Source organism: Protomyctophum bolini (genome assembly GCF_963924005.1).
Source record: "Protomyctophum bolini genome assembly, chromosome: 7".
NCBI classification, from domain to species: domain Eukaryota; kingdom Metazoa; phylum Chordata; class Actinopteri; order Myctophiformes; family Myctophidae; genus Protomyctophum; species Protomyctophum bolini.
The window spans coordinates 23246554-23318642 of NC_137868.1; the positions used below are offsets into that span (position 1 = coordinate 23246554).

A 72089-nucleotide genomic window follows, 5' to 3' on the forward strand; every position below is an offset into this window, starting at 1 on the left:
AATTGTTTTCCTGTGCTTGCAGCTATCCTGGGCATGTATACCCTGATGAGCAACAAGCAGTACTACGATGCTCTGGGTTCCACTGGTGTGATCGCAAACACAGAAGGGATCAACAGTACGTAACCAATATTCACCCACTCTGCATAAATAAAACACCATTATTGTTATACGGGAACCAATTTGTACATGTCTTTATTAGATAAACGTATGAAACATTTGACATGTTGTTGTTTTTCCAGGTGTAGTAAAACCAGATCCATTCAAAATCTTCCCAGAGGAGCCACCTAACACCACCAATGTGGAGGACACCCTCGATAGGATTCACAATAATGACAGCAAGCTGACAGAGGTCAACCTTAACAACATCAAGGTCAGCTCACTGGGCACGCAATCATGCCATATCAGTATTATATACACTAGTGCTGCAGGTCCGTTGTCAGCGGTATAGGCTACTATGTACCGCACACTAGTACTTGTTATCAGAGTATTGTTGGAGGCCAGCCTATAACGTCAGTCACGCACCAACGTGGGAGAATCGAAATCTCTGGCGTAAAGGGACAGGGGCAGGCGGGCGGGCAGGCAGGCAGGCAACACAGACTTTGGGGATAGATAACACTTGCCATATAGCTACTGTAGTTTTGGGAAGAGGAGAGAAATGTAAATTATTTACAAATATTTAGACCATAATTTGGTTCATAATGTCACATTTGAACAATTGAATGAAAAGTAAATCTCCGCTAAACCTTTTTGTCTTTTTAGTTTTACCCAGGGGTCACGGCCGTGTTAGTCCAACGTCCCGTTAGCCTGACATATGTGGCCAATTAAGACCCGTGGCTTTGGTTATGGTACGCCACACAATGCACCCTATGTGATAATCAACAACGTCTAACACATTGATTAATGTCCCTTACTTCCGTAGGACATTCCCATCCCAACATTGAAAGAGATCTTTGAGGCGATGAAGGGGAACTCTCATGTAGAGTCTCTAAGCATTGCTGCAACCCGTAGCAATGACCCTGTGGCCTATGTGAGTGTAATCTCTAAATAATATAATATCTTTGAATAACAAGGGTTATTATGTTTCTGTTTGAGCAAGCTTGGTGCAATTCTCTTCATGTTTGGAATACAGTATATACAGTATAAAATACGTGTGTGTGTGTGTGTGTGTGTGTGTGTGTGTTCGCCAGGCTTGTGCCGAGATGCTGCAGGAGAACACTTGCCTGCAGAGTCTTAACATTGAGTCCAACTTCATCACCTCTGGGGGCGTTATGGCCATCATCAAAGCCGTGGCTAAAAATGCTACACTGGTGGAGCTCAAGATCGATAACCAGGTCAGAAACCATAACGAACTAAAAATGTGGTTATGTTGTACTGTACTATTCAAAGACGTAATTAACACAGGTACAACATTGTTAGTATAAATGGAGGCAGGTAGTATTTGTTGGGGGATGCCAAGGGTGTTACTCACATTTTTACTGTAGCCTAATCCTTAAGAAATAACAAAGGGTGCTTTACAGATTGATTTGACAAACTTAATGTTTGCAGTTAATCAATGTAGTAAATCAAATTTAGTATGAAGTCCTTTTTAAAAAGAAAAATAGCACTTTGTGCATTGTAAGGCATCATGATTATATTGAGCATTGACACATTGAAACATCTTTATAGCTTTATCAAGTGAAGTATTTGGGTGTGTGTTTATTTAGTGTGTGTTTATTTATTATAATAATAATAATATAATTATGATTATTATTTTCTTAGAACACTATACAAATGGTAGAGATTTGAGGATGTCTAGATTAATTACCTCATGATTTGCTTCCTCTTACAGAGTCAAAAGCTGGGAGACGCAGTAGAGATGGAGATTGCATCCATGTTGGAGAACAATTCCAGCATTCTTAAGTTTGGCTACCACTTCACCCAACAGGGTCCTCGTGCCAGGGCCGCCATGGCCATCACCAGAAACAATGACATGAGTAAGTATCAGGAGGAGCTACTCAACCACAAGGTGCTATGTACGAATGTCTGGCTGCCTTTCACAGCCCACTTACGGGATTATTCAGACACAATTTACAATACATATATTTCCTGTGCCAACACGCTGATTTAACATTTTTTCAGCGTATTTACACTATGTTGGAAACGATTTGCGTTCTCTGTCCAGTTTTGTAATACTTGTACACACGTTGTTCTTAATTATTCAAGAAAACATATACCACAGCTAATGGATGATAACATTCTCTATATGGCCTCTTTCTTTCCTCCTCATCCAGTTCGCCAGCAGAGAATAAGATGAGAGGAATAAAGAGCAACCAGACCCAAGCTCTCCTCTCAGTTCATCACCCTTGGAGCTTATGTGAGCAAAGGACCACCATTGACGGCCTCATGCTATCTTTTCAAAGGGGCGCAACAAACGTCATACTGACCCCTCATGTTTCCTCACAAGACTGGGTTGTTGTTGCATGCTACAATTTGTAGCATGCATTGTAGCCTACAAACCATAATGTATAATGTCAAAGCATTTAATTTCATTAACCACAGCCAGCTTTTGTAGACTGATGAATTCTTCATAAAGGCATGTATTAGGTCACAAGCAAAACAAAATGTGAAGTGTCTTTTTTTGTGCTTCTAGTGTGCACAATGGCAACATCCACCCCAACAAGTGATCGATTCATTCATGCTTTTTCAATGTGGTGCTATACACAGAATGTTTAAAAAAAAAAGAACTGTAAATACTTTAAATAAATATAAATATATATATGCTGTATATATATTTGTTGTTTTAAATGGGTGGCAATTTCAAGTTTGTCATTTCCACAGCTCACGTGAACATGAGGATTTTATAACCCAAATGCGGATATTTATTTACAAATGATGGTGCTACATGTAGCTACCGTTACAGTACCAGTTATTACACCAAAGGGGGTCGTGCTTATGTTATTGGTATTAGTGTTAGTTTTCAGGGAACGTAGGGCTGAGGGTAACATAGGCATGCTCCTGCACCAAATTACATTCATGTATTTTCGTCGATTAGAGCAAATCCTGATACTGTAGATCTGTTTTGTTAAAGCTCTCTACACACATCCTCATTGATATCCCTCCATTTATGAAGAAAAAGGAGGGGAAAAAGGATATGTTATCGTATGATAGTAGACATGTCCTTTTTATGGAGGATCCTGTCTCGTTCATAAATTCTGAATGATGAAGGTTCAGGTAATTATTTGTTTATACAGAATTAAAGAAATAAAGAAACTACACAACCCGTGAGTCTCCTGATCCTCAAACTTCCTACAAGCATTTGCCCTAGTTCTGTATCCCATTCTGGCCACGCTCTCCACCCACTCAGCCATGATGTATCCCATTCTGGCCATGGCAAATGTAACCTAGTCTTCAAAGCTTCAGTTACTCTGCTCCAAATATATTTACCAACTTTTATAGGGTTAGAAGGGGGAGGGGCGGTGGGCATTCAATGTGCAGCAAAGGAGATTTATGAGCCTTTATAGAAGCAGCTGCTAACCTCGTAGGAGTTCCAACGGGCAAGGGTGTGTGACTGCACTCCTTTTCAACAGACCTTTAATACATTTCTTGGTTTCTCTAAACTAAAGTGTTCAAATCAAGTGCATGGTTTAATCTCACTATAGCATAATGTCAACTTTGACAAGAGCACTGGTAATAAACAACACATTTCCCAAAGGTCACATTTATCAAACATGTTGGTGTTGGCTGTGATACTCACCATGGTGACATTTGGCACTGGAAGGCATGTTCTAATGATATAAGGTCAGTTTTAATGTAGCAAATCCTTTCCCCTTTGATCTTTGTTCCAGTTATATAGGCCTGCCCTACAGGTATATTTTTGCACTGTAATGCTGGGTGCAATGTGATGCGTTGTGTGATTGACATGTTGTATATTAGCAACCCAATCATAGTACCGTAAGAGCAGTATAATGCAGGGATACTCAAATAGATTTACCTGTGGGCCACATTACAAAAATGGCAAGGGGCCAGGGGCCAGTAGATAAAATTACGACATTAATGATACTTGATAACTTCTCTCTTTCAATTGCTTTATTTTCGCAAAATGTATCAAAGTACAATGTGCATGCACACAATATGTAAATAAATAAATGTGTTACATTTTCTTGCATAAACACAAAGAGCTGTTTCCATAACTGCACAAATTATTGCACATAACATGAGTAGCTGTTATAATAACATAATAACATAACATGAGTATAGCTCTTTGCCTGCCTGCCTGCCTGCCTGTCTGTCTGTCCGTCCACGAGTAGTTATTTGTCTGTCTGTCAATGAGTAGCTGTCTTACTGTCTGCCTGTCTATGAGTAGCTGTCTGCCTGCCTGTCTATGAGTAGCTGTCTGTCTGCCTGCCTGCCTGTCCAATTGTCCATGAGTAGCTGTCTGTCTGCCTGTCTGAGTAGCTGTCTGCCTGCCTGCCTAATTGTCCATGAGTAGCTGTCTGTCTGCCTGTCTATGAGTAGTTGTCTGCCTGCCTGCCTAATTGTCCATGAGTAGCTGTCTGTCTGCCTGTCTATGAGTAGCTGTCTGCCTTCCTGCCTGTCCAATTGTCCATGAGTAGCTGTCTGTCTGTCTATGAGTAGCTCTCTGCCTGCCTGCCCAATTGTCTATGAGTAGCTGTCTGTCTGTCTATGAGTAGCTGTCTGCCTTTCTGCCTGTCCAATTGTCCATGAGTAGCTGTCTGTCTGTCTATGAGTAGCTGTCTGCCTTCCTGCCTGTCCAATTGTCCATGAGTAGCTGTCTGCCTGCCTGTCCAATTCTCCATGAGTAGCTGTCTGTCTGCCTGTCTATGAGTAGCTGTCTGACTGCCTGCCTGTCCAATTCTCCATGAGTAGCTGTCTGTCTGTCTGCCTGTCTATGAGTAGCTGTCTGCCTGCCTGCCAGCCAGCAAGTTGGTTAACAGAAAATAAATTTTTATGGCTGAGTAAAATAAAATACAATAAACACAATTTGCCTGAAAATAGATTACCCAGCTATGACCTTTTTCATGAAAAAAAATGAGTAGTGATATGGCTGACTGAGTAATTACCATTTCCGCAATTTCCGCAATTTCCTGAATTTCCAACTATTAATGGCAGCTGGGTTTCATCATTCAAATAAAATAGAATTCTGTCCGTTTAGCTATAAAATTATGTCAGGGAATAGGGATACACAGTATATGTCTTTCATTTGCATTGCATCTCCCCCCCCCAAGCTTTTATTTTCGTTCGAGTAATAGTAAAACTCTAATAGTATTACTTATAATAATGTAATTAAAGATAACTTCATTCAGATTATTTCTTTTTATTTCATTTTCCAGATTTTTTTTTCTTCTTTTTTTTAGATTTTCATTGGTGGGCCAGTCATAATGGTCCCGCGGGCCTGATGTGGCCCGCGGGCCTGAGGTTGAGTATCACTGATGTACTACACTACTTGCGTAATGTAGGCTACTATGGGAGGGGATGCATTATGTTAATCAGACCTTAACATAAAGTAAAAGTATGACACATAATAAAAACTTTCTTATTGCTTTTTTTTATTGCCTGTTCACAACCATTCGTCTCCACAAAACAAAATACACTTCCAGATATGGCACCATCAAACAATTTAATTTCGGTGTCATGTACCCTCAAATGGACCCTTTTTTTCCAGACATTTTGACAGATAAAACACTGCTGAATGTAATAATGTTAAGGTGTGGATGTTTAATAGCTTCTATTCACTATGAAGTTAACTGCTCAGGAGCTGCCTATTCTAGCATGCAGTGCCAGTAATGTAAAAGAAACAACAGTACAAACTGTTTACCTGTCAAAATGTCTGCTGTGAAAATGATCTACAGGCCTAATAGTGTCAGGGAGACACGTTTTTTTGAATGTCTTCAATACTAACCATGACAAGTCTTTACCCAGTCTATACCACCAGTGACAGTGTTATCCAATTCATACCAACTGCTGAATTAATATACTCACTAATAAACAAATGCATTAGATCAGCAGTGCATTCCGATCATCCCATTCATAGCCAGCAATGTCCAGATACAGCATTTCCATAGTTTTCCCGACATAAGTCAACATGGAAACATAATATCCATTTACATTATCCAATGGCCAGCAATCTGCAAGTATCTCATTTTACTGTGTGAGTTCTTAAGAGTAATGGCCTATTGAGTACAGGACAGAAAGTGGCAGAGATTGAACAGCACACCAAATATAGGCATATAGAGCAGGGCTCTGGGATGCAGCCATTGACATTCAGTGGTGGAGGGGTGTCAGTAATGTTAGATTATCCACCTTTGTCTGCACTCCTGTCTCCACACCTCTACAGGTATATTAAACTAAATAATCAGTCACAATGTCTCTTGCACTGTTTTATGCAGTATGTACAATTGTACGGTATACTCACATGTCTCATTCAGATGCGTAGGTATGACACTCATCACTTACTAGGACCACGTGATTAGCAAGTTACAAGTAGTGAATTGCATACTGTGCAATGCATCATGCATACATTTTCCAATCTGCCAAATACAAATAATCTAATTTAAGTGGGGGTATTTCAGTCAAACAGTGACTTTACGTTAAGTGCTATGAAATAGGATACAAACTATTTCACACAGACGTTGTGCTACCGGCAAGGTAAAACAAAGCGATATTCCAGAAACAATAACAAAACATATTATTTTAATGTTGCTACTCTTCCTCTGTAGTTGTCAGTCACTGGGGAAGAGGAGGTTGTTCCTCCTCATCTGAATCAAATTCCACATTTTCATCTTTAATCCACTGGCCACTCTTGTCTTGTATCCACCCATCACTAAGAAAAGCACAATGCAGGATAGAGTTAAGAAATAATCATAATGTGAATAAACTCAAAGATATTGTTCTGACATCTAGTGGGTTCAGTAGACAACTGCAGCATCATTCCTAATCAAGGGGCAGTTCAAGTAACACACACCAGAAATCAAGACATGGCTTTATGATAATCCACATACCTTGTTCTGATCAAATAACTGTTTTCTACAAAGGAAATTGCAAGTACTCATTGACAAGTCATCTATGATTAGAGACATCGCCAAACCTCAGTAAATCACACCCGAACTATATGTGTGGATGGACAGACTAGGTTTTGTATTTTGAGCTGAACTGCCTCTGTAAACTTCTTCATTACATATCTACCAAATACCTTTTCAGTTTGAGGTAGTGCTCCAACTCTTGTCTCCTCTGAGCTGTTAGAGGTTCTGCGTCTTGTACCACTCCTGGCTGAGATCCGTTTTTATGTTTGGATGGGTGTAAGTGCTTATTTGCTGGTGAAGACAAAACATGTAACACTATATAACATAATGAGGGCTTGATTGGTTTCAAATCAAGCATAAAAAGGCAACATCGCTAGACTATGCAGCCTCAATAAATACCTGGTGGTAATGTGTCTGCCTCTGTGGTTGTATGCTGTTCAGTTGCCATCAAGTTGGGACTGCTTCCTTTGGAGCCTGAGCCATTACTCACTGATCCTCTTTCAAACATTGCGCTTGAAATGTATAAGGAATATGTGTTAAAAGCTGTTTAACAGTTGAAAAATCACACCTGTGTGAAGTGAGGGGCACTCTTATCTTCATATAGCATCATGACGTAAAATAGACACTATGCCGAATGCACTATGACGTAAAATTCTCCATTCATTGTCAAAAATCAAAACTGTTCAAGCAGCTGAATATATCCAATTTTACCATCATTACCTGGGCTTTCTGTGACAACTGTTATATGGTACAGTCTTCAATAAAGCATGATGTGTAAGCTTCTTCGTCTGTGTTAATAAAGGGGCTGAACTGGATGGTTCCTGAAAACACATTAAAGACCTTTAAGAACTTTATGAAGATCTTGTTGCAGCAACAATTAAATAACACATTGACTCTTAGATACTTTATTATACGTCTAAGAGTCATTGTGATAGAGTTTACCAACCTGTCTGCTATCTTCCTCTTGGACATATTGTTCATGTTGCCTTTTTGTCATTTCATTCTTCAGGTCTGTTTTCTTGCCATAAAACCATTTTAATCCTGAAAAAATACATTATTAGGAAGCGTAGTGGTTTTCTTCCAAGTTATACTCCTTTAATGGACCATTTGCAGACTTGTGATATTAGTTAGGTAAGTTTAATGTAGCAGGTAGAAAGCATTACTTTTACTGTAAAAGTACAATTGTAGAGCTACAATTTTAGTAGTTTTGATAAACAAACACAACAGTTGGTGTAGCCTAAAATTTAGACTCTCGTGGATGTGTTTTATCGATTTTGATATATTCAATTTTCTTGTTAATTTCCCTGAGGGAATACTGGGTTGTATACTAATGTATTAGTCTGTAGTTTTCATAAAGAAATGTCTTAATCCAGTTTGTGGCCGATTCTGTCGAAAGTTCCCAATGGCAGTAGTGAGGGAGCGCATCCGGTGAAGGCCGGAATTACGTTAAATGTAGACGGGAAGTTAACGAAGGGGGGAAATGGCGTTCGGACTTCGGACACAGACGTTGAAATCTACGGACTAATACAGTGGGCCTCTTGACTTGGAGGGTAAGTCTGTCTGTATATTAGGCTACATTTGGTACATTTCTCCTGGCCACTCACTCTTCCTGGAAGATGGATGTTACAGTAGCCTACCTTCTAGATGCCGTTTCCCTTTCCTGTGTACTGTCAGCATATCTACTGTATCAAACACGGGCCGGTAGGAGCACACGAGACAAGTGTACCTGGAAGTAAATAAACATCGCTTTAAATGCGTAGATAATAATAATACGATTACGTGGCTTTAACAATATGGACTGGAGACTATTTTGGTTGGACCGGGCACCTTCCATTTTTCAACAGCGCAGCCTCGTCCTCTGGTATAAAATGAGACAGGAGATCCGCTACCCGTCGTTTCTAGAATCGATCAAAACACAACATTTGTTTGATTGGTGAGTTCTTAGTTAAGAGCTACTTGGCTAAAAGCTAACAAAGGACTCAGCTGAATAAAACAACCAACTTGAACCAAGTAAAAGGTGGGAGGAAAAGTACCTTCAGTATATTTAGCTGACTCTGGTCATCACCTTCCCTTTTAAAGGACATCACTACTACTATAATAGGCCTACTATTATAATAAACTGCAAACAATAACAGCCAGTGCCACTGTCCCACAGTGCTGTAAGTAAACAAACATATTCTTCCTCTTTTTCATGTTTCATGGCGGATGTCACCTTTATTTTGTGCATTACCGCCACCTACTGATCTGTTTCGTCAACCCGTTTGTCTCCATAAAGAATCACACCTGTGTGAAGTGAGGGGCGCTAATATATTAATGTCTAACTCATGTTGCTATTATTAGGTGTAATGGGGATGTAAAACAAATTCTGTTAGGGACAAGATGACGTACATTTTCCATTCATTGTCAATGGCGGTTTTAAAACATTACTGGCTAATACAAGACAACTTCAAGCATACATTCACAGTCAACAGGCAGTGGCAAATGTACAACTTTAATAGTACACTGTCCACACATGCACTGTACAGCCTTATGTGGCCAATAGCAGGAAAGGAACCCAGCTCCTGTTTCTGTAGCAGTTGTGAACAGGAAAAAATGCTTGAAAAATTAATGATGTCACTGGTGGTAGGTGTTTTTTTTAAAGTCAGCCCTCCTGAGACACAAAGTAGACAGAAATGGTACCATTTTCTCATGAGCATTGGTGAGGATCAATTATATGAAGATCGAAAAGGTTGAAAATGGGTGAAGTCATCCTTTAATAAAGAAACTTCTGGGACAAAGGACGTTTGGCTACCAGGGTTAATCCCCTCACAGAAGTTAGAACAGATGGTGGAGGTGAACAGAACACTGTCCCCCCCCCCCCCCCCTCCTCCCAGTGAGCTGTGGTGTTCCACAAGGAAGCATACTAGGGCCTTTACTGTTCTTATGTAAACGACATGACGTCAGCTTGTGACTGCAACTTATTGCTGTTCACAGTGACAGATGACTCAGCACTGCTAGTCTCGGATAGGAACAAACCGCAGGTTGAAAAGGCCCATAGCTCTGAACTCGGTAGAATCTGCATCTGGCTCGCTGATAACAAACTATCTTTACACCTGGGAAAAACTGAATCCATTCTCTTTGGATCAAAAAGTAATCTCAGCAAGGCAGATGGCTTCTTGGTTAGAGTGGGTGACAATATTATCACACGAAAAGATTACCTATATAGGTTCCATCCTGGAGGCTAATCTTTCCGGTGATAAAATGGCCACCAACGTAATCAAAAAAGTCAACCAAATAACAAGATTCCTTACAGGATCTCCTCACTGGTCAACAAAAACACATTGAAGACCATAACAGGAGCCCTCGTACAATGTTTCTTTGACTATGCATGCACTAGTTCAGGGTTCCCCAATAGGCGGCCCGCGGGCCATTTGCGGCCCACAGAGAGCCCCCTTGTGGCCCATGAAAAAAAAAATTGTTTTTGTTTTTCTTTTGAAGGGTCCCATGCATATATAAATGGCATTAAATGGGGGTCAGTAGCCTATGCATGTCAAACTGGGCATCCTTTTCAAATGGGGTCTCGACCTCACGCGTGCAGACTCTGCCCCCAGCCTGGTACGCTAGTCAAAATATGGCCCTTGAGGAAACGTAATTGGGGAACCCTGCACTAGTTGATAATGTTCTCTTCTGAAGACAAATAGGTCCAGATAGCCTGCATACCCATCACTCAGTGCAACAGAGGTTATTACAAAAGACCATGTGTCTCTTCTCTCAACCCAGGCATGATTTAAAACGGTTTCATGTGTCTGTTCTGTTCGTCATTCAGAGACCCTTGAAATGGTGTTAATTCCGTTAAACGTGAAACTAATAAAGCGGCGCCTTTTCTAGGCTACGCTTTGAAAGAGTGGAACAGGCTTTATTATTAGTTATACATTTAAGCAGATTATGAGACAGGACATCCAATAATTAATATTGGTGTGTAGTCTATTTGATGATTTTTGAGGGTGCCCAGCTTTCCATGTTTAAGCTGAAGACATTTGTGATGATTTGATTGGCTGAGCACGGAATGTGATGTTTGATGTATGATGATAAGAGTACGTTTTCGTATTGACCTGTAGGCCTACTTTCTTCCCATTCTACAAACTAATCAATCAGACAGACAATCAAAACGCTTCACCAGGTTCACACGGGCAGTCGGGCATGCAGTTTCATCTCAGATCTGCCCCTGTAACACCAATTTTTGATTGATTGATTTATTAACAGTTTGCAGAATTACAGTACATTTCAAGTACAACTCAATACAACAACTGTTAACTGTGAGTGGACGACACCATAAAGCATTACACTTGTTTACAATAGGGCCCACCATTTTCAATTCACCAACATTACTGTTTCCAAGGATCAATGTTTCCAGAAAAACTCTCTCGGCGGAAATATAAACTTTAATATTGTAAATATTAATGTATGTGTAACGGTAACTTAAATCAAGAGACAAACATGCATGCGTGTCGGGACTTGATTCGCGGACTTCACGGCAACCTCGCACCAGACTGCTGGTTTCTGTTCAGTGCTGATCCGATCTAGAACCCGCCTACCATATCCGGTCAAAAGGCATGCACACACGTATACAAAGCCATTGCTGTATCCGCTCTAGACCGGATGTGCAACATGAAAAGCAAATTGACCCCAGAGTCTACCCAAACTGTAAAGGCTTCCTGGGAAGTTCCTGCTTTTGAACGCAGAGGAAGGAATCATGGGATTAGTCACTCACTACAACAGAACAAACAAGAACACAGCAGTCATGGCGACAACAAATGACTCTAGTGAAGACTGGACTTGATCGAAGAGTGGACAGTGGACTAGTTTAAATCGCTGGAGAACTTACATGTCGTTATTGATCATGGTTACTTTGGACTGAGAATAAGTAAATCGACTACCTTCACAAGAGTTGAACACTGTGACTAAGGTAACGTTAACCTAATTTACCCAGCTATGCTGCTATGTGTAACTGTTACAAACGATAACGATGTTCGTTACTCTGGTTAATGTGATCTTTACGAACGTTTAACGCCAGCTGCAAACAGAAAGTTAGTTGCCCCGCCACGATCGATGGCTGCCGGTGAAGGGGCACATGGTCAAACCGGTGTAAACAACCTCCTCCGGGGGAGCCGAACGAGGTCCTACGGTAGTCTGGTCCAGTCGTCACTCAGTCCGGTACGGCAGACAAGGATCCAACACACAGTGCAACCTGGAGACACACTGCAAGGCCTGGCACTAAAATATGGAGTGTCTGTAAGTTATTTTTTAGTATTACCCATAAATGTGATTACCAGCAGCAGCAGCAGCATCTAAAATATAAATTTACATAATTATCTCTGTTTTCTGTCTGTTTGTTAGGTCTGTTTGTTTTGTTTGTTCTTTTTTCTTGTGGTAGTTTTTTTTGTTGTTTCGTCCAAATGTTGATTGTTTTGTAGTCCCAGTACATGTTCTACGTTCTACTATTGTTTCTGAACTACGTTCTTATGTAAGGAGGATAGGCATACATAAGATATTAAGCTTTAAGTTTCTGCCTATTCCTTTTCCATCGTGTTTAAAAAAATGTGTCTAAACTGAATAGATCGAAATAAACCATTCATTCATTCAGCTCAACTATTTGTCAACCAAATTTGACTGGGTTCCCGGAATCCTGTATATCTGTATTCTGTATTGACAAGTTATTCCCCTCTTTCAGACGGAGGGAATCAAAAGGGCAAACAGACTGTACACCAATGACTCAATATTCCTGAAGAAGACCCTGTGTATACCTCTGCTGTCAGACACTGATGCTTATAGTGGTCAGATGGCCAGAGATGACTCGGATGAGAGCCCAAACCATGTCCCTGTTCAAAATGGAAAATCTGCAAGCTCTTCTAAAAGGATGCAAGTCGATGGGGAATCAGAACTCTCCCCAATGGATTTCCTGAAACGAATGGATCACTCGATAAGCGTATCCAAGCAGGCAGCTGTCAAAGGATGTGAGGAGGGAGAGAAAAGGTATATTAAATGTTATATGGCCCACAGCATGTTTTCATTCATTGTTTTCATAGACATATTATGTCGGTTCATCCGCCTGACGGCATTCTTACATATAAGAATCTTGAGAATGGGGACATGCAACTGGAGGTTCACAGTAGGAATGTAAAATGTTTTAACTGCTTGTGAAGACCTCCCCCCGGAGTTAAGTCCCTAGCATGTCCAGCTTCAACCATGTTATTTTATGACACTGCTGCTGTCCCAACCTCTTCTGCCATAATCTCCACCTAAGCCACACCGAATCGTATGACGCCTATGGGAACTGACACACATTCAGAGAGAATTGTCTATTATATTGTGTTTTCTTCACCCATTTTAGGTTTGCTGACCTGGAAGCAGTTTGTACCAGTTTGTCACCAGACAGGCATCGACTTACAAGGTCACAGAGTGCCACTACCATTTCCTCTCATAGAATGCACCAGTCTGTGCTGGGGGCGGTTCCCCTTACCATTACAAAACGTACCAAAAATCTCAGAGAAAGGGAGGATGACATCTTTGAGTTGTGAGATTTTTCTACTCTACTCTCTTCAGTCTGATGATGAAATACTACTAAGCCAAATGAAAGGAACTGGCCTCCAAGCAAATCTGACAATTAAACCCCTTACAAATCAGTTGTTACAATGTGGACTTCAGACTTGAAGACAATGCAATTGACAATGCGATATGATGGGCCATCTTACTTTGGTGACAAAGTATGTAAATTTGCTAACTTCTCAAGCACATATTGTGTTCCAAATGCTTCATTATTTATTTATTTTGAGAAAGAAGTTTTGAAAATCATGTCTACAGTTCTGGGTTAGGGTTATTTCCACACACAGTCAATATGAGCATAAAATCATATGACTGCTCATGTGGTCAGCTGAGCAGGGGCATATGTGTAATGCTACCTCATAGTAGAGTATGGATCTTTCTACATTTTTCTTTCACTGGAATCCTTAGCCATGGACAGTCTATTTTATGTTAAAGGATGACTTCACCTAGCCTGGCTAATAACCTAGACTCAAATCACACTGTCGTATCCGCCGGCAGGCAATTTTTTTGCCAACGGCTGATTCGGTCTGGCTTATTAGCCAGGCTAGACTTCACCAGGGCAGATTTTTTTTAAAACAAAAACAACACATGAGACACAGACTGAGTAGAAAAAGATTGTGCTATTTTATCATGAACATTAGTGAGGACCAATTATATGAAGATGCGTTGCAAAGTGGTGAAGTCGACCTTTAACATTTCCTTTTTAGTTATGCTAGTTAAATTCACTGTAAGAATGTATAGACCACTGAACTGCCAACAAGTAGAACCTTGTCTGTGTTACTGCTGATGCATTATAGTATTACTGATTTAGTCAAAGCCATAGACTGCCATAGACTTGAGAGAGTTTTACATTTTACACAATTTAGTTTTTACTCGACAATTTTCATTTTGTTTAGTGAATGGAATGACATCTGGATGGCAAATAAAAAATACATCTGCAAGTCTATTTTTAGATGCAACTGGACATTTTTCATTTTCAGACTTGCATACATTGGCTCTTACAAAAGTTAATTCATGGCTGATTGATGTCACACGGAAACCATTATGATCACCCTCTAGCAGAGGATGATCATGTGGACATTCGGTTTTATACTAACAAGTGAGAATCTGTTATTTTAGTGTATGCTAATCAATTAATGTAATCTACATTGTAGACTCACTAACTTGGTCTTTGTCCCCATTTTAGCTAGAGGAAGAAAGTAGTTAAGTAGTAGGAGTAGTTAACATCAGCTGTTGTGTACTGTAGTCAGTGCACCCCTTCCATTGATTGTTGAAATGTAATCTTGTACTTTATTGTAAAAAACATACTCGTTTTTGTCAGAAGTAAAACATTTCTCAAGTTCTGCCAAGAACTGTAATGAAATACTCAGTAAACATCAAATTGAGACTTGACATCCAAGTAAAATAAATGTAATAAAAAAGGTAACATTTTTAACATGCTGTTTAAAATTTGAGAACATGTTTACAAAGTGAAAAACTTTGGATCATCCGTCTTATCATTATATTTATTATTATTATTATAAGTAAAAATTATAAGTAAAACAAGTAAATTATTACTCTTTGGCATCTCAGTAGCTGTGCACAAATGTGTGCGGCTGGAACATCACTTTGACCACCAGATGGCAGTGCTGTATTACATTGCATTGTCCCTCTTCTCAGTGTTTTTTATTGAGTTGCACTGACTCCTCATATACTAAGTAGTTGTAAATGTTATTCGACAATGACTCCTCCCCATAATGCATTACGTCAGTAGTTGTAAATGTGACATTACAAGGTCTCAAATATAAAATATTGAATTGAAATTCCATCATTTATAAAACTGGTGATACAGCATAAAGGAACCAATTTTTAAGTCTGATCATCACTTTTCAGTATATGGACCTCAATTATCAACTATTCAAGACCTTTCCCTTAGAAATGTTGATCGGGTATCATGGAAAGTTTTTTTACCCACTTTCCCTTTGGTCCTTTGTACAGCATTGTACCACTGAGGTTAAAACGTTTCAAACATCTTGCCAGTTCTCAATGGCTGTAAACTGTTTTCTCGCCCCATTACTAACCGGTAAGCCAGTAAGAACTCTCCTTGTCGATCTCCCAGTGTCTATCAACATTGCTTCACTCATAATTTCTCATAATGTCCCTTCCTCCACCATTTTATTGAGTCCGGTGCAGATCTTTGTGAGGTTGGGGCGGAATGGTCCCTCTGGGTCATACAGTTTGGTCAGCAGCTCTGGGTCAGAGTAATGGTTGAAGACATGATTGATGCGGCCGTGAGACTTGGGAGTGAGGTGGCTGTTGACTAGCTTCAGCAGCAGGTCTCTGCAGCTGCTCAAAAGCTCAGACATAACTGCCTTATCAAAGGTAAAGTCCACCTGCATCATTTGTGGAGGGAGATAATTAACAGCATAATGAATTACTATAATATATTTTGTCAAGTGTTCTAGTCGTTCAGTCATAACAAACATGTCCCAAAAGGGCCACAAATGGCATTTGGAACAAGCAGAGATGTGTCTCTTAAGCACTAGCTTGGGATATACTACGGTATACAATGACTTGTGGCTTGATCACATTCTATTTCAGTAAATAATGGTTGTCAGACCCTGTTGTGCAACTATAAACACTGTCTTGTTGCTAAAAGACCAGAGCCCCATGCTTACCTCATAAAAGCTGATAACTGTCATGGCCCCTTGCCGCAGCTTCTTCTTAAAGTCCTGGGCCAGTCCCAGCTCCTCTGTGCTGAAGCGGTTGTGTCTGAACAGCACGCCGATCTTCACTGCTATTTTGATGAGGTCTTTGGTAACTTTCTGGGCCTCACTTCGATTGCCTGAGTGCTCCTTAGAGACACGGTAGAGTTCATCCAGAATCTCGCTGGTGGTGTCATCGATGAACATCTGGACAGATGACTTGTTAGCCATGCTGCTGAGGATCTTCTTTTGCGCCTTCATGGCCATGTCCTTGGAGCTGAAGCCCTCCATGTTTTCCTAAATAATAGAGTAGATGAGAGTTAAACCGATGGTGATCATGGCATGAGGTCACTATTATTGATGAACGACTCAGGAACTGCCTCAAGCCAACTAAAAAGCTTTTGATGTTTTGGTGCAGAATTACTTTGTTACTTTGGGCCCAAGAATACATTATTGTTTAGGTTCAGGTTCAGGTTCAGGTTTATTTGTCATTTGTATAGATACAGAGTATACATACAATGAAAATTGTTTTGCTCAGAGCACTCTCAGTCTTACATACACAGGACATAAACAAACATCTATAGTGCAAGAAAAAGACAAAAAACAGGAAAAGAAAAGTGCAATACAGTTCGAGGTCAGCTGTTCAGCAGCCTGACTGCCTGGGGGTAAAAACTGTTACTGAGACGGGTGGTACGAGATTTGATGCTCTGGTAGCGTTTTTTTTATAGCTAGTCTGGCATAGGTAGTGATGGCAATGAAGAACTACATGCACACGCGCGCGCACAGCCAGCCGGCCGATGGGTGCCTGCTGGCCTAGTGGTTCAGGCGCATGCCACATATAGGCTCTGGCCTGACAGCGCGTTGTGTGTTCGAGTCTCATTCATGACGACCTTTGCTGCATGTCTCTCCTTCCCACTTTCCTGTCTTTACTAATTAATCAATCAATCAATAAAGGCACAAAGCCAAAAACTAATATATATATTTTTTTTTTAAATAGCAGATACTTTTAATTTCGCAGAGCTGCGAGCTTGTACATCTGCTAATTTTGGAAAAAAAAGAAATCTGGAAAGAGTTGGACAATTTACATTTATTTTAATTACCCCCAAATACACATCCATTTGGGGGGGGGGGGGGGGTCGTAGACATGAAAGAGAACCTCTGGCCCAGATGACTGGCCGCTCCACTGGAGAATTTGGCGGTTAAGTGCTTTTGTTCAAGGACAAATCATTGGTAGTTAATGGAGGCACAGGATTTAGCGACACATGTCCATCTCTCTCATCCAGCTTTCCCAGCTGGTGCAGGGTTTGAACTGGACACCTTCCAGTCATAATAGTGCTTCTCAAGGTTTCAGGTTGTCTCTCCCACAATTATACCATCCATCCACCACCCCCTACTTAGTGAATATAGTAGTTATGCACAGCAATATATTTGTCCTGACCAAATGAAAGCTTTTATTCCTCAAATGTTTATTTATTTTTTCAACCTTTAAGAGTTTCACATTAGAAGCTCTACTGTGTTGTTGTGTAATGTCAGGTTTAATGTTTGTTTTTCTATCAAAATATATCATGACTAATGTGTATCATACAAACATGCATAATTCCAAACGGAAATAGTCATCATTGTTGTCCCTTTGGGTTTTTCTCCACACCTAGCATCCAACAGTAGAGGGAAGAGAGTCATCCCCTGCCCCTTGGGAGACTGGTGTTGTACTGTATGTACACAGACAATTGTTACACAGTAGACAGAACCACATCATATCCACTTTGCACAGCAGGCTGTATTACCAAAATGGATTTGCATAGTTTTGGAGTAGATCGTTGAGATTAGCCCAGACAAAATAATAAAATAAACTCAAATATACAGTAGGAATCTTCCATACAGATGATACAGTTAATCTATGAAGAACAGATTCCGAGGGCGCTGTTCTTTTTTTGCAGATCTATTCTAAATCCTCAGTAACCCAGGCAAAAGACAAGCTCTCTTGAGGGAGGGAGGAGATGGGGGGGGCTAAATGTTGAAAACACAACTAACACAAACGACATGTCATTTAGGTTTTTGTCAGACTAAAACTTTGACTGGGTTTCCATTAAACACAATGTGGCCAAAGACGGAAGGAAGTGGAGGGGTTTTAACTGCCCTATGCTCCAGCTGGTGTAGTAGCAGAATTTGGAGAAAGTTACATGCTGAATCCCACTTTTTGCCTGTGTGGACAGGCATTTAAGAGAGAGACAGGGATGCTGCATAGCTGAGGCAAGCCCATACCTGATGTTTTCAGATTGCTGCAACACCAGGGCTAACCGAGAAAGTCAAGTATCCTGATCCCAATGTCTACCTTGTTTACTGGTCCTACACTGTAGGACACAATTAGATTCCAGACCATAATTAAGGTAGAGATTGGGACCTACACTGAGTATGTTTTGGCCAAGAGGAAGTGACACATTGCCAAACAGAATGTCTCTCTGTATGCTGGCACTTTCCCCTCTCATTGCCTTTTATACATTTTGGGGACTGCTGTTCAAATGACGATGTTTTCACTATTTGACTTCAATGATGCTCAGTCAGCACTGTTGCCAAACGACCTCATGGCTCACTAATGATTTTTTTATACAGTCACACTAATGATCATGCCATGCTAATAGGCTATGCTAGCTGTGTTTCTCTCCATCCCCCTGTGTGGGCCCCACCCTGGGTGCAACATGCATAATAAGCAAATGCTCATTTTAAAGGACATCCCCTAGGTTCTTTATTACATGCACAGCCATTCATTCTGAACAAGTGTCACATTTCTAATGGTTTGCTTCGATACAAAGCTTCTGTTTCCCTGCAGGGAATTAAAGAACATTCATGAGATTAATTTTCCATAACGGTGATAATGGAAATGGAGCAGCGTGATAGCTATTTCAGATTGGGTTCCAATCTCATTTATTTGCTAAGAAGACTATTGTAATTTGAGGTACGTGTGTACTGTGTAGCTGTCTGCCAATAGTGTACACAGTGAAATATGAATTTACAGCTGGAGACAGTATGGTTTGGCTTGCACTGAACAAAGAATTGTGGCTGTTTGCTTTACACAAACCTATGGAGGTTGGATTTGTTCAGAGAGGGGTGTATATAAATATGTTGAATAAAACGGAGTCACCAATGCACAGCTCCACAAAACCACTTCTCTGTAAAGGGTCTGTAAAACCATGCAAGGATGCTTTTAATGTTGAGCATTCAGTTTGAGGCGACGGCTTATGGAGGGAGTACATTATATTTCCTTGTGACTACCGGTACTTGACTACTAGAATCCAACACTTCCTCTAACAGAGAATAACTAACTAAAGCATACTGTCGACCTATTGGTGTAAAAGGTAGCTTTTCTCGTTGAAAGTTGCAAAGTATGTTCATCTGATGAACACTGAAATGGGGAGTGTTGATTGGTGGGACTGGGACAGGAGAAGTAAATATTTAGCATTCCACAGATTACTTCACGGTGTAGCCTGAGGTTGTGTGTGTTTATCTGTGTCCATGTGTACTTGTGAATGCAGATGTGTATTTTAGTGTCAATGTGTTTCATATTGTGTTTGCCTGGCTTGTGTGTGCATGTGCATATGTATGTGTGTGCATTTTATCATGTTCATTCTTGCGAGGGTGTCGAGGTAAATCCCCCTAAACTCACAGGGCTTAGCAGGGGGTTGAAGTGAGTTATTTTGACTTGGCCAGTCAGTGTCAGTGTGCCTTGTACTGCTGTCATTGCAGGGCAGTTGGACTTTGCTGAGACAAGCTTCACAGACAGATGTCCCAGGCTTTGTGTCACATTGTCATCACTAGGCCACGGGCGGGGTTGTGGTATCAGGGGTTGGGAGAGAGAGGTGATTATTCAGAACAGAACTATTAAAATGGGTGTTCTGGATAATGCAGCACTGAGCTGGTAGTGCACATGTTCAAAAACACAACAGAATAGTATGTAAAAGTGTGGAACATTCTCATTTCCATCCTGGGTGTTCTAAGCCCATGCATGAATGGCTGGCCAGTGGCCAGTGTATCGTTGCTCTGTGACGCCTAGGGGTACATAACTGAAAAGGATAAAAACAAGTGTCCTCTCAACGATGGCAATGACATACAGATGGTGGGTATTGTTCTGAAGTTCCACTTAAGATGTGGTTCTATAGCAGTCAATGCTATGGTTTGTTTGTTTATATATTTATAATATCGTTACTGTCAATATTCTAACATGCTTGAACTTCTACAAGTTTGGATAATGTCAGCAGGTTTCATATAAGATTTGCGCATCTGTTGCCTCCAATCTGTCATCTATACATTCATTAACTGAAAGTCAGTAATATATTTTGAAATATGGTCTTCCAAGGTTGCTCAATTCTGAGCAACTGTTCTCACAGATGGTCTGCTGCCCATCTGCCCATCTGTAAGGCTCAAAAGGGAAGCGAAACAGGCAGAAGTTGGCTTTGTGTCTGAGCATATAGGCCTACTACAGCCTTGTAACTATCAATAAAGCCTTGAAACTATCAGCCTGATCTACCACAGTACCACTACCTTTCACACAGTAATATCCTTTAGTGTTAATTCAACTCTGAAGAGTGTACAAATGGAACCGTTCAAGTCCTAAATAAAAGTAGGGCAAAAGCGAAGGGAAAGCTCAGTGATGAAGTTTGGATTGAGCAACTTCCAGCAGTTGAAACATTTCAACTCCAGAAAGTTTCGGAACTTGAGCATTGCATCGTACTTGTTCCAGCATGACTGTGAGTGTGCAAGGGGAAGAGTGTACATTTACTTACTCTGATTTTCATTGGATAATAATTGTATTATATGTTTAAACCCAAATAAAGTGTTGATCATAAAATAGATACAGTATAAGAATAGAATAAAAAGTGAGGGGCGCTCTTATCATATATCATCTCATTCCGGCAAGTCACAATTTCCGTCCTCACTTTTGTCTTCAATGTTTGTGTTTACACAAACACTCAAAACTGGCCATTTATTTTCAATGGCATTTAATGTTTGTTTACAATTTACACACACTAAAAGCTGAACAGGGCTAGTGCCCCTCAAAAAAGGGGAAGTGTAGAAAAGTTAAAACTTTGTTTCAGTCATCCTCCCATTCATTTTATATCCTACAGAAACTCAAAATTAACCATATTTTCAACGCAGCAAAAATATCTGTGCACATATAGTGTTGGGTAGCTGTCATACAGGAAATAATATAATAGGAACAGTAACTCACCTGTGTACAGAGTATGTGTGTGTTTGGAGTCCCCCTCCCTCCTCTTCTGTGTCAGATTTCTCTCTCCCTCTGCACGTGCCTCAGGTTGACAGTACAGGCCAGTCGGTTAATGAGATCCCTTCATCTTTTTACCACGAGGAACACCAGAAATATAAAAACAACCCTCCTATGGCGCCTGTATCAGTGTTTGCCACCCTGACTCAAGATAATGCTCAGTTGTACTTCCTTGAGGAACTAAATTGCTATGACACACCCCTCAGTGAGCTTCTCTCTCTCCCTCCCTCTCTCTCTGTTGTTTTCTTCTGAAATTCAAATACTGACTTCAAACTACAGTATCTCTCCTTCCCCAGACTTTGACACTCCCTCTCTTACTCTGTTTCTCTCTCTCTCTCTTTCTGTCTCCATATGCTGACGTTGTGCCTCTGCATGTTCTGACAAGTGAACAGCCCAGAAAGAATTTAACAATAATCCAGTGATGCAGCCATTTGAAAGGGGAGCGGCTTAACCCTTTTTTGTGTTCACCTTTGTTGGAATGTGGCTCATGTCAGCGCTGCAGCGCAGGAAGAGACATGGTGCTCATGAGCACCATGTCTCTCCCTGTGTCTCTATTTCCATCTATGAATACACACAAGGGTCTTGGTTTTGTTCTAAGCTCTTTCTCATCCTCATGCACATATCGATAAGCACATGAGCATACGCACGAACATCACACAATTTGTAATGAAAGTGCTTTAAATGCTGGACTTGAGGAGATGGTCTTTTGCATGGGAGCTACAGTATATTAAAGTATACCCTTGTATGACATCATTGGTTGCTATATAAGTTATCACTCTTCTAATTCCTTATCTTATTTGACATAAATAGACATATGAGGGTAATATTGGACAATTTCCAAAGTAACCGATATTGAACCTTACCTGCATGGCTTTGCTGAGGCAAAGCACTGATTCGTTTTTCTGCAGCCAGACCATTGATTCTATAACACTTTCATTTTGTTGATCAGTACTTTTGTGAATGATAACCAGCTGGGCCAAAGGGCAGCTGGCCGAGAGTCAATTCATTCAAAGGAACTAGCCAATCAGGCCAAAGAATAGAGCCAGTAATTGCTGTCAGATGTTGGAGTGATACTGTAGGTGAAGCCAAGACCCGGCTGGACCACATGCGTAGCGTAGGAGGGCCTGGACAGGATACAGCGGACCTGCCTCTATGTCTTGCCTTTTGCTCTTGTCACTCTCTCCAACATGGGTAGGGAAGGTATACTGTGCAACTGCAAAATGAGGCCTAGCTGTCACCATGGCAACAGACAGGAAGTAGTGCTTAAGCGGTTTCCTGATGACTTCCTCTTTATCATGTAATGACATCTCATGAGGAAATGTCTACAGGGAGAGTTCAAGTGTGTATTTGTGAGTGTGCCTGCTTGTGTGTGTGGAGAAGGTGCACTCTCATTGAAATTAGCTCTTATACCTGTATGCCACCTGCACAGTAGTGAGTGCACAGCTACGCACTCACCTATTTTTGCTTATGAGATCATAAGCGGAACACAAATTATGCCACTTATCTTTCATTAAAAGATCACAAGGGTTTTCTAACCTAAAACCTGACAATGACAGTCAAACATAATGGCACTGTGTTATCACCCTGAGCAACCTCTTAGGTCAGTGAATTGTGGCTGAAGATTTGGGGCCTTAATTGGATAGATTGGGTAAGCTATGCTGCTCTCTGAGCTTGTGCTGTCCCTCTACCTGGCTATTATGAGATGGATATGCAGCAGTCTCTGTCTCTGCATAAAGGAATGTTGGTTCAGAGGAGGCCATCGGACTGCAGCTGATTGAGACCGACCTCCTTTGCATGAACATGATGTAAAATCCTTGTCAGCGCCAAATATATGCCATAGTTTCTGTGCGTGCTGCCACTAAATAATATTTTGTTCACAATGTTCGAAAAATCACAAGGAATTTGAAGTCACAATTTGAACGTTGCTTACAATCATTGAATTGGCTGCAGATTCCAAACTCTGCTTTGCACAGCAGAAGATGGAGAGCGCTGGAGATCCCTAACTGTCACTATGGCTCAGACATAACCCTGTCTCATGCCCATATAAAAAGGAGGCGCTCTTATAATTATACATCATAATACATAATCTCATTCTGGCCAATCACAATTTGCATCACTTTTCCGTCTTCACTTTTGTCTTGTTTGTCAATGTTTGTTTACATAAACCTTTACCTGGAAAGCTGGGCATAGGAGGGGCTATGATCATCATAACACCGCTCACTTCACATGAGTGTGATTTTTATATTATTGATTTTTGAGGGGCGCTAGCCCCTCCTATTTACATGAAAAACAAGTTTGCTGAAGAATTCTTCACTAAATAACACCATAGTGTTCAATAAATTCAACATTACTATAGAGTTGACCATGTTTGTTGAATAACTGTCATTATAATAAAATAGTAGGCCATTACCAAGGCAGGAATTTCAAGAAGGCCATAACCCCATAGTTTTGCTTTATGCCTTAGGCCATATCTCTAAAAAATCACACCTGTGTGAAGTGCGGGACGCTAATATCTAACTAACTAACCTAAACTCTTAGGTATACATGTGCTAACTAACCTAAACTCTTAGGTATGTGCTTGCACAAAGGAATTTACATCTTATCCTGTGTTTGATAAACGAACTCATGTTGATTAACTCATATTGATTTGGTGATGTAATGGTGATGTAAAACTCATTCATCGCCACTATGGGGCGCAAAAAAGACCCTGAGCGCCAGTTTCTATAATTTATTTAATTTAATTTTAAATCTTTTTTTTTGTAAAAAAAAGAAAAAGAAAATTGCCCAACGTTATACACGTCTTAAAAAGACGATAAAGACGTCGTTGGTGCTACGGGAGTTGCTAAAAAAGCAGTCAATTAAGTCGTTGACGTCGTCGTGCTACCTTTTTGGGATTTTTCCAATTCCTACTTTTGATGATATGTACAAATATATGTTCATTCATTTTGTTAATAAAAAAACATCAATGACTGTACACATAGTTCTATATAAATAAAATCTAGCATAAAATGCAATCCTTCACATACAGTAGATAAATATAGCTTTATTATTATTATAAAACTGATGAACAATGTAGTGAATAACCAGCCAAATGCCTATTAAGTCTACTTAAAACGTCTGATGGTATCTAGTCTCTGCAGAAGCACCCATAGCAACTGAAAATCCCATAAACCATGTTACAAAATGGGGTCATTTAATTTTAATTATCACTGTAGTTGTAATTACACATTATGCCAGAATAGTTAAATTAGCAATGGCCTCATAAATGGTGTATAAACCTGTATAGTAGTACATGGGATAGTATATACAATCATTATGGTTATATATTATGAGAAGGTAGATAGTCATTATCATCATAGTTCTACAATATGTATAGGCTATCATACAGTACGTCTTCAGTGCTCTACATGTGTAGTGAGTTTGCGGAGAGGATGCTGCACTTACACTTTATAGTAAGACATGTGTGTCACTATGTGATCTTAGGGTACATGGTGGTTAAATCACATGGACAGAAAATTCAGTTCACAGGCATTGTGGGTTTTCAGGTGTGATATATAGTGGTGAAGAGGTACACGCACATCCAAACATTTTGACGGGTGCTGGATCAAAATAGATAAACTGAACAAAAATAGAAGGTCTACACACAGTGTTAAAGGGGAACCACTCATTTTCAACTTTGAACTATGTCATTAATATACCTTAAAGATATGTGGAAATTATTTTAAAAAGTTCCCCCCGTTCTATGTAGCCTAGAACTTGGGGTCATGTGATAAGTGACACATTGATCACATGACCACAGGTTCTAGACCTCCAGTTCTAGGCTACACAGAAGATGGGGACTTTAAAAAAAAATATATATATTTCCACACAACTCTAAGGTATATTAATGACATAGTTATGTCATGCTCCAAAAGTAATGTAATAATAGAGCAGTCAAAGAACGTTTCGGCCTTCGTCAAGTGGTGCACTGAGAAAAGACAGGTATATATAAAGGCAATAGTTTTCAGGTGTGAGCTTTGATAAGAGTCCAAAGAACTAGTCCCCAGATATTACAACTCGTAAGTCCTTCATGTTGATGTGGGTTGATGCTGTCACTCTCTTGCTTTGTACTACATCCCCATGATACCTTTGGCATCATACATTACTCACATTTGAGCAGGGGCTTGGTGGAATCTTACAACAGCACCCTGTCATAATCACGTGTCATGTCAAACCCTAGATATACCTATCAGAGTATGGAACAGGTGGTGCTGCGTAAAGGCACATTGGTGGGTAGTCTACCGTACTGCAGCTTGAAGTTGCTTCTCTTGTTGTTGAGTTGGGCACAGGGGATTTCCACAACAACAGCAGGCGGCGCTGTCTCCTGTACGGAATTGACCTGAAGTACTTCCAATTTGGACCCCCTGCTGTTCTTAGTCTTTTTAGCCTTTTCCTTCTCCAGTGGATCTGCTGATTGACGCTCAGTGGTGCCCTCTGGTGTAAGCAGTGTATCCATGTGAAGTTCACTGGGTCTGGGGGTAGGCTTGTCCCACGTCTTCTCCTCGCTGGGGTAGTTTAGGTTGGACACAGAGCGCTTGTTGCTATTGCAGGTGGAACTATAATAAAATAAAATACACAATATAAAGGAATCATTTAGCAGGTGCTTTTCTTTCTCATGAAACACTAACACTGGCAAATGGCAATATTCACTGTCTAGTGCCATAGATTTGACTCAGATCTGACTCAAATAACAGCATCCTGTGTTCTATATATTAATACTAACAGTGTAGTAAGTCTAATAGTGAATATTGATACATATTCACCCCTCTTCAGAGCTCTTGTCCTCAAAGTCCTGCTGTTCACTGCTGTAGCGCAGCTCTGCTGGGGTCTTGAATGACAGATCTTTCTTCCCTTTCAGCCAGTATGTTTTCATGTAGCCCTTACCCTGCAATTGCATAGATTAATACATATTTGCTGCAATGAGAATGGTTATTATTACAAATGCTGACATGTACCCCACTACATCTTGTTTTCATTTCCAGCAAGCGTACTGTATGTGTAGATGTAGACCATACAACAATTTGCAGACAGTGCTACGGAGGAGATGGTCTGTTTCCAAAGGTATATAAACTATACATATTTTTGTATTATTTTATTGACAAGGAAGGAAGCCATTGGTTTCCATTTATTTAATTTACAGTAAGAAAGTCATAGCTAGACATGAATCTTGCTTTAGATTGGTAATTCAACAAAGTGAACTTTCTGTCACCTTTGTTTTTTAAGCCCTGTTGTGCGATATGAGGCCCCTATCAACATGGACCGGTGTGTCCACATATTGGTCGATGTCTCAATGAAACCTTCATACTTTGCATATTATTGTCAGGGCATGTGACTATGAAAACTATTATTAGACACCACTCACCTTCACAAAGATCTTACCCCTCTCCTCAATAATATATGGCTCATGTTCCAGGTGGTCTTTAGTGGTTTGACTAATATGGATCTGCATGCCCTGCAGCATAGGGACAGATGGATAAAACAAACTTACAGTCACTGTTAAGTGTTCAGTTATTCATTCATAAGGGATTCAGAAGCATCTTAGTTGCCAAATAATATTGGTGCAGGAACAGTAATTGTAATTGACAACTTCCACAAGACCTACAGAACAGTGACTGCACTGTAAAAAGCCTACAGTATCTTTCATCTAGTTTCCTACTCGGGTATTTAATTTACGTATCAAGCATTTATTTAGGGAGGGAGGATGTGTTACTAGATCGAAAGATAGTTAATAGACACTCACATTTAAAATGTATTAATCTTTTAAGAAATCATTCTTATAGTCAAGAAAATATCTATAGACATCTATAGACATCAGAGAGCCATGTCTAATTGTAGTTGCTGGCACCATTTCCAGTATTAGAATGACATGACAACATTACACTGCAGGGATGTTGTCTTCTTTTAATAACATTTACAAAAGCATTACGCTGTAGTTCATTTAATTAAACAGTTGAGCTGAAACTGGAGAGCATTTTGTCTTGTTCTTACTAAAACTAATGGGAAGCAAATTATGTAATTATCATTAACCAAAATGCAACACATACAGCGGTCTTATTACACCGAAAATCTGTAGTACTAATCTACATTTTTTGTTTTGTTTTGTTAATGTTATATTGTTAACAGTAATTTATGGGTAATACCAAGGGTTATTTAGCACAGCTATCATCGGCATACTTACTACTCCATTGCTCTCCATCCGCGAAGCTGTGTTGACAGTATCACCAAACAGACAGTAGCGAGGCATCTTCAGGCCCACCACTCCAGCTACAACCATACCAGAGTGGACACCTGAGGTGGCAATAAAGCTGTAGTTCACTGACTGGACTGAACATCACGCATTCACACTTGGGCTACGCTGAATGTAATGGCATGCCAGTAATGCCTTAATTGAAAAGCATTACATTTATATCTTTATAGTATAGCAGCCGACAGGCTTCTTTTGTTTAAAGTGGGACATTTGGTATAGTCTTTTTTATGGTCACATATAAACCCCTATAAAAGACATCCGGTCAGCAAGTGGATTCTCAGGAATCTGAGTTCCAGTAATGGTATTAAGATAATGATATATTTTAATTATACAGGTCCGACTTACTCATCATGATGGCACATCCATTATAATTCATTCAATTGAAAATCTTCAAATGGACCATGCAATTAATCTAATATATTATATAATATCTATTAGATGTTAATGTGGCAGAGGGCAGATGAAAGTTAATTTGTTACGTTACGTTAAGTTTGAATTTCAAAAATTGGAAGCTGGCTGAGCAGCAATGTCAGGTAGCCTATGCTGTGTCTCATAATTAATTCGTTAAAATTACCAGACCACTGGCATGAAAGGATAAATAAATTACCAGAGAAAATAAAAATGGTCTTGAATTTCTCTTCTCACCGACTCGAATCTGAATGTTGTCCCCGGTAGAAGGGTCTTTGAGGTGGTCAATGGAGCTCAGCATGTCCAAGGCCATGTCACAGATGTGGTGGGCATGAAAAGTGGTCTTGTTGGGCACACCTGCCACCACCATGTAAGCATCCCGGATGGTCTCCACCTACAGAACATTTGTTGGTGGAGGCCTATAATGTTATGCTATATTCTCTACAAGATGCTGTAGTGTAGCATCCTGACTCAGATGGTCGTCAATGAGAGTTCACTGCACAAGCTAACACTGCATATAGATTTTCAATAAATGTAATAGTACTGTTACTGTAGTGCTGCTGTTGTACTGTTTTCATGTGAATTCTCACAGTTACTGTTACAGTTCTTTGACTGAGGGTAGTCAAAGAAAGCTAGAGCTGCTTGTACTGTTTACCAGTTCTCATCTGACCTTGTAGACGTTGTGCTTCTCGCTTAGTGTGTCAAAGACGATGTAGATTTCATTGAGCATGTCCACCACCTGCATGGGTGTGATGTGGATGCAGATCTCATTAAACTTCACTACATCGCTGAAGAGTATGGTCACATCTGGGAAAACCTAGAACACGAACACACACACACACACACACACACACACACACACACACACACACACACACACATATGGAACATAGAACCTGGATATAATATCATTGGATAAAAGTAGTTATCATGAATCATACATACGTAAGATAAGAACGTAACAGAAGAATATCTATATAATGAAATGATGCATATACAGTATACTATATATTGCTATATCTATATAAAACTGCAACTGCTACTTTCTATAGACCCAAATGGAAATAAGCAGCCAGCTTAATAAATTTGAGGAATCCAGCATTCTTCTATTCTATTCACCTTTTGACCATGTATTTGACATTGAAACTATTTATGATCTTTGCCTAATAAATAAAATCACAGTTCCTGCATGAAAGGTGCACAGATTTATTTATGATCAACAGCACCTCACGCATTTTATAAAAATGCTAATAATATTTAAATCCATTCATCTGCTGATTTGGAGAGGTCTGGTAAAACACAAAATACGGTTTGCATAGATAATCCTTTGTTTGTGTTAATGAGTAGCAGATGACAAATCAGTATCTGTTCCATTACATTTTCTAAGCTACATTTCAGAACTCTCAAGGTCTTGATATTTGTCCATTTGACTACCATAGAACAGGGGGCCTTTATATGTTTCAGGTGAAGGACCCCTTTAGAGAGAGATTAAGTAGTATCACGCATTGTATTTGTGTTGCATATTCAAATATATATATTTTTTAAGAAAGCCTTCAATGCAACTTGTTAAGCTTTCAATAGCTCACCAAATTTAGCTCATTGTCTCATAGTTTTGATTTCTTTCCATCACAGAGCATATTTTTATTTATTTATTTTTTGCTTGGTTGCTATTATGTTGGGGTTCAAATATTGGCGGCACCCCTGTAGTAGTCTCTCCAGCAGACGGACTCACAAATTCAAAGGAAAAGAGGGTGCTGTTTATCCTTTCTGATGATTGGTTCTCAGATTGCCCCTGTAGTAACCCTGAGGACCACCTAAGGGTACTGGATCCCCTGAGGAAGACCCTTAGACCCATGCTATAGCAAACAAGGTCACAATGTGCGTTGTATATCATCTATTTAAAAAAAAAAAATAGGCTTACATTTTTTCTCGATTGTTTGGTTATAATATATTTTCAATATATTTTCACTTAATTGCCATCAGCATTCATGGTTTCCTGTACCTGGCATGTCTCTAGTGCCGTGATGCCCTTCCTGAGGCGGTCTGCCACAGCTTTCGGAATCATGGCATACAGCAACGAGTCTCCTCTCTTCTTCTCCTCGTCTAGCTTCTTGATGATTTCCTGTAGCTGGGCATACTTCTGTTGCTCCTGGAGTATCATACATGGGAAAGGATTTTGGTTGAGATACGATATAGGCTACAGTAAAGTCCTCAGTGTTAATTAAAACTCTTAGAATGTACACATTTGTACACTTTCACAGTTATGAATGGATAAATACACTGAGGATTTTACCATGTATTCTGGGGAAATAATATTGACTTAAACTTGTATCTGATGCTATTAATAATATATTTCTGTGAATAGTCAAAGGTGCTTATTTATTCTATGTAGTTCAATGTATAGATACAGTATGTATGCATTATGCATGGTCTGCAGCATGCTACAATACTTTAAATTAGCGGGTTCTTCTTGATATGATAAAGTAATAATATTTGTCTTGGCCCACTATCTGCCTGTCACCTGGTCAAGGGCCAGCTGTAGTTCAGCTGACTGCTGTGTGCCCGCCAAAATCAGCTCTCTGCTCGAGTCATGCAGATTCAGGTCGTTTACATACACCCCCATCTTAATCATGTCCTCCACAGTCTCAATACTGGAGGAATAAGTTGAGAAGAGATAAAGGAGCATTTGTTCTTAAAATGTGAACAGATGTGTTCAATTTACCCAATTAGCATACTTTCATCTGACAAACCAATACAGGAGACTTAAGGCTAGTTCACATGGCTCTCTCACTTGACAGGCAGCTCATTGAGAGTAATATTGACATGATGTCATGTTTTCAGTTGAAAATACATAAAATGCATCAAATTATATTTTAGCCTTTATGCTCCTTGTCTCTTTTGTACCACACAAGCAGGGTTTTGGTATTGTCTACGGCCTTACATGGGTGTCCCCAGGAAGATGAGCGATTCCCATTGGGGGACATACTTCATCTGACCCTTCAGATGAAGTGACTTCTTTGGAGGCTCTCGCATGTCCTCAAAGATGGTTTCACTGCACTTCCCTGAAAGATAAAGAAGGAGGGACTGTCAGACAGGATTATGAGGAAGTCTTGCATTGTTTCATGGATTCCAAGATCAGGGAAACATTGTTTAGAAAGTTGTTAGAGAGAGAGAGAGAGAGAGAGAGAGCAAGAGAGAGTAATAACCAGTGACAGTCTGGAAGGCCAGCAGTTCAATATCTTCTCCAGAGATGGCGGAGCTGCTGTACTGGGGTGTCATAGTACTGCTATACTCCTGATCTTGTCTCTTCATCTCCTCCATTGACTTGGGCTCTGCAGCGGAAATGGAGCGTTCAGGACATTTTCAGATTCATGAAAAAGGGAGAGGATAATTAATGCCTGTGAGGATATAGTGTAACATGAATAAGTATGATTCTAAGATGGTGGATACCTCTTTCTTCCCTTTGCTTTTTTTCATCCTGTTCCTTCTCCTCTGACTCATCCTTGTTCAGTTTGGGTATGACCTTCTGTTTACTTTCCACTACTGCTTTGGACATCAGCTCAAATACATTATTCAGATGAGTGTAGATCTAAAGAGAGCAGGTGAAGATAAGCTGTTCTTTAACAGTGATGACAAATGACTTGACGGTGTGCAAACAAGTAAGCAGGTGGATTAATGCATAAGTGAGTGTGCTTAGAAATGTGGAGTGTTGAGTGAAAAAGCAAACAAAAAAATGAGCAAGCAACTTGAAGAGTCAGTGCCCTGTCCAACTCACGTTGTCCCAGCTGAACTCCAGCATGGGTCTGACCAGGGTGAACTCTTCATTCACCTTCTTGCCCTGCAGGTCGGAGAAGACCTCCTTGAGGCCGTCGCCGATGCGATACATGGTCATGTCGCGGCGGAAGATGACACTGAAGGGGAACATGTCAAAGAAGATGCCTCGCTTCATGGGCAACTTATCATAGCTAGGTGCTGTCTTCTGCTGAGGCATGCGGTGCTTGAAGGCTGCATTGTCAAAATTCATCTTGTAAACCTGGACAAAAATAAGTGGGTGACACTTCTGTGATCAAATCAAGGTTCTTTTATTTATGGAATGACATTAAATGCAGCTTCTTTACAGAGCACTCTATAGATTAAAAGAAGAAAAAAGAGGCCTGTCATCACAGATTTTGAAATACTGGGCTCAGACGCGTTAAGTGTTTGTGTGAGACTGAGCAAACACATCTAGGTGAGACATAAGAAAAATGGGTACTAAATTGCAAAACACAGAAGTTACCCTGTGACAAATGCTGCCTACCCATATTCTAACTCAACAAACACTTAACTTTGTCCAATAAGCAAGAATAAACAAAAATCACAACTAGCATGTCATTGAAGGAGATGGAATGATTTAACATCTATTTCTATGTATTTGATGTATTACCATGTGTTGTTCTTGCTTACTGTAAATCGCTCTGGATTAAAAGCATCTGCTAAATGCCTAAATTGTTCAAATGATACAAGGTCAAGTCAGGTGGTTGCCTTAATTAGGAATTTGCTTGAACCCAAGCCCACATACCACATATGTCATTTTCTCAGTTTCCTCTTTGGACAGGATTTCCACTTTAATGTCTGTGTTGTAGAATTGCCTTCCGACTTGAGAGAGTTGTCCTGTGGGATGCAGTGTTGTCAATGAACTGATAGAGAGGGAGAACATGGCTTATGGGGAGAATCTAGGGGTGCTGTACTCATCCAGTACAGGAACAATGCAACATTCAAGATCAAAGTAATCCAGCACAGTGAGCACACACACCAGGAGTGTTCAAATCGACTTAAGTTTAATTCAAATAGTTATATAACACATTGGAGCAACAAAGGCAATTTGAACACTGCACTGAATTACATTGATCTTTCTGTAATATATGATTCATTAATCTCCACCGGGGCGAAACAGCCGGGTGCATTGATTATGTTTTTATCTTTGAGTCTGTCTGGGGGTCTGTCTGTCTGAGCAGCTATAAATCTCAGGCAACGATCAAGGAGGTGTGACATACAGGTTTAGTTTTGTACTTGGTGCTGTTGCGTGCATGTCAGCTGTTGCAACCGGTTTATTTGATACTTGATTGATTGCATGCTTTCATGACTGGCTGCCAGTGACATTTTCTTCAGCCACAGAATTATATCTACCACGACCGCTGACCCCTTGAACTTGTCCAATGCTGTGTGACACATGCTGGAGTTCAAGGTCAACTACACTTAGTAAAGTGTGATGTTGTGTTTGCGGTCTTGTCTTGAGTATAGCGAGGCGGCAGGCAGAGTCGGATGGAAGCGCGGCTGTTATTCCAGATACAAACAAAGCTATTTGTTTTCCTTATCCTCTTTGCAAACCTGTTTAGTATTTCAGGTTGTGTAACCAAGTTATACCAACATAACGGTGACGGACACTACAGATTTAATTGAAGGTCTCAAGCAATGTCCTTTTAACTATTCATGCAGTGCACCTCAAAGGCACTAAAGTTAAAACTACAAACCTCTCAAAAGAAACTACTACTACTACTAGACCAGACCTCACACCTAGGACTCACATAACCCCTACTCATTATGCTATGGCTCAGGGTAGAGATCAGAGTACAGCAAATTGCAATGGGCCTGGTTTTCAAGATACTCAAGGGACCAGTACCAATGTACCTGTCAAACTACATCAAAAGGATGAGAAACACCAGAGGGAGCTCCCCTGATCTCATTCCCCCCAGATTCAGTATAAACGGGATGGGAATGCGGATGGGAATGAAGGCATTCCACAAAAATGTGGAAAAATGTTCCACCAGCCACGTGTCATACTCAAATGGAGGTTTATTGGTACAAATATTAAATAATAAAATATTTAATATTACAATCCACTGACCTACTTGCAAACACAAACATTATGACCCGATTTACATCCCAAATACCTTTGACAAATTGGGTGAATCCCTTGCGTGTGCTACGGTAGTGCAAGGTGAGGCTGGTCTCACACTCTTCCTCCACACAGAAGCTTGGAGGTTGCACTTTTGGGAAGGAGAAGCGAAAGTACTCATGCAGGTTATCCAATTCATTGATGAAATCACGCACATTTCGACCCAAAACCTGGAGAATATGAATTTTGATGATATTAGCATGAGCAGTGGCTTATATATGCAATAACCAGCCAAATGCTTGAGAGGAAACGAAACACAGAAAAGCAGAGATTTGTTTTTAGCCTTTACTTTTTGATCACAATTCAAAATCACACAACGTTATTAAATTAGACATTTAATATTTTTCACAGAACATTTTGAATCTTTTGAAAAGGAACCGAAAATGTCAACCCATCTGTGAAATTATCAAATTAAACAACTACACATGGATCACCTTCAGAATTCTCTCATAGCCATAGTTTCCAATCCTCTTGACCATGTAGACCCCAAAAGCATACATCAGCTCATCGTGGGTCTTGCCTAGCACCTCACCTGCCGCCTTGGCCAACCGCAGGATCAAGTTGTCACTGTAGACATAAAAATATGATTTAATTTAACCACTTTTTTTGTTATTAGTTTTTATTGGATTTTTTATAGACCTGACAAACAAGACATACATAACAAATACACCAGACTGGGCAATGTATAAGAAACTAGAACTGCACTCTGTCGAGTACATACTTGCTTGTTGCACACTAGTAGGCCATAAATGGCCTACTAGTGCGCAAGCAGAGCGCGCAAGTACTTTCGACCACTACAAACCGCTACAAACTGTCAAATCTCAGTTTCTGCCTCTATAATAATAATAATGAATTGCATTTTTATAGCGCTTTTCCAAGTGCTCAAAGCGCTTTACAATGGTTCATTCATTCATTCATATATACTATGTATATGTCATTTGTAAGTTGATTAGCGGTATACTGTGGTTACTTGCACCGTCCCAGCCTTTTCGATGCATATGCACCGTCCCAGCAATGACTAATGACTAGACATACGTATACATATACTATATAGAGTATGTAGTTGTAATTTGATTAGCAGTATACTGTGGTTACTTTGTGCCAAGTATGCAAGAAAAACAGCAAATCTGTGCCTGGTTTGCTGGGACCAGATTACACAGATGACCATTTTTCTTACGTCATCATTGAGAGCTAGTCATACATATACACACACCACGTACTCTGGTATACATACGTATACATATACATATACTATATAGAGTATGTAGTTGTAATTTGATTAGCAGTATACTGTGGTTACTTTGTGCCAAAAAGTGACAGCCGTCAACCATTTTTTGGGGTATGCAAGAAAAACAGCAAATCTGTGCCTGGTTTGCTGGGACCAGATTACACAGATGACCATTTTTCTTACGTCATCATTGAGAGCTAGTCATACATATACACACCACATACTCTGGTCCCAGCAGTTCAGGCACAATTTGCTATTTTATTTGCAAATTGTGATGACGTAAGACATACGTATACATATACATATACTATATAGAGTATGTAGTTGTAATTTGATTAGCAGTATACATACTGTGGTTACTTTGTACCAAAAAGTGACAGCCGTCAACCATTTTTTTGGGTATGCAAGAAAAACCGCAAATCTGTGCCTGGTTTGCTGGGACCAGATTACACAGATGACGTCATCATTGAGAGCTGAGACCAGAGTACGTGGTGTGTATATGTATGACTAGCTCTCAATGATGACGTAAGAAAAATGGTCATCTGTGTAATCTGGTCCCAGCAAACCAGGCACAGATTTGCTGTTTTTTGGGGGCCCTGCTACAAGAAGGGGGAGGGACCCTGCGAGTGTGTAGAATAAGAAGTATGTCCCTGCATTAAGTCGTTCAGCTTGGTTTCCTCAGCGGGTGATGAGGATATTCCTTGGCGCCTTCCACATGCCAACCACCCCCGAACTTACAGCAATTAACCTGATAACAAAAGCTGCCCTGCTATCAGTTGTTTTCCTATGGGCATCCTACCCCCGGTTTCGTTACGATCAGCTTATACACCTCGTCTGAAGAAATTTCCTCCCCGTCACCCTGGCCTTAGTAATCTGACACCTGGCCCTCCCCATTGCCCTTGCAAGCATTCCCCCTCAAATTTAAACACCCCTACCTTAACACCAAGAAGGACCCAACACATAAACAGGAGAATCAAACCCCGCCTTAAAACACGAGGGCGTATTTGGAGTTTGATGCTCAGCCTGAGCCTAGAATAGAGTAGACAGCTAGGCTGGAGAGGGCTAGGACAAATAGAATCCCAAGGTTTAGGTCGGCCACGGGGTAGGGGATGGGTATAGGTGCTCAAAGGGTGAGGGCAAGTGTTAGTGCCAGTACTGGGGTTGCTAGAAATAAAAATGGTGAAGAGGTTGATGGACGAACCGGTTCTTTGTTAAAGAGTTTTACACCGTCTGCGATTGGCTGAAGGAGGCCGTAGGGGCCAACAATATTAGGGCCTTTTCGTAGTTGTATGTAGCCAAGCACTTTTCGTTCAAGAAGGGTAAGAAATGCTACTGCAAGTAAGACTGGTACAATGTAGGCCAAGGGGTTTAGGATATGGGTGACTAGAATGCTGATCATTGCCGGCGAGAGGTTTTAACCCCATGACACGCGTGGCGTCTGGCGTGGGCGGTAGTTACGGAGGGGATTTGAACCCCTGTTAAAAGAGCTTAGATCTTTTGCAATGTCCAGGCTCTGCCATAACTAACCCTATTTTAGGGCTTTTGGGTTTTGCCCCCTGTCTATTTTATTTGTGTTCATTAGTGGGGGGTGGAGCCTGTCGTTGACAGAGGCTTCTTCTTTTCGGTCCTTTCGTACTAAAAAAGATCAATGCGTAGATAGAAACTGACCTTTCTTGCATACCCAAAAAAGAATGGTGGTCCCTTATTGGCCGGTGGACAACACCGACATACCTACATACCCAGCAGTATTTGCACGCTCTATTTGCGCAAGTAATGATGTTGGTGGAATTAATGTAACATTAAAGTGATAGTCTTGTTCTAATGTGTTAAATGTTAGCTCTATATTCTGATTGTATTTGTCATAGAGTTTTGTTCAGTAACAGGGGCTCACTGAGTCACTGTCTCTCCAGCTCTTTAGTAAACAGAAATTGTATTTTCAGGTTGGGATAGCCCTGGTCAAGTGCGTCAGCGAGTGAGAGACTCGCTGACGCATTGGACCAGGGCTATGGTTTGGATACACCTTGGGTGTCTAATCAGGACAAGGGAGAGATAACCATCATAACCCATACAGGATACATGATAAAACACATGAAATTTAAAAGACAAAATTGGAACTGGAACACACATTTGTAGCTGATAATTGCGTACTCTCTCCTGATTGGCTGAAATTGGCAACCCACCAGAAACTACCCTCATACAGCTTTTTGTCCTTAACTCGTGTCACATTTGCCATTGACAATGAAAGGAGAATTTACGTCAAATGTGTCTGAACAAATCGTCTTTTTTTGACAACACAAACATTAAATGCCATTGACAATGAAAGGAGAATTTGTCATATGTGGACGAGCAAATCGGCTTTTCTAAACACAGTGCAACTGTTTTAATTCAGTTCAGGGCTATTATATATATCACATGAATTCAGTTGTCATCTCATCATGGTGAAAAGATGAGGTTTTAAAAAAACATTGTGTCATGGTTAAAAGCTAATAACATAAGTTGACATATTCATGAAGAAGTAGCCTATATTCACGATAAGAGCGCCCCTCACTTCACACGGGTGTGATTTTTTTGTTTACTAAAGAGTTCAAGTTGGAGAGACAGGGGGAGCAATGATTGATTTGTATAACATCAGAAAATAGAGCTTTAAATAAGGTGATTATACCCTGATCTCCCAAATGTTAGCGAGGCCTACAGTGCTTGTTAAAATGTCAATGTATCAGTCGGTATAGTTAATAGTTTTAATCCCGTTTGTTGCCGATTCTGTCGAATGTTCCCAATGGCCACAGATTGCGGTAGTGAGGGGGCGGATCCGGTGAAAGACTGAATTACACTGAACGTAAACGGGACGTAACGAGGGAGGAAATGGTGCTCGGCCACAAATGTAATTAAAACACTTATTTGTTGAAATCTACAGACTAATAAATTGTACAAGCACCCCGTAGGCCTTTCTAACATTTGGGGCATCAGGGTAAGCACCTTATATTTTGCATCTGTAGCCTACACGTTCGGAGCGTTAAGGGGCACCTGGTGCCGTAGGTTGTTATTAGAGAAAGTTAAAGCTGAGTGTTAATTATTTTTTAATTTGCTGCTTTCTTTCATTTTAGGGATTTTAGCTATTTTTTACTGCATGGGGGAGGGTTCATTCGAACATGGGGCTAAATATGTATTTCTTTACAACATTTTATAGCGATTTCTTTTTGTATTATTTACTATAGTCCTTGGAGTAGTTTCAACGGATTGTGTGGCCCTGGTTTTGCCCTAGTAGGACTGATTGAGGGTAGCTACTGGGACGTAGGTCGGGACTTGATCACACCGGCTGGGTCGCCTGAGTGAGGGGTATGATGTTGGAAGACCCGTTGACCTCAGGATACATCACTGAGGATACGTCCCAGGTGCATCCATGTGATGTATTTTTTTGTTATAGTTTTCTATTTATAGTGACTCATAGGAATAGACTATGTGACAACCAGGTATAGTCTGGTGACCACTGAAGAGACGGGTGACAGCCGGAATGTAGACGGCACCCGGGTGAGCAGTATGGGTTAGTGCCCCTGCCCCAGCCTGTGTCCTTTGTCGTTCACCCTGTAGGTCCCAAAACATTGCCATTACCATTTAGTGCCACAGCTTAATGTGAAAACAAGAATATCATACTTGTACATCTGGTGCCTGATGAACTTGAGGTGGGGGATCTCTGCTCTGGCCTCAATCAGTCTCCATACATCCTCCCCATAGGATTCATTGATGTAGTCATTTACTGCCTCCAGGTATAGGCCATACATCTTTAGAGGGTTGGAAACCTCCAGATTTATGCCCAGGTTGACTGCTCAGCTTAGTGAAAAGAATGTAGGAATTTAAAAAGGTGTGGAACAACATCCAAAATAAACATTGGGACGACATTACAATTAGTATCGATGACTAATACTAGAGAAGTGAAGTTCTCGTCTGTTGTTCGCTACTGCAGGTTTAACGGGCTCCGTTGTTTACATCTTCCGCATGTGATCACAGCACGACAAGCCCGGGAATCTTAATATAACCCTGTAGCAATGATTACTATACCTATATATATATATATATATATATAGTAGAGCTTTAACTTAAAACAACAACAAAATGGTCCATACAATCCAACTTCATCAACGGGATTTATCTGAGACATAGAGTAACCTTGTGAGACCCCTTTATTTCTTGTTTCCTTTTTTTTTCAAAAGATGTAAAAAAGAATCACAAAATAAAATAACATTTCATGGGTTAAAAGAAGTAGTGAACATAGCAGATCTACAAGCTCACAACATGTGAGCTTGTAGATCGGCTATTTTTACTAATCTGGGTCCCGAGCTAAAACATTTGGGAACCAGTGCACTACAGTATATCGCCCATTGATATGATATGCTAGCCTAGGACAGGATAGACCACAACAAAGAAAACTAAGTCTAGCACATAATTTATTTTATCTCAGTAGTAACTACACATTAACACGTTGCATAATTCAGCTGTAATCGAGCTAAGGTGAAGAAGATGTAAAGAAAAGTCCCCTTACCTGCAGTCCCTCTGTACAATTCTTGGATTCAACTGTGCCAGCCTAGCGCAGCCACAATGTTCCTTCCTGCTGAGAAAGACCACCTGCTGCTGACATGTTCCCCTCTCTCCTGACACTCGGGTCAAAATAGCCACCTAAAGGCATGTTTCTGGCAGGTACCAAACAAAAGGTGATGGGAATTGTTTGTAAAACCATAGACCTCCTGTGCTTGATATGTTCAGCGTGTTGCTGTTTCCCCCCCATGTACAGTAGGTGTAAATGACAGCAGAACAATGAGCGGAGGTTGGGATAGTGCAGTGGTTCCCAAACGGTGTGCAGAGGCACTGGTGTGTTGTGAAACAAGTCCCGGAGTGCCTTGGGATTTTGATATAACCACACATTATTATTGCGATATACAATATATCTTTGTGACCCGAGGTTATACAATACTGCATGCGGCTGCCCCACTCGGTCCATAGAGTAATTCCCCATTTACATGACAATACTTTTCCTGATACTGGTTGATAGCCTGAAACTCGGCCTGAATTTACATTTCGTTTCACTTTTGCATCTTTGTCATAGAAGAATAAAGAATAACATACCGGTAGCATGTTGTGAGCTTTAGCTGCCTTACAACATGGTTATATTTCAGACTGGTAGCACCCGTATGGCCTTCCAACGAATGGTAGTTTAGTTTTTGGCTTCAGGAGGACACTGAGATAATATATGGCAGGCTGCTGATGCAGATGTTAGCTGTTGCCTGTGAACCTGAGCATAGCCTACACTCAAATTCTCAATCAGATTGCTCTTTACTAATTTGCACACTCAAAAGCCAAATAACTGTTGTTAAATCATTTTGCACTGACAATTAGGTCATAACCGTTTTCACTAGGGATGTCCTGATCAGATCGGGTGATCATAAATCGGAGCCGATCATGTCATTTTCAAATGGGGGAAATAAATCTGAGATTTTCTTTTCTTATTTCAATAAAATAGTGTGTCTAAATAGGCTTATGTCTAATGTAAATCTCAAAGAAAGATGTATAAACAAGGATATTTGTTTATATATTGCTTTCTACTCGATTTGCTTTCTACTAACTCATCGAGGTGACACACAGGCTGACAGGCAGCACAGAGCATGCATGCAGGCAGAGCACGCCACTCGATGGTTATATATATTTATTTTATAATACATTAGGCTACATGAACGCTGCTGCCGCCTATCGCAAAGCATTTTATTTACATCATGGTTGTACATTCACCATCGCTGATGAGTCGCACTTTGTAGGCGAGGAGGGAGGCTTGTTCAGGAACTCCATATATCACATATGGCTCATATGTAATAAACATATGCACTCCTGTGAGCCATGTCATAAGTTTTGCGGATTCACCGTTTTGCCTGTTTAAATGGAGAAGGGATAAAACGGCGTTCTCAAAGATTTCCACTCTGGGAGGTGGTTTCACTATGTTGCGTTTTCACCTCCTGAAAACACAGTTTTCGTCTAAAGGGACACCAGCAAATGATACTTTATTTTGCCGTTTAACTATAAACACCATTCTCGTGTAAAGACCACCTTGGTCTCAAAGATCATGCAACAAAGACATTCACAGAGGCGTACGGTAACCCCTATATGCATGATATGATAATGTCCTGTAGTAGGCTTACTATCTATCTCTGAATGTTTGGCAAAGCCATGCAAATGGTGTTTCCTCTACAAGAGTTTTAACTTTGACTTCAGTTGCAAGATCCACTGTAGTTGCAAGATCCACTGTAGTTGCAAGATCCACTCAATCTAAGTAACCAATACATCATTATTTTTGCTATGCTTCCTTGCTTTCATATGACATGAATAAAAATCCACAATGACAGTAGTTCTAATAAAAGTAGTCACATATTTTTGCCTTTTGAATAATTGAAAGGCAACAGACAGACATACATTTCTCACATGGCATAAGTGTTGTATATTATATAAAGATCTGATCGGGAAAAATCGGTATCGGCATGTCTCAAAATCAAATTAATGATCGGATCGGGAGCAAAAAAATGTTATCGGGACATCCCTAGTTTTCACTGCAGTTTGCATTTCAAACGGGAACAATTGCAATGTGATTTTACTGTGGGTAAGCAGAAAAATCACAATCATCTATTGAGTGTTTGGTTTCATCAACACTCTTGCAGGTGTGTTGCGTAGCAAATGTGTAATGGGGAAAAAAAGAGGGGAGGGGTGAGTTAAAAAAGAGATGCTAGAGCTATAATTGGTGCAAAGTTTCAAATGTGAACTTATGTGAATAAACTGTATTAGCAGTTGGTGTAAAAGTTTATCTTTTCTCTCTGTGCACATTAGGGGGCAGTGTTATAACACCCTCTGTTCAATGTTATATTCTGCAGGCATGAAACTGCAAGTTGCTATGAGATGACTCTCTTGAATTGTGTGTGATCCAATGATACTTGGATTTTTTTTATGAAGTCCCCATGTTTGATCCTATAGCGTTCATTGTTTCTCTTAGTGATGTCTTATGAGGCAAAACGCTGGACTGTTTCTCCTCCTCCCATAAATAAACACAAACCTTATCATCACAGTACCTAAAAGTTAGGTGCGGCATGTTTATTGTATGCACATTGTATGTGCTTTACATAAAACATTAAGCAAAGGAAACGCATTATGAAATTATATTTGAATTCAGTAAAAAAGGAAGAAGCAGAAAGAAGTTCAATACCTATTCAAGTCACAGAGCAAGTTTCTTTATTTTTGTGATGAGGCTACGTACATGTAGCCACCATGCATAGAACTATAGTGATTTTACCACTGGTGTGAAAAAAAAAGAAAATGTATCTGCTTGTGATTCTAAAAGAAATGCAACCAAATGGACCCTTATAGCTGAGTTAAATTAACATCATGGATTCTACTGTGTAACCCCGAGTGTGGGATTTGAGTGATGATGAGCACTCTTTCCCTGTGAGGTTTGTCTTGCTCTCCCCCTGGTTCCCGTCTCTCCCTAGCCTCCTATTTGCCAGGTACTGCTGTCTAGTTAAATGGCCTCTAGTGTGACTGTGTGACGGTGCCATGCGGCGACCCAGGAGGTCCATGGCTGGCTCTTAGCTGCGACACGGAGAGGGAGATAACAATGTGCTGATGGTGCCATATACCGACTCCACACGGTTGCCTTGGGCACCTCCATTAACATGACTCATCTTCTTTCACAGAGTCCCAACTCTATTACATTACATCCCTCCTAAGTTCCACCCTAGACAGAAAGAGGGGCTGTTGTTTGGAAAGGTGCTGCTGCCATCATAATATAAAAAAGGCAAACTGGCGGCTGGCGAGAATAGCTCATACCCATCCTCTGTTTGATGTATCGACCTCCCACGGTCACAGACCCACATGGATACTCATACCATACATAGCCTCCATAGATATAATGCACTGCACACACACACACACACACACACGCACTGCTATTTTTCTCTCAGTCTCTTTGTCATAAACACATACACACTTATATATCTCTGGCATGTTATCTTTCCGGGAGTTATCGGGCTTAGCCAGCTTAACGGCCTGATGTGATCTCAGGAGAGTCCCACGGACAGCAGTGGAGAGACTATGCATACTAGTCTAGCTTATTGAGCCCAAGCTAAAAGTGTGCCCCAATGAAGCTTGTATCAGGTTTAGATAAGAAACAGACATTCAGTCACGTGACATGTCATGTCATGATCAGCATGAAGCACATATAGTAAGTTATTCAAACATTTCCACTGTGCTAAACTGGGAAGTCACCAGGTGTTGAACCAGTCTATTCATTGCATCTCCTTTGCGACCACTGCCCCCTCGCTGATACAAATTGAAAATCCCTCGCTGTTAACAGCAACGTGACTGCACAACCACTATGTGGATGAATCCCGGGATGTAGCAAAATGAGAATCGCCAGCTCTGTGTTAGAGCTGTAACTCCTGTGGTCCGTGGTTGAATATGTAATGGAAGTCTAGCTGTATCCTAGGCCTCCTATCTCTCAATCTCCTCAACAGCGCAATTCCTTCCTCTGCACAACAGTGTACCATATTTCCCCGGCACAATCCCACGATGATACCCTTTTCTTATTGGTTTTATAGTATACACAGTAGGGGAATGGCTATAATGCCAGCCTGGCTGAATGCTAACGACACCAGGTTGACTTATTTCAGCTTTATGCAGCTGGGGAGGGCCTCTCGCTCTTCCTGTATTTATATATCTTCCCTGAGCTCCCTCCCTCTTGTGCTCCCATTTCTCTCTTTCTATTCAGTCTCACCTGTCAGCATCTCTATCTTTCCCTCAACATCCTTCCCTCCGCCCCCTACTTTTTCCTCTTTTCAGTCACTGCACTCTCTGAGTTTCCATCTGCTGTTAAATTCACTCTCTCATGCCTCACATTTACATGCTCCCTTCCATCATTGTTATACAGCACTGTGGTCATATAAGGGCATGTTATTGTTGAGAGTTATGTTAATACATCACTGGCCAATACAGCCTTATTCTACCTTCCTCTTTCCGCATTACCGTAATTGAATTTTCCGGTGCCATTTAAAATGTGGACATGGGGAGGCCTGTTACTCCCTTTGCATTGATTTCTATGTGGTGCAGTGTGGTGGAGCTAATAGCGCCTGACAAAACGCAGCTCTCATTCATTCTCTCTCTGCAGGCCTTTTCAACTGCAGGTGGTGGAAATACAGTACTCATGGAGATGTAAAAATTGTGTGTCAGTCCCAACAAAGGCAATTCTGGAGTGAAAGATCGGAGGAATGAGGAGTGGGCATGGGTGGGGGGTAGACCTTTCCGAAAATAAAGGAAATTTGGGATTCTACAGCCTGCATATAAATATTCCATTAACTTCAGCCGGCTCCATAATGGCCTGGCAGTGCACTTATGCATTCAGTGCTTGGAATTTGAAATGAAATTATTGTGCGGGGGTGGGGGGAGGGTGTCGTGGTGCTGAAATAGCCGTTTCCTTTCTTCCAATTTTCTCCTCTTCCCTTTTTTGCCCTTTCGTCTTATCATGGGTGACACTAATCCAATTTCAGCTCTGCTTGTGACAGCTCTAACGTGGTTTTGTGTACAGAGTCCAGTGTGTACTCTCACGCGCGCACACAGACACACTGAATCATGCACACACAAACAGACACCGATACATACATAATAATATACACATGCACCCGTTCCCTCATATTGTGTGATTTCCCCATCGCCAAATGCACACGACGCATCAACACCGTGATTGTTAATTTGACACAGTTGAACTTAGTCTGACCTCAGACAGGATGCAACACAACTGTAATGTGACACAACGCTGAGGGGATCATCCTTGCCTTATCTGTTGGCAACTGAATAATAATGTTTTAGTTTAGAATTAATGACACTATTTCTCCTGGGGATAAGGTGTGTGTGTGTGTGTGTGTGTGTGTGTGTGTGTGGGGGGGGGGGGGTGTAACTGGTTGTTTTCCTATTGTCTGATTGCACTGGCAGTGTTTGTATTGTTCTTTGTACCAGGCATTATTGTGGGTGGGTGGGTGTGTGTGTGTGTGTGTGTGTGTGTGTGTGTGTGTGTGTGTGTGTGTGTGTGTGTGTGTGTGTGTGTGTGTGTGTGTGTGTGTGTGTGTGTACTTGCTATTGTTTATTGAATCTGTATGTAAAACGCAAGTAGTACACACACACACACACACACACACACACACACACACACACACACACTATTTTCTCTTCTCTTTATAAACACACTTTCTTTCTATCCCCGGTATGTTATCTTTAAGGGAGTTATCAGGCTTAGCCAGCTCAACGGACGTATTATTTATTTATTCATTCAAATCCATTTAACACTGCATGTGTCACCAAACGGGCTCAGTGGCCAAGCAACTATCATTGAAGAATTATGTTGTCTTGTCTTGTCTTTGTTCTTGTTTTTCTGTCTCTCTGCCTGTCGGTCTATTCATCTGACAGGTCCGTCCATCTGTTGCTGCTCATACATATAGAAAATATATGGTACATACTACTAGTCACTTGATCAATGATCAGTACCTTCAAGCTGAAGTGTTTTAAATGTATTTAATATAAATGCTGCGTGTCAGTGACAGTGGCTATAAGCTTAGATGTAAATATTGTGTGGCTATATGTCAGGATGATTGCAAATGTGTAAGGTCAATAACCCCTCTAAATATTATATTAAGTGTCAATTTCACACTTTAACCGTGTTGTCTGCAGGTGTGTGACATTGGGACACTGCTGTGAGTGTGGTGAGGACACGCTGGGAGGCGACATAAATGACAGATGGTTCGTGAAAACCATTATCATGTATTGACTCGGTAGTCTCTGTGAGATGTCTTTTGTCTTTTTTTGTCATTTTAGAGAGGAAGGGTTAGGAAATGTGTCCTCTTGCCATTTTCTAGAATCAGGAACCCACATCTATTCAGCAGAATGTCCACACTTCTCCACAACCGAGTTGTCACGCCACGGCATCTACCAAGAGACTTTCAGTGAAGCGTGGCAAAGTTTGTGGTATATCTTTGTAACTTGTCTAACTTGTTCTGAGAAAAGCACTTTTCCTGTGGCTTTTCCCCAAGAAGTGGCAATTTTAAAATGACCATGGATCACAGAAAGATAAAAAGAAACATAAAGATCTCGCATCTTTTATCATATTCTTTCACACAGACAGTACTATGCTTTTAATAGTGTGTGTGCCCTCGCATATACAGTGCATGTGTGGCTTTGCACGTTCGTGCATACCACACACTCCTCTACATCAGCAAATACTCTTCCTTTTCTATTCTCCTGCTTCCATTGGGATTCATTTCTCCAATTGTGCATTCCCTGTCTGGGTAGTGCCTGTGTTTTATTTATTTTTTTACATGGCAGAGTAGCGGATAAATGGAAGGCAAGGTCATAGAGTCTTTGTGGAGATGCCCCTGAGAGTAGAGTGAAAGAAAACACATGTCAGAGAAACAAAAAGCCAACATAACCCTTGCAGCTTGGGAGGTAATTGCATCAAAAATAAGTAATCTAAAACGGGGTCATGGCCAAGCCGCGATAGGCACGGTGTGCGTGAGCGTGTTTGTGGGTGCCTTGCACATAAGGTATAGAGGTAGTAGATGCTCTTATGCTCTGTCTTGATAGATAGGCTCATCATTATATCACAGAAATGGTGTTTGTGTGTGAGAAAGGGGGAGAAAGAGAGAGTGGGTTAACTTTTGTGCATCTGTAAGTGAAAGTAAGCGTGAGGGTGTTTGTGTGTGGTTTCTCACTGAACATGCTAGCATTTCAGGATAAAAAATGACACCTTTGTGAAGTGAGTGGTGCAACTCCGTGTGGGGGTTGTACTGTACTGTCACTGTACTGTCACCTGGGGGGTGTGTGTGTGTGTGTGTGTGTGTGTGAATAGAATGTGTTTGTATACTGCTGGAACGCACAGGCTTGTACTTTTGTATATTCGGTCATAAATCATTCATACAACCCTTGTGTGTATGAAATAATTGGAAGTATTGCTTCTATTCCCAAAGTTGATTCACCATACTTCGTGAATGCTGCCCTTTAATTCACAAATATTCATCCAAAACTGTATTTTACAATAAATAAACAAGTACAGTTCATAATGATGATGGCAATGATGATGATATTCTTATTCAAGTAGAGTTGCAAAATATATCACCAGATTGTGACATCCAAAACACCAGATTTGTATTTACCAATACTTACCAAGCCAGATAACGTCTGACTTATGCTTGGGAAATCCATTACTTTAAACAGTCTGTGTTGCTGTTTAACTGTTTCAGCAAAAGTTACGACCCAAAACATTTCACCACAATAACGTGTCAGAAAGGAACAAGTGCAGGGTTTGCAGGGGTAAGACAAAGCGATTTAAAATACTTTACAGTGGGGTGGAATACTGTAGTTTTAACAGAAGGTGGCATATGCATTTACACCATGCTTTTGACACCCAGCAGCTTTTGACCGTGATGCAAGCACGGTCATCTTCCAGTTAAGTGCCCTCAACATTTCTCTGATTGTGATGAGTTAATTAGACTCCCCTCGTGATGGTGCACTACAAACATTCTGATGGGTCCTGGAATAGTCCTCTTTAATAGATAATAATCGCCTCATTCAACCATTCAAGAACCTTTTCCCAATTATTTTCTTAAATCATTTAAATCAAAGCAAAGAATATTGCCTTATAGAGTGTCGCAGTCCCACCCCCTCGAGAGACCCGGAAAATAATTCCCCGTTCATTTTCCTCATAGACTTTTCAAAAAGTATTTATTTAAAGACGTTTACCCTGCGGACAAAGCCAACTGGAGTTGTGACACATCATGACAATAAACACAATGTTTTGGGCCAAACAAATAATTAAAGAAGAAAAAAACGGCAGGTTACAACACTTTTTTTGTTTTTATTCTTTGTAATTATTTGTTTGGTCCAAAATATTGTGTTTGTTGTCATGATTTGTCACAACTCGAGTTGGCTTTTATAAATATAAAGTCATTTATAAATAAATGACTTCAGTGATGCTTGTGGAACTCGACTTCGTTTCGTTCCTGACCGCATCCCTGTCGTGTATAATCACGTTAACCCACACCCTCTGCTTAATTGTCAACTTGTCATAGCACCCGTTTTAACTGTCTGTCTGTGTCTCACATGGAGATCTCTGTATCCGTCTGTCTGCCTGTGTCTGAACAATGCAAACTGACTGTGAAAAGTCGACTGGTTAAGTAATCATTTTGCAGGTGTGGGGTTGCCATGGCAATCAATTGGCTCAGGCAGAGCCTGGAAATTGCACAGGTGAGGGGACTTGGGCTCACTGGCAGAGCCTGAGCAGAGCCTTTTGTGGTGGTTCTGGAGAACTGTGGGTCCGACCAACTCAAGGCCGAGCACTGCACTCCCTGCGGGGGTGTGGAACGCGTGTGTCGAATCTGAAGTCGGTGGGGCAAACGGTTCTGGAGTTACGTGCATTACAACCGTACACACACTCAGACACAGAGACGTGGCGCATTTATAGTAGGATAGGTTGACATGTGGGGAAGTGGTCCTTTAAGCTCTGCATTGTTGTTAGCTCTGTGTGTCTACCTAGGTGGTGTGCCTCTTTCCTTTCCTGGCTGTGCCTTGGCTTGGCTCCCACAGTGTCAGTTTGCTTGCTGCCAGTTCCGGGTGCCTGACTCACTGCCCAGCCCCAGACCCTCATCCTTCTAGCTCTGACCCGTGGTACAGTAGGTCTCCATAGAGGTGACACCAAGTGCCATTCGATGCATTCTTGTGTAGACGCCATACAGAGCCCATTCCTGCTGTGCTGTGAGCGTCCATGTCTCAGCCCCCTACAGCAGTACTGACTCCACTGTAGCTACGAACAGCCTCTTGAGGTCTTCACCCATGTCAGGTTTACGTGCACACTCCTCATCCCATGCAGGGCATTCCAGGCAAGTGCCCTCCAGGCCTCCATGACATATTTTACTTACTATTGAAGGTGGACATTCCTTACAGTCAGGGAGTGACAGATACTAGATTTCAAATCAAAACATTCTTTTGGGGAAATTGTGATATGAACTCTTACAAAAGTAACTTAAGGTGGTTATCTTCCAAAATGGAGGAATACTTAGTGCATTTGGGAATATTTATTTTTTGTGTGTAATATGATAGTTATGAGAGCCAATTGCCCGAATCTGTTACAACTAAGCATGCCAGTTTGGCTAGTCGCTAGTGTATCTGGGTGAATGGTTTTGGATGCTTCCTGGGTCAGTATTGTAAAAGCAAGCATTCCAGTACTTTAACTCAAGTAGAAGTTTGGCTGAGCTACTTTGACTTGTAGATGAGTATTTATTCACCTTATTCTTGGCCCTTCTCCAGGGCACTAGGTAGTTTAGGTAATTAGTGTGTTGCCAGAGTTAGCAAGAAACACAAGCAGACAAGACTATGAAAAAGGGCCCAAAAGAAGCAACTATATGCTAGATTTTACCACTTTGAAAATAGCAGATCTACAAGATCACATTGCGGTCCCTGGCACGAAATGCTTTCCGGTGGGGGTCTGTGGACAAATACATATTATTCTGGGGGTCCTTGACATGGAAAAAATGTGGGAACCACTGGTTTTAAAAAACATTAGGAAGCAATCCCAAATAAGCATCTACTGTAGTACTACACTATAAAAATAAGCACAAAGTAGACATAAGCAGACATGGCAACACCGGTAAACAATAAACCCCTTGATTGTGTCAAACTGTCAAAATATAACGTGAATCACATATTTTGTGGCTTCTAAGCAAACAACTAATTTGGTAAATGTCATCTCAGTAGTCATGTGACAATGATCGTCAAACACATTTTTAATACTGTTGTAATCGATCTTGGAACACATTATTTAGAAAATGGGCAAAGATTAGACTTAAATAGTCTTCCAAATTTTGTGGGAGAGGCCCATTTTTTAAAATAAAAAGTGCATTGTATCATGAATGCAATCAATGTCCAATCATCGTTGCTGTGGCATGGCTGCCTTGAATTCTTCAACATTATTTTATATCAATCTGTTCAGACATGGGAGGTGTTGTCATTTACATTCCCGCCTTGACAATCTGGTCCTGTAAACATCATTAACTCAAGGTATTAATGATAGCATTGGTTTATCATAAACTTTCACTTCACCCTGTGCCTTTTCACACGCACGCCAACACCAACGCCAAGACAATGTCATCACATTCACCACACAGAATTTATTTTGAACACATACTCGTTGTAACCTACCTTTTAAATCTATATGTTGTTAGAAACTGCAAAACTGTGTGCACATGCAAACTATACATTTTGTCAAAGGTAAACAATCAAATGGAAGATTGTTTAATAATCTGCTGGTTGGTAATGAGTTTTGTAATGGTACAGAACAAGCCCAAGGGAGAATAGACTCTAGCAAGCTGTGCGTGCGCCTGCATGTGCACATAATGAGTGAGAGACACCTGGCTTTCAGATGCATCCCAGGATTGGAATACGAGTCATGCTTCCATTTCTCATTGTCTTAAATATATTGACAAATATATTTTAAGTTTGTAGAAAAAATAGGACTGCATGCTCTTGCTGCTGATGCATGCAGGCAAAGGCATTATCTCAAGGTTGACGCCTGAAAACTGTAAACCGTTATTTAATTACAGGCCTTTTACTTCCATGGATACCTCCTCGAGTCCAGTTGCTAAATCAGAGCCAGTACCAGTCTCAGACAGAGTCCAGTTATTAAATAATGAGCTTTAATTGACGTAGATCTTGGCCAGGGCTAGCATCCGCAGAGGTGATTGCACACCCTGAAGAAAGAACAACTCTATCAGCTAATTCATGTCAGAACTGTGCTCCAGGAAATAAATGTCCATAGTGTCAACTGTCAAAACTTTCGATTTGCCAGAGTTACTGTCTCGCTTTTTGTGACCGAGTGCCACATTTCTCTGTCACGCACCAAATGGGATTACCATTAAACCCTGACCCTCCACATTCACAGAACAAACAAAAATACCCCTGCAGAGAGGGGATGCAGAGACTGGACTTTTTTCATGCCCCTTTGTTTTCCTGTGAGCTGGGTGGTGAGATAAACCTAATATGGAGGGGGTGGTAATAGCGGGGCACCGTCAATGAGGGTGGATGGGCGACAAGCATTTTTCTGTACCACTCCCGCCAGATGCTTGCGGCATGCCAAAGGCAGACACGTGCCACCCCCTTCCAACCATTTGTTGCCAGCTTGACACAGCCATCTGTGCATTCGCTTGGCAGATTCTCATTCTAGTCAATTTACATTCTCATACAATTCTCCCTCCTCCATATGCATGCCCCCCCCCCCCCCCCCCCCCCCCGCCCCCTAAGTGAAAGGTGTGTGAGTCCAAGAAGTCCCCCAAGGACTCCTATATGAGTCTAGGAGACGGAAGCTCAGCGATTTGTAATTCCTAAACTCTAAGCTCACTCAGCCCCTCTGTATTCTATTAACATGTATTAAAGCATATCACATGCCTAGAGGGAAATACATTGAAAAGTATCATTGCTTTGTTGATGCACCGACAGCTCAGAGTAGATCTATGGTTGAGGTTGGGGCATGCGGTGCTGCTATCTACTATCAACCTTGATCCTGAGACCTGCATCATCGCCCTAGAGCATTGGTATTTGGGTTGTTCACTTTTTGTAGTGCAAAAGTGAGATTACTTTTCCTGTGAGTGCCACAGAGATGGACTCATTCCATTCCAAAAAATGTGGCATTTTTCACCTGTCAAGAGTTTGAGTTCGAGCTGACCATCTTGGCCAGTAGGCTATGTGAAAATAGTACAAAGAGCAATTCAGAGTCGTATAAAATATTAACACACACAGCCCTCATATCTTCAGGCTGCTACACAGATAGGCCCATAGGATATATCCGAATGACTCTGCAGTGGGCACCACACTCCCTCGAGTCCATGCGGGAGTCGATCGTCCCATATATGCACATGACCAAATATGGGCAATTGGGCATAGTGGTTGGATCTGTGGCTCATTTACTCATTCACTGCCCATGACGACTTTGTGCATGGTATGTGGCAGCCAAGTCTATATACTTTTTACTGTTTGTCTAGGGGACTAAATGACGACGTAAGATGATATAAATATTTGTTGTGTTTTTCATATCGAGGAAAAAATGACCTGATGAAGATCAAATAGATTGAAACGTTCTCAATAAAGAACGTCGTTCTTGTACCTGTGGTGTGCGGGCTCCATCCAATATTCACTGTGTTTTTCATGTCATCGAACAGCACCATCTTGTGTAAAAACACCAGAGGAAACGGAACTAGAGGTGCAAAATCCCATCCTGATCCAATCCAACACCTGTTTGTGTAAACACAAACATTGCGTAACACAAACATTGAAGACGAAGGTGAGGACTCACATTCTGATTGGCCGGAATGAGATGATGTATGATGATAAGAGCGCCCCTCACTTCACACAGATGTGATTTTTTTTCACGGAAAAGGCTTTATCTCTAGTCTTTTCTTTCCTGCTGTGTTTTCTTTTTTTTGGTCAGACATGCTGTTTTCTCACAAACTCATATCTGTCATGTTATGTTGCTTTGCCAGTCAGCTTCCATGCCTTTGCTTTCAAAAGTTTTTTTCCGGGCGTGGCCGATCCCCGGGACTCAACCCCAGCCAAACATAGGTCACATGTGCCACGCATGCACGCACACAGTGAAACTTTTGGAGTGAGGACAGAGATATGGCATTTCATGGTTTAATATGAAATCAGCAGCCTATGATATTCTTTCATATCACTACTTGTCTCTCCCTTTGTGTCATGGCTCTCTTACACAATAAATAATGCCATTTTATAAGATCACTGCTATGCACCAGAGGTCTGATTTCATGGTCAGCTGGGTTTGATATTATTTCTAGTTCCTCTAATTTTGTTTTAAGCTGTTAGTTTGTCATCTCAGAAGAGTACCACAATCCTTTCTAAATATTGATGACATTTATATTACAAATTGGTCCTACAGTATGATGAAAATGTTTTATTCACAAACCAGGCTTGTACTTATTATTGACATTCAGCTGTCCAGACAGAGTGATCAAACTAGTGAAAAGGCTTGCCAAATACATTTTAAAGTACTTTAGCAGAAGTACCAAGGAAACGGTAGGTTCCAGTGTCGATTCCTGGTCCGGCTATGTTAACCTGACGCTGCCAGATGAGGGCGGTATTGCGGAAACATATTCCCCAACACAACACTCATCTGGGATCTCTGACGGAGTTGAGCCCTGAGTCAGATCTGCTTCGTACCGAACCAATCAGCGTGAGCTAAAGGCGGGATGCGGATGTGACGGTATATAGACACGTCGATATGATTGGTTGTGTTTGCACGCCCACACGGTGATAGACAGACGCTCCCATCCAATCATCTACCATGTATCTTGAAAAAAAGGAACAGCCCCGTCATCGAATTTGCTTCCGCGATCCCAGATCCAAATAAGCTGTGAAACAAATTTGTGTAGCAAGCTTTTTGGATCTGGCAGCGTCAGGTTACGGCTATGTGTCCATGAGCAAAACACTTACCTGCTCCCCCTAAGTGAGCAGCCATCAGCTGAAAACTGAATTTCCCACTCTGGGATTACCAGGTCTCCCCTTTCCCTTTCCTTTCCTTGTATCTGGAATCGCACACGCCTGGGACACAGCTGAGGTGCAACGCAGACATTACATGGCTGGTGTAAATTGAGGGTAAGCAGAAAATAGTGCTGACGTGTGAAGAGATTAGAAAATGTCCTAAGTTTGCTTCCTTGGGTGTACTAAATGAAAGTCTTCACATGGTTAAAAAAGAGAGTTTAATTAGTATGGTGTTTAATTAGTATGAATGATGTATTATATATTTTTAAAGTTATTGTGCAAGACCTGCAGAGGCTGTTGATGCTTTGGCGTTTAATTAGAGAGAAGTTGATGTCTCTGTTGAAATTGAGCAATAAAACTTTGATGGCTTTTATTGCTATACTGTAAAGCTTTCTCACAAACTCATATCTGTTATGTTATGTTGCTTTGCCAGTGGCTTATTTGCCTTGCCATCTACCTTGCCAGACCCACTGTTTTATCAAAGTCCTAAATCATATGACATTTTGTTATGCCACCTAATAGAGCTCAATGTTCCAGCTGAGCGTTTTCTCTCTCTCTCTCTCTCTCTCTCTCTCTCTCGTTCTCTTTCTCTCGTTTCTCTCTCTCTCTCTCTCTCTCTCTCTCTCTCTCTCTCTCTCTCTCTCTCTCTCTCTCTCTCTCTCTCTCGTTTCTCTTAATTTGCCCGTTAACCTTTCTCCATCTCTGTCTCTGGCTTTCCCTGTCTGTAGCAGCTCTTTGGCTTCTGTATTTCTCTGATCCATGATTCCACCTCTCCAAAGTGACCTGGACGTTTCTCACCATTTAGGGATGTACAGGTATTGATTCCCATGTAAACAGGACATGGCTCCCTTTTTCCCATGGTGAAATTTCAGCTTAACTCATACATCAATACATCGATGCAGTCCTCCAAGGCTGCGCTCGGACACACTCGCAAATTGATATCCAGCGTTGGCTAAATGAACACCCATACAACCTCACCACCCAGAGAGATTTATTTCTCCAGCAGCCATGCCAGACATACTTGGATGCCTGCACACCAGGAGACTACCTCATCGTTCCTTTGGATCTCGGCTGATTATGTCAGCTCATGTGGGTCAATGCACTCCTTCCAAATGCCTCTGCTGTTCTTGCATCCCTCCTGCCCATCCTGCTACCCTAATAGACAGGGGTACATGAGCACCTGGCCGTTCATTCGTGCTCTATCTCCGACCAAGCCACACTTCCACCACACATCTCTCTATGCAAAATAAAACCTGCACACTCCCACAAAAGACATAGACTACATTGCATTCGCCAAAAATGTCTTCTTTACTGTTTAAATATTACTTTTCTGAAACACGCTATTCTTGCTCAACCTCAACAGCCTACGTCAGAATCGTCATGTTGGCGTCTACTACGCCAACTACGTTCACTTAATGGGGCCAGTCCTTCACAGTGACACACGCGTTAGATCAACCACGCGACCGGGATGGTTTCTACCCCTCAATGTCGTGCCTACTCTACACTGCCATCCGAAGGCCCCTCCCCCTTTCACTGCTCCTGTGTGTGACCTGTGAACTACTCTCTGACTGCACTGTGGCTTGATTTATATGTGCGAGGTTGAAATGTAATGCACATAAATTAATTATAGGTCCAGCAAGCAAATCATGATTGTCTGTTTGTGCTCAATAGGTCACCATCACATTCCGATTTTAGGTGTTGTGTTTTCTATGACATTTATTTGGGCCAGTAGTTTCATATCTATCCTTTTTCCGACCAACACAGAACATGCTAACGGTGTTAGCGCGTTAGCATCCATCTTGCTTTTCATTTATATGTGCGAGGTGGAAATGTAATGCACATAAATTAATTATAGGTCCAGCAAGCAAATCATGATTGTCTGTTTGTGCTCAATAGGTCACCATCACATTCCGATTTTAGGTGTTGTGTTTTGTATGACACTTTGGCCAGTAGTTTCATATCTATCCTTTTTCCTTTGACCAACACAGACCATGCTAACGGTGTTAGCGCGTTAGCATCACACAGCTTACAGCGTCAGTGTTGCATGAATACTTTCAACCATGACAATGCCGACTACTTTTGCTACACACACTTCCCAAGGATTATGGAGATGTCTTTATTTATTTTTTAAGGTTGAGAAATGAAATAATTATGGTCGTTTCTAATCTCAGCATTTCACAAGAGAAAGACGTGGATGCCTTTCGCTGCGCTGTTGACGTTGCCATGTCTCATAGAAACAAGTAAATAGGTCTTTAAAAAGAATCCCAAAACAAGCGCATATAACAGGGGTCTGTAACCTATTTTAAATGAAGTGCCATGTTTTTATTTTCTAGATAGTGAGTCAGCCACAAGCTCACATCACAACAATAATCCATGTAATAATCACAATAACAATACTAATAATAATAATCATAATAATCCTGCTACCCTAATAGACAGGGGTACATAAGCACATGGCCGTTTATCCAACAGCTTTCTCCGACCCAACCACACTTTCACCACACATCTCTATATGCAAAATAAATTCGGCACACTCCCAGAATACATATAGGCTACATTTCATTGAAAGAAATGTCTTAATTACTGAATAAATATTACTTTTGTCAACCACGCCATTGTTGCTCAACATCACCAGCCTACGTCAGAATCGTCATGTTGGCGTCTACTACGCCAACTACGTTCACTTATTGGGGCCAGTCCTTCACAGTGACACACGCGTTAGATGAACCACGCGACCGGGATGGTTTCTACCCCTCAATGTCGTGCATTTGCTGCGCCCTTCTAATGCTGCGCCACGCCTACTCTATACTGCTCCATGCGACTCGAACAGCGTCAGCAGCAGCAGCTCCGAGCCTCCGTCAGAAAGGCTGCCCACAGCACTGCACAGCCCCACACCCAAATGAATCGAATGAATGAATAAGGCGCTTATATCGCTATTGCTCAGTGGATGGGACATTTACATTAAAAGCAATCGGATGGACGCGTGGATAACGGCATGGTTGTGTGCAATCGGAGGGAAAGCTTCCATAATCCATATAGCTTCCATGCTAGCTGCTTCAGACACAGGGGAGGGGAGGGAGAAATAGTGCGAAATAGCGCTTATGCAACAATTACCCTAAAACACAAACACCTCAACTCGATGTCATTGTGAATAAGAATTTCGAGCGAAATAATAATTTTTGGAAGGACACTTTCACCCAGTATGAAGCTAAATGTGGAAGCCGTGTGTGTCACACCAAAACGGCTGACCTATAGAATCCTGTAACCAGCCTCTCGCACTGCCTGCGAGTTGGCTCCGTCTAAGGCTCCGTCTTATGAGCAAATTTAGAACTTCCGGTCTGACAGCTAGCAGATTTAAGACATCCGGTTGCTTTCAGAATAAAATAAGATTATTTAATTCGTTAATTAAATAATTTTTACATTACATTATTAGTATTATTATTACATTACAGTTATTGTAAAGACACACATTATGTTTCTGTGTAAAAATAAGTAATTAAATAACATAAAAAAGTTATCTAAATGGATAAATGCTATTCACTGGAGTGCATGGACTTTATAAAGTGGACACTGGACAAAAGACGGCTCCGCCAGGCAACTATCTGGACATACCCACGCGTTTGGGAAGATGTCCTCTACCACCCCACAGTCTCCGCTAAGCGGGAGAGGTGTAAAATTCACAGCAGCAGAGCTTCTACTGGGGTCAATGCAAAAAAATGTACCGTTTCCGGACCCAGAATGGACACTGGACAAAGAGGCCTCCGCGAGGCAACTATCTGGACATACCCACGCGTCCGGGGAGATGTCCTCTACCACCCCACAGTCTCCGCTAAGCGGGAGAGGTGTAAAATTCAGAGCAGCAGACCTTCTATTGGGGTCAACACTCAAAAAAGTGCCGTTTCCAGACCCAGAATGGACACTGGACAAAGAGGCCTCCGCGAGGCAACTATCTGGACATACCCACGCGTCCGGGGAGATGTCCTCTACCACCCCACAGTCTCCGCTAAGCGAGAGAGGTGTAAAATTCAGAGCAGCAGAGCTTCTACTGGGGTCAATGCAAAATAAATTACCGTTTCCGGACCCAGACTGGACACTGGACAAAAGACGGCTCCGCGAGGCAACTATCTGGACATACCCACGCGTCCGGGGAGATGTCCTCTACCACCCCACAGTCTCCGCTAAGCGGGAGAGGTGTAAAATTCAGAGCAGCAGACCTTCTATTGGGGTCAACACTCAAAAGAGTGCCGTTTCCAGACCCAGAATGGACACTGGACAAAGAGGCCTCCGCGAGGCAACTATCTGGACATACCCACGCGTCCGGGGAGATGTCCTCTACCACCCCACAGTCTCCGCTAAGCGAGTAAATGGGTGCTTATATTTCTATGTGAAATGTGGTGATGCTGGCATCACAATAGATGCCAGCATCACGCTGCCTCCGTCTAATAAGCACATTTACAACTTCCTGTTTGGAAACCGAAACAGATGCTTCTGACATTTGCCTGTGCGTGCTTAATCGTTGTACTTCTGAACACATTTCCCAAATCTCAGTGATTTATCCACACATCGCTCTGTGTGTGTGTGTGTGTGTGTGTGTGTGTGTGTGTGTGTGTGTGTGTGTGTGTGTGTGTGTGTGTGTGTGTGTGTGTCGCGTCGCCCTCCAGCTGCAATTGCGAGTGTGCGCTGTGTGCAGGGCACACTACTGAGTTTAAAACCACAGCTGAAACATGAAGTGGAGTCTGTCAATTCCCGCAATTTCCTTCTTCCCATATTGCGCTGCAACGACACTAGGATTGAGCCCCCCGAAGGGGGGCGAAATTCTAGTAGAAAGAAATATTCAGCCTTAATATTCAACACATTGCTTAGCTGAAGTATTACTCATATGCATTTCATCCCATTGAACAAGTTAACTGCCGTAGTGTCCAACAGCATTATTCTGTGTGGGGACATTGTCCGGTGAGCCTGAAGCTTAATGGAGAATTCAGAATTGGGTTTTGTATTTTTATCGTCAAGTGTTATTTGGCCTGGCTTGAACAGACTCGTTATACGTTACAAAATTTGTTAATATTGTGGCTCTTTACTTGTGGATCTCCAACTTCCACTCTGTGTCTCTTTCACTCTCTCTCTCTCTCTCTCTCTCTCTCTCTCACTCTCTCACACACACACACACACACACACACACACACACACACACACACACACACACACACACACACACACACAAAATATTCATTTCCATATTCCATATACTATCCCTGATTGTGTGTATGTGCAATTGTGCGCATATTACACATGTTGTACTGTAATTGGACCTTATGGATATTTGTATCCATTTACTTATGCCTTCCGTTTGTAATACATCATTTTGCAGCTTTGCAGACAAGGCGGAGGTTAATTCAGTCCAACTGGGGGCCCAGCAATCCACACTGCAGGAAAGGATATGAGGTTTATTTCCAACTACTGTAAGCAAGACACCGTGGGCAGAGGAAGACAGATTTCCCCCTCCACTGAGTAAAGTATGGTAGCCTTGTAACTGGGCCTTTGAGGCCCCCTAAAGCAGGAGGAACAGTAACAAGCTGACCACAATCTATTATTAACCATCAGATCAAAGCTAAGGGAGGATGGTTTGGGGGCACTCTCAGGACCGGAGGGCCCCGCTGAGTTCACAGCGTTGTGCCGGAGGTGTTTCAGGGTATGAGATCAGGGAGCTGGGAATTCAGTAGTTTTTTATTCTGAACCCACAACATCAACTTTTAGTCAACCTTGTGGGTATTATGGCTTGTCATGGTGAAACCTTTTCTTTTGCGACCTCCTGACTAAGTCAAAAGAGCAGAAGAAGGGTTTTGTTCAAAGCCACAGTGTTGTGCTGACGACAATAATAATAATAAGCTACATCTTTTTATTGCCTTAAGCCAAGTGAGAGAGAAATTCGCCCAGATTGTGCATGTGCATGTCTGCTCCAAGAAGATGCTCTGGTGCATTTCAGCAAGAGATTTGTGTATTCTCAATTTGTTATTCAGAATGTCTATCTAGTCTGTCCTTACACCCACCTTAAAATAAGGGAAGGCTATGTGCCAGCCAGTATAAGAACCCAATCGCCAGCCATTCAGATCCAAGCATCAGTACTGACTGAGAGTGCAATAAAAACTGCTGTCCTTCATAAACCAGAGGCATCAGCTTGAGGTTCTCCTGATTTGCATCCCATTTTGAATACCAGATAATCCACACTTACTGTAAGTCTGGGGAGCTACAGTGCATTGTATGGAAATCATTTTGACCTTGTTATAAAACAATAGACAGGTGGAGACAAAATATAGTGGATATACAATACTGTACAGTATGTTAAATGTGATAGGGCAGACAGTCTATGTGCAATATTGACCTGATTTAATAGTGACATGATTTAGCTTGACAATGAAATGAACAGTTCATTATTAAGCATACACTGCCTTCCTGCAGTAATTTAATTGTGCTGTTTTGCTTCTTTATTTAAACGACACTGCAAACTTCCAATTCATATGTTAAATTGAGTTTCATGAAACCTGTTAAAGCCAACTTGTATAATTTCAAAATGTATTTGTGGAAATATACTTTTTGTTTTATCTTCTGGCAACATCTCACAGCTTTCACTATGAACATCTGGCTGACATCTGTAACAGCCTTACTTCAATTCTCCCATGTGAGTTTTCGCCAAGCTCAGAGTTGCGTTACAATAAGTTGAAAGTTACTTTGGTAGAAGCAAACTTTCATAAACAGTGCTCTGTTATGTTCGGCATGCCAGCATAAAGATTGATCCCCACTTTGATTCTTTATTACAATGTTTAGCATTCTTGCCCTCTCTAAGGGGAAATATCAATCTTTGGAATTAGTCTGAGTAATAGTCACACCTTTTGAGATTATTACTTTGAGGAAGTCTGCCAATATTCCATTATAGAAAGGACACCATGGGGCATGTTTATGGATGTTTTTTCCTGGTTAAATATTCGTTTTGGCTCCTTTGAAAGCCACTCATAATATATTGGGCCAAGCTACATGGTAATGAGGCTGAGTTGCGGAGATAGCCTGCCTGGCTGCAACCTTTAAGCTTTCCTTGGTGACGTAACTGGATCGATAAGTTAATAGCAAGCACACGTAATAGCAAACATAAGGGCAAGAAGTCACAGTCCACCTGCCTATAGATGACCTTTTAAAGCGAATTCAGGGGAGCAATATCTGTTCTACAACTACAAAGACCTCTAACTTTGGTGTCTCACACTGCTACGAAGAACCACGCATTGTTACTGTAGGCCTACTGCACAAGGCAAGAATCTAAAAAGGATTCTTTTTTGATTTCAGTGAAATGACAACATAGTGTTGCATCATTGCTGGGATTATGGCTTCTTATCGCACCTCTTTTGCTAAAAGGACTTGTTTGTGTGACAAGGGGGTCTTGTCAGGGAGTCTAGTGTCATTAATATCTGATGGAGCACAGAGGCGGTAACCTTTAAGTTTAAAGCAACCCGCTGCTGAATACTCCCTGATGACTTTTTCTTACCTGCATTCCTTTCCTTCTCAAATTCAGCCGTCCTTTTGCTAGACTAGATATGAGCAAGTATAATTCACATTCACTCCTTTGTCTTACATTTCCCTTAATGCTCTTACCACAATACCCAGTGACTTTGTGACAGTGTGGTGAGGGCTCTCCTTTATTTATAATGTGTCCCTTACATGTTCATCTTATATTTATAGACTATTTCCCTTAGCCACGTCACCAATTTCCACTTTCGGCAGCCACCCTGCATGCAACATCCTCTTTACCTGCTTTCTCTGCTGGTTTGTGGTTTTAATAGTGTCGTAGGTTTTCTAAGTACTGTTTTCAATAAAGCAAATACAATGGAAACATTCTTCCAGTCATCTGGACTGGAAGACTAAGGTGTTGAATGATCCCCCACCCGTACTGTGTATACAGTACACTGTTATAGATTATGGTAAAATGCCCTAAATGTGTTCAACTTTATTGACAACATCAGGTATTTCGTGCCAGTGCCACATTGGGTATTTCAATTCAGTTTTATTAAAGTGTAAAAATTACAAGAGGTTGTCTCACTTTCCATGTAGAGCATACCCTTACATTGTAACTGGTATTGCATGTGGCGTGGGTTGGGGGCCGGGGCATATATTCCCAACTTACATCGTTCCCGAGTAGGCCGATGCCCATTATAGCCCATTAATTGTAACATCTAATGTTATTAGTACTTTGGTAACAGGTGCTGCACTGTGTACACTAACAATGGCTATAGCAAGTAATCTGACAAGGGCTACATGTGGTATTGGATAACCGGGTGAGGCATGTATTCCACAACTTGCATCGTAACCCGACTTTCATGGTCTAATACATTTTTGTTGATGAAAATCTCATAAACTGGAATCAATTAAACCAGTAGTCATGAGACAGGCTCAGTGTGACTAACATTTCTATTAGCACTGGTGCTACCAACTTGATCTCAGTGGGCCATACCATTGCATGGCAGAGACTATGGGCTCTGTCTTACGTCAGAGTTCCTAAACCCGTTAATTGGGGATTTAGCATTTGCGTTTCATCTGATGATGTTATAGTTTTTACGGCACCCTCAATTGCCGTTTTGGAGTATGTATGTCTGTATGTAGACATGTCATTTGAATGCAGCGAGTGTCTGAGTATGGACAAAGCCTACAGGTGAACATTCAAATATAATTAAACACTGTGCTCTCTTTCTGGAAATGGTTCCCCCTGCCTTGTGGTTATGCAGGCGGCTTTCGAATAGTGAGAGTAGCACTGGGCTGGTGCAGACGTGCTGGATATCTGCAGTGGTTGGAGGTGGTCTCCCTACTCTTACTTTGAGAGATTTTGACCCTGGTGTCATGTAGGAAACATACTGTTTGACATGAAATGTAAATCTTGAGTGTACAGGGTTTGATGAGGGCCCAGGTTGGGCTGGGCCTGTTGAATGGACAGCCACATGTTTTGTGCTTGCAAGCAGTGTACATTGACGCGAGAGCACAGGGCATTGTTGTGCGTGGAGACGCACCGAGCACCATCGTGTTTGAAGATGGATCGAGCCGCAGTCTTGCACAGTGCTACGGAAGAGGGATACGTACTGTATGACGGACAGATACAGATATACACATGGATATCTCTAGAATTAATTATTATATTATTATTATTACCCTTATTTGTATTATTTTACCTTTAACCATAATGTTTGTTAATACTGGAATAAAACAATATGCTTGCTGTTTTTGAGGTTTATGGGAGACAAAAAAAGTACATTTCAAAAGTCTTACATTAAAGAACGTACCCCAAATTGAGATGATCAAACAGACAAAAAAGTACATTTCAAAAGTCTTACATTAAAGAACGTACCCCAAATTGAGATGATCAAACAGACACCACCTGACAGGATTATCTTTGAAAGAAGATTCTGGTGTTTTGTATATAAGTTGTTGTTATAATGCTTTGACGTTTGAGATTGTACTCCTTACAAGGACATCAGTCTTCATCAACAGGTCGATAGAAGTTGCTCTTTACACTGTCAGATTTAGCAAAATAATAAGGAGAAAATTGCTCTGGAAGATGGTGGATAATGATTTTATTTCATTTTCTGCCCGGGTGTCCAGTAATACTGTGGGAAATTGTTGGGGGAGCGGATGCCATTGATCTTGGCCATCTGATAAGGAGGACCAGGGACAGACTGTTAACCTCAAACTGTGGGAGCATTAATCCATTTCATCCCATCCTGGCTGCTCTTCGCTCCGCTTTGCTCCATTTCTCCCAGGCAGGCACATCAAGGACAGTGGACTACTGTGACTGTGATGTCACAGGTAAACCACATATCTATCGTCGTCAGGTGTTTTCCATGTTTTTCTTCTTGAACCAGTCGTTAACACGGTCCGTTCTCAGTAGAAACATTTTGTTTGAAAATGTAAAATGTGTCTTCTTTGAAGATGCTCTGTTTTCATATGAACGCTCCTGTATTTTGTATACTGCGGTGCCAGATTTAACAACAAGTCATCTATCACTGTAGAGGGCCTACAGCAGCTTAAGTGTTTCTGGAATAACAGGACACGCTGTTTTCAATGTTTACTGTCATGATGAGAAACAGTAGTTGTGAAACAATTAAGCTTGAAGAATGCCTGAGGAGAAATACTGTATGAGGTACAGTACTACTACTAATGCATTGGATTTTGCGACTGGTAGCTGCATTCAGAAGATCATCACTGCCACCAGGCATACTCGTAGTACACACTGTGTGTAGGGCAACACACCAAGGGGGGCAACAAAATGTGCCAAGCCAATCCTCATAATAAAAAATGTCCGTGGCTCCGCCACTTAATAACGAGCGACCGTGCGTGCGTCATCGTGTTGCATGTGGATCTGCTCAGAGCTGAAGCACTGAAGCAGCCCCTCTTCCCTTTGTCTAGCAGTGAGTCTAAGTGAGTAATCAAAGTTATCAAATGACGAAAGTAGCCGATCTGCTTGAGGAAACACGATGCTCTCGTCTGGTATTACTACTTCCATGAGAGGGGGGAGAGGTTAGTTAGCTGTTTTAGAAGACAGTTTGAGGGTCCAATGGAGTTAAGAGGTTTTGTCCCAAGCGCCTTTTACTACTTTTCATTGGTTAAATATTTTCCCAACAACACACAGACATAAAGGGTGTTCAGTAGCACTGATTTATGACAGCAACAATATCATGCTTGGGGCAACCAAATATTCAGCTGCGATCCTGCAGAAGATTATTGCAATTCCCATTCTTAAAAAGGGTCCTTCAAGGGCAAATGTTATATAATATTTTGTAAGTGGTAGTTTTAGAGATGGCAAGGTGTGCCACAGGTTGGCCTCCGGCTGAAGTCAAAGAAAACCTAGGCTATCATATCACCTATAACGGAGGTTTTCAACGTTGTTGGCTGGGGAGTGGGGACCCACGGAAATGCTTTGGCCATGTCTCGCCCGTGAAATCAAACTCGGCAGTGATTGCTAGACCCTAGAAGCCAACCCTGCAGAAGTCTCTAGACGGGTGCTACACTAGAATATTTGTGCAGTACTTACCATCAGCAAGAGTGTACCAACAAGATCCTGTATGAGGGAATACCAAGCGTAAGACAGAAAATAGTAGCCAGGAGAATGAGACTAGCAGTACACTACGAAAGACAGACTGCCAGTGCCAAGAGCTTCCAGCCAGCAAGTTAGTGCTGTGGGAACCAACACATGGGCATCGATCAAGAGGACGTCCCACATCAACATGTACTCAAGAAAGACGCAGGAGCGCAAAGCACCAATGAACTGGCTAGATGTATGGAGAACAGGGATGACTGGACGCCCTAGCCTAGAGAGACTATTATACGGTAGTAGGCCTATTAAATTGGGCTGAGGATCAGTTGTTTTAGGGAAAAACTGGCTTGGATGTTTGAAGATAAAAATACTGTGCTGCACAAATAGGATTTTCAGAATCAATATCCCAGCATCAATAGAGCAACTCGTGTTTTCCTTTGCTTACTGTTTGTAGGCTACCTTATTTTAGATGAAAAGTATTTCTGTACAACCAACAGTTAAAGTTAAAAGTGCTCTCAAAGTAAATAGATGTGTATCAAAACGTGATGTTCATTAGGAATGGGGATGAATGCAGATCAAGGGCTAAATACTGTCATAATTGACACCACTTGAATATACTATGCTGTTCTAATTAAGTACTTAATCATTAATACATTTTCTATTTCCTTCCATGAGTGCTTGACACCAATTTACCCAGCTCCAAAACTGTTATATATATATTTGCGACATAAAATGTAATTATGGCAAACATTGAACAGAATCTACTGCCCAAGTTTTCTTCTCGCTGCTTGATCAAATGTATGTAAAACCACTTCAGGCTAATCCTGCAATGTCAAATTGGTAAAATGGCAGAATGAGAAGCAAACTATTTTTAAAGAAAGATGAATGATACGTAGCTTGCAGAGTTAGTTCAGTCAGATATACTCGAGGAGTTTCATGCAGTGCTCAAGGGCGCATACATGTACTCAAGGGGTTAATATGCTGCATTACTATGTGGGTGTATTCAGTGTGTGCAAGACCCCCATGTCTTTCGCTGATGTGGCAGTCAGCTGACCATTGGGTGGGCTACTCACCCAGCTCACTAGACACTACAGCATGCTCTTCCTGCCGTACTTCTGCTTATGGTTCCTGGTTGTTATGTGATGTTTGCTCCCACCACCACCCCAGCACCACCGGTGGGCTCTGTTATTTGTTCCCCATGGGGGGTTTTATTGTATCTATCTCCCTGCTCTTAATGTTTAATGATGGTGTTTGATTGTGCCGAGCAGGGAGAAAATGTAGCAGAGCCGAACGCCAAGATAATATATTATATGCACACTTATTGCACACGTATTCTCATTCTATAATAAATATTAGATTAAATATATTCGTGAGTTGTCTGACTGAATTTCCTTAATTTGATCCAGTGTGGACAAAAATCTTGTGAAAGTCTTGAAAAGCGATTAATGTTTTAGGGATTTGGGGTTACTGTGATTAGTAGTACTATACAAGACCTAAGGGCTACAGTACTGGAAATGCAAGGCAGACCAGGTTGGATAACTTGAACTATATGTTTAGTAAGGAAACACATTAAGGTTATTGGACAATGGCTCTGAAATGGTGGACTTATACGTTTCGAGTTGACTCATGCAGTATGGACTTCAGTCAATCCATATAAGCTCTTTGTGATTGTATGGCGACAAACGTATTAAGCCACCGAAAGGATAAAAGCGGGGAAATAGACTGCCAGACGCGCTGCATGCCAAGAACTCACTTCTCCACTGTACTGCATTTTGTTCATTTATTAACATAGCGTGCCATTTCCATGAAATTATGCACATTACACATTCCCACTAGGCAGAGGAAGAAATGCCACAAACATTTTCAAATTAGCCTCATGGTGGCCAATTCCTGTTTTACCTATAACTGCACAGATCTGTGTACAACTTTGTATGCGCTCCCTAGAGGCCAAGGAAAAACCTTTGCCCTACATTTTTTGCATCTGCCTGTTATAGCGCCACCATCAGGCCGATTTTTGGAAAACACATTTCTCTATATTACTCGCACAGATTTTATCCATACATCACACAAATCGGGATACACTATCTCTATAGAGCGCCGCAGTCCCTCCCCGTTTCAGAAAAACGAGTGGCCCAGGAAATGCAAACCCAATGCATTCTCCCATCGGCACTTCTAATAGAATTTATTTAAAGACGGTTACGCCGCGGACAAAGCCAACTCGGATCGTGACAAATCATGACAATGAACACAATGTTTTGGGCCGATCAAATCATTAGAAAGAAGAAAAGAAAGTCAGGAGACAACACTATTTGTTTTGTTTTTCGTCTTATAAATTATTTGATCGGACCAAAACATTGTGTTCATTTTCATGATTTGTCACGATCCGAGTTGGCTTTGTCCGCGGCGTAACCGTCTTTAAATAAATTATATTAGAAGTGCCGATGGGAGAATGCATTGGGTTTTCATTTCCTGGGCCACTCGTTTTTCTGAAAGGGGGAGGGTATGTACACATTGACTCTATAGTCACGTGTTCAACAGATCCGTTAGATTTTTCATATATTTTTATATTTCATAAAATCAATGTGTTCTTTAAATAGCACACATATTAAAAATAAACACAATATTGCAACGTGCAGTATAGTGATGAAATGAAAAATATGGCTTATTCAGTTTGAAAGACAAATTATGGAGTCAATGTGTACATTGAGGAAGAAGTTCATAAACATCCAATTTTGTTGTACATCTAACAATAATTAATGTTTTGTTTTTATTGTTTTTATTTTAAAGAGAGACGGGGCAATTTGGAATCAATTAAAACATTCATGAGGAATATTTTGTGTTAAACTTAATTTACTTCTGATTTGGCTCCATTTAAAGCAGGGTAGTGTTTGCGGCTCATATTTTATGCTATTACTAGTAGTCAAAAGCAGGCATTAGAGAGCTACAGAATAATAGTTATACACTACTCAGTTCCGTTGAAAGTAAAGCAGCATTAGAGCTACAGAATAATAGTTATACAGTAGGCATGCCACGGTATGAGATTTTACAGTACGGTACGGTGCCGGTATTGATAATCTATACCTCGGTATTCCACGGTATTTATATATATTAAACACCCCCCCCCCCACACCTATGTCTAGACTACTACCCCCACCTCCTTATAAGCCCTTCTTTGTTCCCCAACCTGCAGGCCTACATATCTTATTTTTTTATTTTTACCTTTTATGATAATTTGAATTTTGTTATTTGTCATGATTATGAATTGATTGAAAGTCCTTGCTGTCTTGTTTCCATTCGGTCCTGGGCCAGGGACGAATGGAACAAGACAGCAAGGACTTTTTTCAGTGATCCCTTTGTATTTGTACCCTATACTGATTACATTTCTGCCAATAAAGTATTCAATCAATGAATCAATAGATATTCCCCACTGTATTTCACTGTACTATGGTTCCCCCTAATGGCCGTTTTAATGGCGTACCCTGTACGCTGTAGCAGCTGGTAGTGCAATCTGCGCATGCTCACAACTGTCACTGTGTGCCTCCGTGTTTGTTGACACTAGTTCACTCTTATAGTAGGCTACATATGGAAATATGGAATATACAATTGGATCTGGGTGTCTTTCAGCAACACTAACTCAAAGGTAGGAAGCAACTTTTCAATCTACTGCAGCTGTGTGGTGAAAATAAATGTTTTGCCTTAGTGTGCGAGTGGAGTTGCTTTGCATATGCGCAGCAAGCGCTGCCCACCGACGCTGTATTAAAATACGTATGCTCGGAAATCTCACGGTATCAACACCGTGGCTGTTCCTGCGGTATTACCGAAATTCGGTAAACCGCGGCATGCCTATTATACACTACTCCGTTCAGTTGAAAGTAAACAGCCGTCAGCATTAGAGCTACAGAATAGTAGTTATACACTACTCAGTTCAGTTGAAAGTAAACAGCATTAGAGCTACAGAATAGTAGTTATACACTACTCAGTTCAGTTGAAAGTAAAGCAGCATTAGAGCTACAGAATAATAGTTATACACTACTCAGTTCAGTTGAAAGTAAAGCAGCATTATTAAGCAGGTTTAAATTCAGCAGCATTTGGACATTCTGGAGTAAAGTGGCTAGCAGCACATCTCTCATCTTCAAAGCAATAGGAAGATCAAACATGGTCTTTAAAAAAACACTCTGATCGCTCATTGTGAAGCAGACAAATCAGACCGTTATAAATAATAGATGTAACATAGCTCAAAGCGGCACAAATACTGGGAACGGTATGCATGTTTGAGTGAAGTTTGCCTAGTACAGAAAACCTGTATTCTGTGTGGTTGCACCACAACAGGGCGGGCGTCTGAGCATAATGTAGATTGACCCACTGTTAATGATGTCCTATCTCCTGTTATGTGGTTGGATGAGTAGTAACTAATTGAGAGTGACATGGCATAAGCACATGTTGTTGTACATCCCCTTTTTGCAGTTGGGGGGGGGGGGGGGGGGGGGAGTAATATTAGTAATACTATTACTCTCTTGAGTAATATTGGCCAACACTAAGTCGGTTAGAACTGCTGTGAAACAGTAATTTATATAAGCTATAGAATCCTGTGAATTTGTTATACTAGAGGTTCGGCTCGTATGGCGATATCTGTCAGTCCTTGTCCCCGGATGATATAGTAGTTTGCAAGATTATCCACAGACACGAACCATTTTCTAGACAGCTCACCCTTATAGGTGCCACGACCTAAAATGGTTAACTTTGATTGATTGAATACTTTATTCTACAGTTAAATGCAAATGCAATGCTAAAAGAATTGAACCGAAGAAAGCACTATGGCTTGTTTCCATTGGGGTACTATCAATAGTAGCCTGACCAGATGGTTTTGACCATGTCTGTTAAAGAAACGGTTCTAAAGTAGCAGATCTACAAGCTCATTTTATTGCATTGCTACAAGTTGTGAGCTTGGAAATCTGCTGTTTTTGGCACGTGACACCATCATACGACCAAGTATAAATGTGGCTTGATTGATTGCCTTCCTGTCACTGTGATGTCCTGTGTGGCAGCATGCACCGTATCAACATGCTGCTGTGCCAATCCCTCCCAGTTCAGTTCATGCACAGTTATTGTACTAATGTACTTCAATGTTGAGTCGATTTAATGTAGGTTATAATTTAGGGAAATTGAAACATTTAGGACATAGCAGTAGAATATTTGTAACAAAAAGAATGAGGACAGCCGAACAAGGAAACTAGCCAAGGAAGATCAAAGGCAAGTCATTGTGTGAAAATGAAGCTGCAGCAATATACACCCAAGTGTAGAACAGTTTCTTTAGCTAATGACAGCAATGAAGTAACTGACCGTACATGTACACGTTGTCGATCAGGGTGGGTGACAGCACCTCTAAACTTTGTTATTTCTGGAAGCGTCCATAGTCACCTCCATAAAGAACTCAATTTTTCCTTCTCTTTATCGCGCCTGCCCAGACATCTCAAGGAGCTGAGTAGGGTATAAGAAAAGGCCCCATAATTTTTCCATATTCTCATTAGGCACTTGCAAAGACCCCTTCTCTTGCAGCCCTCCTGCCGGCCTTTTGTCTCTTAAATCTGTCTCCTGACCAGGCACCAGCAGCCATGATGGAGCTGGTGCCAAAAAAATGTGTGTGAGATATTCTCCCGTGATATTAACGTTCTGAAAAGGGTGCTTCAACACCAAGCAGGCAATTGAGGCAATTCTCATCTTTTTAGTGCTTGTGGGTCTATGGCATGGCATTTTCAATGACCGCCGTCTTGATATGCCACAATGACCACACCATAAAATGTGTTCAGGGTGAGTGTAAAAGTTCAGGGTGTCATTGTTATATGAGCAGTAAATGATACATTATACGTCATTACATTAAGATATTATCTGGCTGTTTCATGAAATGATTGCCAGTTTGTTGTTTGAAAGCAGATTGAATTGATTGACTCTGAACAACCCATTAGACAAAGGCCACATGGCCTGCAAAGTCATAATCTTATATTGAGACTGTCATTGTCAATACTGTAAATGAATGATAATGTGTATGGGTGAGGGTACATACCTACCTTGTGTGTGTGTGTGTGTGTGTGTGTGTGTGTGTGTGTGTGTGTGTGTGTATTAAGAGTTGCCTACAGCCATTGGTGTGTATATATCCATCCATCAGTTCAAAGAGCAGAATTACCAAGAGTGACATTCAATTACAGTATGCTAATTTATGTTATTTTTTATTTGTTGTCATTAATTTACTTAAAGGAGAACTGACACGCCCCTCGGGAGCTAATAACTGCTATCAAACAATGCTATCATGATTCTGACGTCAGGGTGGCGAAAGCTTTCCCCAACGACTTCTATGCGGGCTCGCCGGGCTTGGTGGCCGTGGTAGCATAGCAACTTATGCTACTATTTTGGTGTCACATTTAGCTTGAATACTGGGTGAAAGTCTCATTCAAAAAATTAATTTTTCGCAACATTGTTCAGGTGAACTGTGTGTTTATGCTTGTTCATTGTAATAATCAATATCGCTATGATTATTTTATTTATCGCCGCGTCGCTCCGCATGACAACATACAGTCTAGCCCGTCTCAGATGCAGGCTGCACACACACGGACGGACGGACGTATAGTCTCTGGTCAGGTCCCCGCATTGAACTGGGCATGTGTGTACGCACACACACACACACACGGCTATAGTGCATGACAGCGGGGAAGAGAGCTACAGACGCCCGAGGCAGATTCCGTGCCATTGCGTGTGTGTGTGTGTGTGTGTGTGTGCGTACCAGAGACTATACGTCCGTCCGTCCGTCCGTGTGTGTGCAGCCTGCATCTGAGACGGGCTAGACTGTATGTTGTCATGCGGAGCCGGAGCGACGCGGCGATAAATAAAATAATCATAGCGATATTGATTATTACAATGAACAAACATAAACACACAGTTCACCTGAACAATGTTGCGAAAAATTAATTTTTTGAATGAGACTTTCACCCAGTATTCAAGCT

At 41.2% G+C, this 72089-nt stretch overlaps 5 protein-coding genes across 7 annotated transcripts in view; 2 read left to right on the forward strand and 3 right to left on the reverse strand.

The window, feature by feature from the left end:
• The window catches only part of tmod4 (tropomodulin 4 (muscle)), a 17505-nt gene extending 14721 nt beyond the window's left edge, over positions 1-2784 (forward strand). Inside the window, exons 5-10 of the mRNA XM_080768517.1 lie at positions 23-115; positions 240-370; positions 920-1027; positions 1188-1331; positions 1829-1973; positions 2271-2784. Of these exons, the coding sequence (XP_080624643.1) occupies positions 23-115; positions 240-370; positions 920-1027; positions 1188-1331; positions 1829-1973; positions 2271-2293 (644 nt within the window). The 3' untranslated portion in view covers positions 2294-2784. The remainder of the gene's footprint in view (positions 1-22; positions 116-239; positions 371-919; positions 1028-1187; positions 1332-1828; positions 1974-2270) is intronic.
• On the reverse strand, positions 2713-9342 carry scnm1 (sodium channel modifier 1). 2 transcript variants are annotated; one of them, XM_080768519.1, is made up of 9 exons: positions 9053-9342; positions 8847-8917; positions 8657-8745; positions 7966-8060; positions 7740-7840; positions 7419-7531; positions 7190-7334; positions 5441-6820; positions 2713-3955 (listed from the first exon to the last, which is right to left on the reverse strand). In XM_080768519.1, exons 1-8 carry the CDS (start codon positions 9101-9103, stop codon positions 6724-6726), a joined length of 762 nt encoding a protein of 253 aa, XP_080624645.1. In that variant the 5' UTR covers positions 9104-9342; the 3' UTR covers positions 2713-3955; positions 5441-6723. The 2 variants fall into 2 exon arrangements, with proteins under 2 accessions (XP_080624645.1, XP_080624646.1); XM_080768520.1 differs by having other exon boundaries at positions 7190-7310; positions 9053-9310.
• Positions 9343-11296: 1954 nt separating this feature from the next.
• On the forward strand, positions 11297-14545 carry lysmd1 (LysM, putative peptidoglycan-binding, domain containing 1). 2 transcript variants are annotated; one of them, XM_080768522.1, is made up of 4 exons: positions 11297-11964; positions 12073-12290; positions 12730-13031; positions 13390-14545. In XM_080768522.1, the coding sequence occupies exons 2-4, from the start codon at positions 12108-12110 to the stop codon at positions 13574-13576; spliced, it is 672 nt and encodes a 223-aa protein (XP_080624648.1). In that variant the 5' UTR covers positions 11297-11964; positions 12073-12107; the 3' UTR covers positions 13577-14545. The 2 variants fall into 2 exon arrangements, with proteins under 2 accessions (XP_080624648.1, XP_080624647.1); XM_080768521.1 differs by having other exon boundaries at positions 11297-12290.
• Positions 14546-15094: 549 nt separating this feature from the next.
• tnfaip8l2b (tumor necrosis factor, alpha-induced protein 8-like 2b) lies at positions 15095-21801 on the reverse strand. Its single transcript, XM_080768524.1, has 3 exons — positions 21510-21801; positions 16259-16582; positions 15095-15973 (listed from the first exon to the last, which is right to left on the reverse strand). Exons 2-3 carry the CDS (start codon positions 16574-16576, stop codon positions 15731-15733), a joined length of 561 nt encoding a protein of 186 aa, XP_080624650.1. The 5' UTR covers positions 16577-16582; positions 21510-21801; the 3' UTR covers positions 15095-15730.
• Positions 21802-25791: 3990 nt separating this feature from the next.
• Positions 25792-40020, reverse strand: LOC308318629 (soluble guanylate cyclase 88E-like; the record flags this gene model as incomplete). The annotated part of the gene is made up of 17 exons (XM_080768254.1): positions 39958-40020; positions 39072-39248; positions 34627-34759; positions 34188-34362; positions 32816-32907; positions 32033-32290; positions 31708-31846; positions 31464-31589; positions 31199-31319; positions 30779-30908; positions 30260-30406; positions 28928-29074; positions 28495-28651; positions 27781-27890; positions 26965-27054; positions 26366-26487; positions 25792-26158 (listed from the first exon to the last, which is right to left on the reverse strand). The coding sequence occupies exons 2-17, from the start codon at positions 39197-39199 to the stop codon at positions 25792-25794; spliced, it is 2442 nt and encodes an 813-aa protein (XP_080624380.1). The 5' UTR covers positions 39200-39248; positions 39958-40020.
• Between the last annotated feature and the right edge of the window lie 32069 nt (positions 40021-72089).

Excerpts from the sequence above, each read along its gene's own strand:
- scnm1 (XM_080768519.1), bottom strand. The coding sequence starts at position 9,103 with ATGTCCTTTAAAAGGGAAGGTGATGACCAGAGTCAGCTAAATATACTG. Across the intron at positions 8,918-9,052 it reads GTCAGCTAAATATACTGAAG|AAACGACGGGTAGCGGATCT; the intron begins GTACTTTTCCTC and ends GATCGATTCTAG. Across the intron at positions 8,061-8,656 it reads AGGGAAACGGCATCTAGAAG|GATTAAAATGGTTTTATGGC; the intron begins GTAGGCTACTGT and ends GTATTTTTTCAG.
- lysmd1 (XM_080768521.1), top strand. The coding sequence starts at position 12,108 with ATGGCTGCCGGTGAAGGGGCACATGGTCAAACCGGTGTAAACAACCTC. Across the intron at positions 12,291-12,729 it reads CACTAAAATATGGAGTGTCT|ACGGAGGGAATCAAAAGGGC; the intron begins GTAAGTTATTTT and ends CCCCTCTTTCAG. Across the intron at positions 13,032-13,389 it reads TGTGAGGAGGGAGAGAAAAG|GTTTGCTGACCTGGAAGCAG; the intron begins GTATATTAAATG and ends CACCCATTTTAG.
- tnfaip8l2b (XM_080768524.1), bottom strand. The coding sequence starts at position 16,576 with ATGGAGGGCTTCAGCTCCAAGGACATGGCCATGAAGGCGCAAAAGAAG. Across the intron at positions 15,974-16,258 it reads CAGTTATCAGCTTTTATGAG|GTGGACTTTACCTTTGATAA; the intron begins GTAAGCATGGGG and ends CAAATGATGCAG.